The 72089-nt window shown below is 31.0% G+C and overlaps 4 protein-coding genes, 1 long non-coding RNA gene and 1 pseudogene across 9 annotated transcripts in view; 2 read left to right on the forward strand and 4 right to left on the reverse strand.

The window, feature by feature from the left end:
- Window positions 1-19519: 19519 nt before the first annotated feature.
- LOC131611052 (magnesium transporter MRS2-F-like) lies at window positions 19520-31462 on the reverse strand (annotated as a pseudogene).
- A 7074-nt stretch (window positions 31463-38536) lies between these two features.
- Window positions 38537-39461, reverse strand: LOC131647975 (eukaryotic translation initiation factor 3 subunit I-like). Its single transcript, XM_058917783.1, has 4 exons — window positions 39236-39461; window positions 39026-39153; window positions 38796-38915; window positions 38537-38674 (listed from the first exon to the last, which is right to left on the reverse strand). Exons 1-4 carry the CDS (start codon window positions 39459-39461, stop codon window positions 38552-38554), a joined length of 597 nt encoding a protein of 198 aa, XP_058773766.1. The 3' UTR covers window positions 38537-38551.
- Window positions 39462-49041: 9580 nt separating this feature from the next.
- On the forward strand, window positions 49042-51892 carry LOC131611058 (uncharacterized). Of its 4 annotated transcripts, none has more exons than XR_009286744.1 (6): window positions 49042-49389; window positions 49877-49941; window positions 50056-50523; window positions 50995-51229; window positions 51432-51536; window positions 51632-51892. It is a non-coding gene; the product is annotated as an uncharacterized LOC131611058 (long non-coding RNA). The 4 variants fall into 4 exon arrangements; XR_009286745.1 differs by having other exon boundaries at window positions 49898-49941; XR_009286742.1 differs by lacking the exon at window positions 49042-49389 and having other exon boundaries at window positions 49668-49941.
- A 1303-nt stretch (window positions 51893-53195) lies between these two features.
- On the forward strand, window positions 53196-55918 carry LOC131647986 (protein FAR1-RELATED SEQUENCE 5-like). The gene is made up of 3 exons (XM_058917793.1): window positions 53196-53232; window positions 53351-53379; window positions 53750-55918. The coding sequence occupies exons 1-3, from the start codon at window positions 53196-53198 to the stop codon at window positions 55916-55918; spliced, it is 2235 nt and encodes a 744-aa protein (XP_058773776.1).
- A 4322-nt stretch (window positions 55919-60240) lies between these two features.
- Window positions 60241-63048, reverse strand: LOC131611068 (uncharacterized). Its single transcript, XM_058883196.1, has 8 exons — window positions 62736-63048; window positions 62409-62482; window positions 61800-61942; window positions 61642-61688; window positions 61442-61550; window positions 61215-61276; window positions 60791-60905; window positions 60241-60553 (listed from the first exon to the last, which is right to left on the reverse strand). Exons 1-8 carry the CDS (start codon window positions 62892-62894, stop codon window positions 60402-60404), a joined length of 861 nt encoding a protein of 286 aa, XP_058739179.1. The 5' UTR covers window positions 62895-63048; the 3' UTR covers window positions 60241-60401.
- Window positions 63049-70547: 7499 nt separating this feature from the next.
- LOC131611076 (phytosulfokines 3-like) overlaps window positions 70548-72089 on the reverse strand; it is a 2183-nt gene continuing 641 nt past the window's right edge. Inside the window, exons 2-3 of one of the 2 annotated variants that reach the window (XM_058883203.1) lie at window positions 70925-71050; window positions 70548-70778 (exon numbers count right to left, since the gene is read on the reverse strand). In XM_058883203.1, coding sequence (XP_058739186.1) covers window positions 70653-70778; window positions 70925-71050 — 252 coding nt within the window. In that variant the 3' untranslated portion in view covers window positions 70548-70652. Of the gene's footprint in view, window positions 70779-70924; window positions 71059-72089 lie in introns of those variants that run through there. The other variant, XM_058883200.1, reaches the window with a different exon arrangement.

Here is a 72089-nt window from a genome sequence, read left to right on the forward strand (position 1 = left end):
GTATTGTCTATTTTGAAAATTTCATTGTTGTTCCGATGGTAAAGATATGAGTTAGGGTATTTATCGTATAGTATCTCATCTTAAAATGCTACACATATGTAATGACAAATAAAAAACTGCAATCTAGAAAGCAATTGAGAATGATAGCAATTTATTTACAACATTGGAGAAGTCTAAGCGATGAGTCGAGTATGCCATAATTCTGATGGTTTGGTTCGTGTTACTCGTCAAACAAAGGAGATTGAAAGTCACATTGTGAGTATTGTAAAACCATCTATAACCAACTCGCATAGTCTTAACACAAACGAGAAGCTCTTCTTGTAAATGCAAGCTTCTCAAGCATAGTTTGTTTTGATGAAGACAATATGGACATCAAGCTATCATAAAAGGATGTGCAAAAAGTATTTCAAGTTTTAAGCAAGAAACACATCATTTCAAAGTCTTGAAGAAACAATAAAGATTCAAGGATCGAGCTAAAACGGCAAAGGTACAAACAATACTCACTTTGACATATAATTGTTCACAAATATATTTTCATGCATATCATAAACATACTACAAAGTGTCATCCTTCAAAAGATCATTTAAAACCTTTTTCAAAGTTAAAATTCAAAATAAAGGTTTTAGGAACCGGGTTGTCCCTATGGGGGAACCGGTTCCCAGCATTCTCAGTTTTCAGCATTCTGTGTTTTACTATGGGGAACCGGGTTGTCCCTAGGCAGGAACCGGTTCCTCAGTTCAAAATTTGAATTTTTCTGCTGTAACGTTCAGCAGGAACCGGGTTGTCCTAGGCAGGAACCGGTTCCTACTGAACCAGTGTGTTTTTTTATTGCATGATCTTACTCAAACGAATCCATTTTCTTACCACTTGATCATTGCATTGTTTCATGAAAAAATAACCATTCAAAGAGGTGTTTGACACATTATAAATACTACATATTTCAGAATCATTATTCACCTTCTTCATTAACAATTCATAAACCATATATTCTTCATCTTTCAATATTTCCAAGTGTTCATCAAATCTTATTTTCAAGTGAAACTTTCTATACACATTTTCATTGAGAAATCCATTCAAAGTTTCATGCATACATTGTGAACACTTATATTCATTTTGAGAATTGTTTATTTGAAGAAGAAGATCAATCCAAGATTGATAGTGCTATACAAACTTCATCTAAATCTCTTGTAAAAATTCAAAGAAAATTATCTCCTTACTATCCAGGATTGTTGGAAGTAAGTGGTGTGTTTGAAGAGGATTGTTCTTCATTCACATTAGTGTTGATTGATCTTAAAGGTGTTAAGAACCTTTGATCACCCTATAGGTTAGATAGTAGGCATAGGCTTGTACAATAATTCTAAATATAGTGAAATCTCTTTCGTGTTTGAAAGGGGACTGGAGTACTCTCGGATTGTGAGGGGAACCAGTATATATCGTTGTGTTCTTTATCTTTCCGTATTTACCGCTTTCATTACCATTACCAAGATAAAGATACAAACCATCAAAAGCCTTCAAACACTTAACCAAAAATAAGTACAAGTATTCTAAAAACCGTATAAATCTTTGAAAAACCTAATTCACCCCCCCTCTTAGGCGCATTCTTATACTTACATTTGGCATCAGAGCAAGTTATAGGTAACTTGTTCCTAAAGATCCAGAATGGCTTCCGCAAATCAAAGACCGGTTTTCAAAGATGGTGGTTCTAACAACAAGCCTCCATTGTTTTGTGGTGAATATTTTGACTTTTGGAAAATCCAAATGAAGGCTCATCTAGAAGCACAAGGAGAAGAAGTTTGGGAGGCTGTCCTACAAGGTCCTCATGTTCCTACAACGGTCGTTAATGGTGTTGGATCGGAGAAACCTAAAGCGTCATGGGATGATAATGATAGAAAAAGGGTTCTTGCTGACAAAAAGGCGATCAGTCTTCTTCATGGTGCTCTTAGTATGGATGAATTCTTCCGAGTATCAACATGTACAACATCAAAGGAAATTTTGGATACTCTTGTAGAAACTCATGAAGGTACCGCTGAAGTTAAAAGATCAAGGTTGAATACTTTAAGCCAAGAGTACGAACTGTTTAGAGTGAAGCCCGGAGAAACTATTCTCGATTTGCAAAAACGATTCGTACATTTGACAAATCACTTGAAGGCACTTGGTAAGACTCTTACTACCGAAGAACTTAATCTTAAAGTGCTCAGATCTTTGACAAGGGAGTGGCAACCAAAAGTGACGGTGATATCCGAAAAGAAGAATTTATCAAGACTTACTTCCGCAACACTATTTGGAAAACTTCAAGAATATGAGACAGAACTTGGAAGATTGGAAAAGCATGAGAACTTAGAGAAGAAATCCAAAGGCATTGCATTAAAAGTAGATTCAAAAGAAAGCAAAATGAAAGATACATCGGATGAAGATGAAAACTTCTTGCTTCTTGTAAAAAGGTTAGGCAAATTTTTTGGTAATAAAAATAATATTGATAATACTAACTATGTCAAAAGAAAGAAATTCTCAAAGCATAAAGATAAAGAAGCATCCACTTCATCACAAGAAGTTACATGCTATGAATGTGGGAAACAAGGACACATAAAGCCGGAATGTCCAAAGCTTTCGAAGAAGAATGGATTCAAAGGCAAAAGGGAGTTCGAAAATAAAAAGGCCTACATAGCATAGGAAGATAATGAAGTAAGTTCCTCATCGGACTCCGATAGTGACGAAAGTGCAAACCTAGCACTAATGGCATCACACCACTCCGACGATGAAGAAGGCGAGGTTAGTTATGATGATTCTCTTTTTGATAATGGTGCACAAGGTGCAATTGATGAATTATTAAAAGAATGCAAAATTCTCTATAAAACTATCTCATCTCAAAAGAAAATAATATCATCTTTAGAAGAGAAAGTTAAGATAATTGAAGTAGAACATAAAGATGACAAAGAAAAAATGATTAGTGTTCAAGAAGATAATGTTGCATGTAAGAATTGTGAATCAGTTTCCTTCCAAATTGTCCAATTAAAACGTGTTTTAGAAAGATATGAAAAAGGGCAAATTGGATTGGAAAATGTTCTTAGCACACAAAGATACTCCAATGATAAGAGCGGACTTGGTTTCTCTAAATTTTATAAACCAAGATCCAACAAGACTATCTTTGTCAAGGCTAGTAACCAACCAATTCAAGAGAAAGTGATCAAGCCTATAATAATGCAACATTATCCTAAAAGGAAGAACTTTGTTAAGAAGAAATCTTATCCTCCTAGATATAGAAGTAACTTTGAACCTACTTGTTTTTATTGTGGTATTATTGGTCACACACCCAATGCTTGTTATGTGAGGAACTTTAGTGTTCCTAGTGGACATTATGTATGGGTGAAGAAAGGAACTAACTATGATGGACCCAAAGCCACTTGGGTACCTAATAAAACTTAATTTGTTTTGTAGGCATGCTTGAAAACCACTTCAAACCTATGGTATCTAGATAGTGGTTGTTCAAAGCATATGACGGGTGACTTAAACCAATTTTCAGATCTAAGGTTAAAGGCCAAGGGTTTTGTCACTTATGGAGACAACAATAAGGGAAGAATTCTTGGCAAAGGCAAAGTTGGTGCACCACCTTTCACATCCATTGAAGATGTTCTTTATGTTGAAGGACTAAAGCATAATCTTCTAAGCATTAGCCAACTTTGTGACAAAGGCTTCAAGATCAAATTCACTAAGGAAGAATGCTTGATCATCGATGAAGTCACCAATGAGGTAAAACTCAAAGGTACAAGAATTAATAACATTTTTATGATTTCTTTAAATGATTTATCTTTGAAAGTAAAATGTCTTTTGGTAAACAATAATGAATCATGGTTATGGCATAAAAGAGCAGCCCATATTCATATGGATCATTTAAATAAATTAACCAAACATGATCTTGTTATTGGCCTACCTAAGATAAAGTTTGTCAAAGATAAATTATGTGATGCATGTCAAAAGGGAAAGCAAACCAAATCATCTTTCAAATCAAAGAATGTGGTGACTACAACAAGACCACTTCAATTGTTGCATATGGATCTATTTGGTCCATCAAGGACAAGAAGCTTCGGAGGTAATGTATACGCTTTAGTTATTGTTGATGATTATTCTAGATATTCTTGGACTTTGTTTCTTGTGCAGAAAAGTGATGCTTTTAGAGCCTTTAAGAAGTATGCAAAACAAATCCAAAATGAAAAATCATTAAAGATTGTATCCATAAGAAGTGATCATGGTGGAGAGTTTCAAAATGCATCATTTGAAGAATTTTGTGAAGAACATGGTATCTCTCATAATTTTTCAGCACCAAGAACTCCACAACAAAATAGAGTAGTTGAAAGGAAAAATAGGTTTCTAGTGGAACTTGCAAGAACAATGCTTAGTGATGCAAATCTTCCTAAATATTTTTGGGCGGATGCGGTTAGTACGGCATGTTATGTTGGAAATCGAGTAATTATTAGACCTATCTTAAAGAAGACTCCATATGAACTCTTCAAAGGAAGAAAGCCAAACATTGCTCACTTTCACATTTTTGGATGCAAGTGCTTTGTTCTAAACAATGACAAAGACAATCTTGGTAAGTTTGATGAGAAATCCGACGAAGGTATATTTCTTGGTTATTCTCTTTCTAGTAAAGCATATAGAATTTATAATAAAAGAACTTTAACTATTGAAGAATCCATGCATGTATCTTTTGATGAGACTAACACCTCCAAGGAGGAAATAGTTGTTTGTGATGATGATGATCCTTTAGATTTACCCCCGGAAGAACTTTCAAATGATACAATTGTGAAGGCACCGGAAGTTCAACAAGAAAGTGTTCAACAAGAAAGTGTACAACAAGAATCAAACACCAATGATCTACCAAAAGAATGGAGAACTCATAGAGATCATCCTATTGATAAAGTTATTGGTGATATTAGTCAAGGAGTTGCAACAAGATTAAATCTCAAAGATGCTTGCTTACACATGGCTTTTGTTTCTCAAATTGAACCTTCCAAAGTTGATGAAGCCTTAGGAGATGATCAAAGGATAAATGCAATGCAAGAAGAATTAAATCAATTCGAGAGAAATCAAGTTTGGGAACTTGTTCCTAGACCAAGTAATAAACATATCATAGGTACTCGATGGGTGTTTAAGAACAAACTTGATGAGAATGGTATAATTGTTCGAAACAAAGCAAGATTGGTGGCCCAAGGTTACAATCAAGAAGAAGGAATCGACTTTGAAGAAACATTTGCTCCGGTTGCAAGGTTAGAAGCTATTCGTCTTTTACTTGCTTATGCATGTTCATTAAATTTTCAGCTTTATCAAATGGACGTCAAGAGAGCATTCTTGAATGGCTACATCAATGAAGAAGTCTATGTCAAACAACCCCCGGGATTTGAAGACTTCAAGAATCCTACACATGTCTTTAAGTTGAGAAAGGCTCTTTATGGCTTAAAGCAAGCACCAAGAGCATGGTATGATAGACTTAGCAATTTTTTGTGTGAAAAGGGTTTCGAAAAGGGTAAGGTTGATAAAACTTTGTTCATTAAGAAAATCAAGAGTAACACTTTATTGGTTCAAGTCTATGTTGATGATATCATTTTTGGATCGACTAACAAAGAAATGTGTGAGGAATTCTCATTGATGATGCAAGGAGAATTCGAGATGTCTATGATGGGAAAGATGAACTACTTTCTTAGACTACAAATTAAGCAACTCAAAGATGGAATCTTTATCAATCAATCCAAATATTGTAAAGAACTATTGAAGAAGTTTGATATGGATAATTGCAAAGCAATGAATACTCCAATGGGCTCCGGTACATATGTTGATCAAGATGAATCCGGTACTCCAATTGATATTACTAAGTATCGAGGTATGATTGGTTCTTTATTATATTTGACGGCAAGCCGTCCTGACATAATGTTTAGTGTTTGTCTTTGTGCTTGCTTTCAAGCAAATCCAAAGGAATCACATCTTATGGCGGTTAAAAGGATCATGAAGTATCTCAAAGGAACAACCAACGTTGGCTTATGGTATCCTAAAGGTAGTGTTTGCAATTTAATTGGTTATTCTGACGTAGATTATGCAGGATGTAAAACTGATCGTAAAAGCACAAGTGGTACTTGTCACATTCTTGGAAATGCATTAGTATCATGGGCTTGTAAAAAGCAAGCATGTGTTGCTCTTAGTACGGCCGAAGCGGAATACATAGCAGCGGGTAGTTGTTGTGCACAAATTCTTTGGCTTAAGCAACAACTTCGTGACTACGGACTTGATCTCGGATGCATTCCTCTTCGATGCGACAATACAAGTGCTATCAATATTACAAAGAATCCAGTCATGCATTCAAGAACCAAACACATAGACATTCGACATCATTTTCTTCGCGATCATGTGCTTAAAGGAGATGTTGAAGTCACCTTTGTAGACACTCATAATCAACTTGCGGATATCTTCACCAAGCCTCTCCCAAAAGAACCGGTTTACAAAATTCGACGAGAGCTTGGAATTTTAGACGAAGGTGATGTTTAAAATTTGTTCGTCATTTTCATACATCAAAGGTACACGTTTCTAACATTTTATAAGTTAAAAGTGCTTTATAAATATTCATTTATTATGACTTGGTAATTATGTATGATATGTATGCTTTATTTTTCATAAAATAAAAGTTTTTGGAAATTTTCAGTCCAGGAACCGGTTCCCATGTGGGACGAACCGGTTCCCCATAGTAATTTCCAGAGGCGTTGTTTCTGTGTTCTTCAGGAACCGGTTCCCATGTAGGGACGAACCGGTTCCCACGTACTTTTTCCAGATTTTCGTTTTCCTCTTTAGGCTGTAACGTATACTTTTCTTTATTTAATATTTTAAGTTTTATTGTTATATCTCTTAAAAATGCTACTTATCTCTTAAAATACACTTTCACTCATTCACATTCACTCATTTACTCTCATTCAACATTCATCTTCATCTTCTCCAAACCCTTCCACCTCCATTGTCAAACCACATTAAAAGCTCCACTATCTCACTTTAACTCACAAAATTTAATTACCCACTACCTCAAACCTATATATCATCCTCCATTCTTTCACATATCTCACTCAAATCCTTCTCCACTCACCAAATCCGAAAATCCCAACCTAAACCCTAACTCTCAATCATGGCACCCAAAATTTCAAGAAGTGCAAAAGGGAAGAACAAGGTTGGTGAGACAAGCGAAGATCCTCAAGAGACTCAACCAACTGTCAAGAGTCGGAGACTCACTTTCAATATTCGTAGTCGGAAACTCCTTCCGGAAAAATACGGTAAACTTCCCGATTTCCCTAATCACAGCTTCAATTTTCCGGCTAGACTAGCTAATGCAGGGGTGGCTAATTTTGTGCTTGACCATGGTGATTATTATCCGGATTTGGTTAGAGAGTTTTATCATAATCTTAGGATAGTGACCGATGAATTTGATGATTTCACTTTGCTGTCTGAAGTTTCAAATAAAGAAATATGTTTAGATGTTGAGGAATTTGGAAGAGTGTTAGGAATTCCATCTCAAGGTTTAGTGCTCCTTCAAGGTAACATTCCGGAGGATTGGCAACCGTATAGTAAGATTGATGTTTTTGTGGATATGTGCCGACCAACTCAACGCGACACAGTTCGCCAACAGCTTGCTACCAAGTTTAACATGTTCGGTTCAAGCTTATCGGTGAGTGATAGGATGCTCCATCTTATCATTGCTTATGTTTTATTTCCAAAGAACTCTAACCATTCCAGGGTCAATGAGTTCGAGTTGATGGTTTTGCTTGCTCTAAGACGGGGCATTGAAGTCAATTGGGCACTTTCAATTATGCGCCACATGCAGCTCATGGCTTCCCTTAAAGGAGGGTTACCTTATGCAAGGGCCATCTCTCATATTGTTCGGAATGCTGGTGTTCTCCTCCAAAGGGAACCAAAGAAAAATATGGATGAACAAGAGTGTGCTATCACCACCGCTACCGCTCTTAAAAATACAGGAATAGTTACGGATCGTGAAGGTAGATTCGTTTACAAAGTTGATTTTGAGCCAACCGTGCCACAAGTTCCTCAACCTCCCGAAGGTGGATACACAATGGATATGATGTTTGCCAAGCTTTGTTCTATTCAAACATCTATTGATAACAACAAGCGGGAGAATAACTATGAGCATAACCTTATGAGAAGACAAATGCGGGAAATTCAACGGACTCAAAGGCGTATCTTGGCTCATTATGAGGGAGAGGAAGGAAGTGAAGAAGAAGATGAACAAGAGGATGATGATGAAGAACAAATGGATGAAAGTGACTAAATTATGTGCTTTAATTTCTATGTTATGTTTTCTTTCTATTATTAGTTTTTATTTTATGTTTTCTAGACATTGTTCCATTTATGTTTCGTGATGTTTAGGACTATTTGTGTTTGTGTTGTAATCGTGAAAAAACTACGTTTTGTATCGTTTAAATCATGTTATGTTTGTAGTATTTCATTTTGTGTTATCTTTGTGGTATTTCACATTGTGTTATATTTCATATCAAGGTTTCTCTTTTTCCCCATCCTTTTTGATAATAACAAAGGGGGAGAAGAATATGCATGTGTTTTTGTTGTTGTTTTGTTTCAAAAAAAATGCAGGCCATTGTTAAAATTATCAAATAAAACTCATCACCATAAATCAAGGAATCATGGATTTAGGGGGAGTCTCTAACATAGGGGGAGCCTTGCATTGTTCAACATAATTTCAAAAGCACAAAACAACTTTTTCAAAACATTTTCAAGACTTGGTTGTCATCATCAAAAAGGGGGAGAATGTAAATGCAAGCTTCTCAAGCATAGTTTGTTTTGATGAAGACAATATGGACATCAAGCTATCATAAAAGGATGTGCAAAAAGTATTTCAAGTTTTAAGCAAGAAACACATCATTTCAAAGTCTTGAAGAAACAATAAAGATTCAAGGATCGAGCTAAAACGGCAAAGGTACAAACAATACTCACTTTGACATATAATTGTTCACAAATATATTTTCATGCATATCATAAACATACTACAAAGTGTCATCCTTCAAAAGATCATTTAAAACCTTTTTCAAAGTTAAAATTCAAAATAAAGGTTTTAGGAACCGGGTTGTCCCTATGGGGGAACTGGTTCCCAGCATTCTCAGTTTTCAGCATTCTGTGTTTTACTATGGGGAACCGGGTTGTCCCTAGGCAGGAACCGGTTCCTCAGTTCAAAATTTGAATTTTTCTGCTGTAACGTTCAGCAGGAACCGGGTTGTCCTAGGCAGGAACCGGTTCCTACTGAACCAGTGTGTTTTTTTATTGCATGATCTTACTCAAACGAATCCATTTTCTTACCACTTGATCATTGCATTGTTTCATGAAAAAATAACCATTCAAAGAGGTGTTTGACACATTATAAATACTACATATTTCAGAATCATTATTCACCTTCTTCATTAACAATTCATAAACCATATATTCTTCATCTTTCAATATTTCCAAGTGTTCATCAAATCTTATTTTCAAGTGAAACTTTCTATACACATTTTCATTGAGAAATCCATTCAAAGTTTCATGCATACATTGTGAACACTTATATTCATTTTGAGAATTGTTTATTTGAAGAAGAAGATCAATCCAAGATTGATAGTGCTATACAAACTTCATCTAAATCTCTTGTAAAAATTCAAAGAAAATTATCTCCTTACTATCCAGGATTGTTGGAAGTAAGTGGTGTGTTTGAAGAGGATTGTTCTTCATTCACATTAGTGTTGATTGATCTTAAAGGTGTTAAGAACCTTTGATCACCCTATAGGTTAGATAGTAGGCATAGGCTTGTACAATAATTCTAACTATAGTGAAATCTCTTTCGTGTTTGAAAGGGGACTGGAGTACTCTCGGATTGTGAGGGGAACCAGTATATATCGTTGTGTTCTTTATCTTTCCGTATTTACCGCTTTCATTACCATTACCAAGATAAAGATACAAACCATCAAAAGCCTTCAAACACTTAACCAAAAATAAGTACAAGTATTCTAAAAACCGTATAAATCTTTGAAAAACCTAATTCACCCCCCTCTTAGGCGCACTCTTATACTTACACTTCTTAGATGCAAGGTTGTCAAAGAGAACTTTATAATACTTATCTTCACCGTGAAGAATATACTTCTTAGGTGTCATCTTGCTTTTTCCCAGGCATTGAAAGATGCTTTTATAAGGTGGTTGATGAGCCGATATCAGTAGATAATTGGGTTTGACTGTTACTTCTTTCTCGTTTCGCTTTACAAGTGGTTAAACCTCAGTATAGACGGGATCAGAGGTTTCGAAATCGAAAGTCCTTGAAAAAACATTATACTTTAGAGTGCTTAGCTACTTGGAGAGACGTGAGTGGTCTTGCCAAGTTAGTTGATCGTGTGTTAGGAAGCTTTGAGCAAGATAACCTGGGTCATGGGGGAGTTCATATTGAGAAGAAAGATAAAAAGTGAGCTCTAACATCAAGTAATGTCTCCATGAGGTTGCAGATGGCCACTTTACTATGACTGTCAAAGTTCTGAGGTTATCCAGATTGCCCCCTATAATGGACATACAATGAAGGTTTTTGAGGCTAAGCACTCGTACATACCACCTCGCTCCATGCCGAACACCTTATTCTTCAAAACTCCCTTAGTGGATGAAGTTGAAACTATCTTCAAATGCATTAAATCATTTATCGAAGGGATATCACATGGTAGAGAGTTTTGCGAGCATAATAAATATTAGATGCACTGCACTGAGAAGGTTCTGATGTATCGAGAGATCTTTTATATGTCAAAATCTATCTATGAAGGACAACACCTTATGTAAAGTGGAAATCTATGAAGTCAGTGAAGATATTTGAGCAAGCAGTAGGTCTGACGATGGTGTCTATCTTGAAGAGTTATCTCAATCCTCATCAGAAGAATATTTAAATTTTCAGTAAAATTCTAAATCCAAAGATAATGTAGCAAGGAGCCTGAAGCTTCAGAGTTGTGAAAGAGAGGAGGTGTGAAAAGTCATTGAGTCTGTGTCAAGCGATCTACGTATGTAAAGGTATATGACTATCTCTCGAATTTACTAAGAAAAATCACACATGCACTTTCAAATGATTGGAAAGCTTCTCTAACTATATTAAAACAACTAAAAAACATTTTTGTTCCTAGCTAGTTGGATACTAGCTCAAAAAGTTCTTTATGAGTGCATTTTAGACTGCGTAGTGAATAAGCCCTTAGGCATAATAGACTATATGTCTTAGTAACACCTTATAATCAACTATTTGAGTTTATATTTGGTTAGTAATATCTTGTTGATAAACCTTTCATTTTTGTACTTGATAATTAATTATGTGGTTGACTTAATTGATTAAAAAGGCCCATGAATATTTTCCTTTTTTTAGCCACATTTGACATATAAATAGAGGGATCCCTTCAATTTATTTCACACTAGAAAACCTATTCGAAATACCTTTTTCTCGTTCTCCTCTCTCTCCCCCTATATTTCTTAACTTTGCCTTAGTGCTTTTGATAGTGAACTCTTTTTATCTATTAAGTGTTTAGATCTGGTGTCATGTCAATATTGTAAATTATCATGGTAGGAAGTTTTCTTTTGGTGTTGAGATAAAGCAATTGAAAAGCTCTTGTTTGGTTGTTGAGGTGAATCAGTTAAAACCTCTATTTGGTTGGGAGGTATCCGTAATTAAAACTCCAACTTGGTTTGTGAGCTTGGTATGGTGTTAAAAGCTCTCATTTGATTCAATATTGTCAAACTCCGTGTTTGGTTAGGAAGTTAGCCATTATAAAACTCCAATCCTTTTGTAGGGAGGTTCGTGGGAAAATCCTATTAAATTTCACATCATAGCGGAAACTCTCAAGAAGGAACTCTCGGGAAGAAAAGTAGGTCGTGCTATTATACACAAACATCTATAAATCTCTGGTTCTTTTCTCTATACCCTTAACTATTTACTATACAATTATTTATTTCTACTGAATTTCCATCTATTTGATTTTTTGTTTTTCGCTGCTTATATCTTGTTTGTTTTACAAACGTATTTTAAACTTTGGTTTTGTAAAAGAATTTTACTTGAAAAGGGTTTTTCAAACGATCATAATTCATCTCCTATTGTGTTTGGAGTCACGTGTCCAACAAGTGGCGTCAAATCCTAGCTCTTGCTTAAAAAAAATTGTCTCAGAAGGAAGAAGAAGACCACAAACACTTCTCTTTATGTTGGTGATATGTTTGAATTATGGAAAAAACAATTTTGAAACTTTTCTAAAAGCAAATGATTTTTAAATGTATGATATTTTAATCAATGATTCATTTATTCCTACCTTCTTCTTTAATGACGAGGTAGTAAATGAATTTGAGATTTATTGGACCGAAAAAGATAAGAGAAAAGTCAAACTTGGCTTTAAAATGAAATATTTTTTGATAAATGCTTTAAGTTCTAAGGAATTTAATTATGTCTCTACTTGTGAGTCCACTAAGAATGTGTGGGACTGTCTTGAGATGATTTATGGAGTTTGTTAGAGTATCCAATAAGAGAGAATAAACACACTAATCTAGGAAGTTGAAATACCAAATGAATGTGAGAATCATTCTCACAAATGGTACTCAACCGTTGAAACCCTTGAAATTTTTATTAGAAACTACATCCATACACTACAAAAAAGGGGAAATTATAGCGTGTATATTAAGGCAGTTTTTCTAACCGCTGCTATTAAGTATTTATTTTTGCGGTGTTGAAAAATGCCACAATTATCTATGCATTACCACCATTTTAATAGCCATTATTAACTTTATTTAATTATTTTAAATTATGGTCGTTTGACACTATATACAATTATGTTTTCTGCAAATTTGGCTCACTTAACATTTGATTTTTCCTCACTTTTTTGTTATATTTTTTTAATTCAATTTACCTTATACAGGTGCTTGAAATTATACACAAAAATGAGTAAAAATGATGTTTGCTTCGAGTCATAAGAAAAAAAATATGATTTGAATCAAGTGACAAAATGATTTGAATCAAGATCTAAAATATATGAGAAACTTATTTGTATGTTAAGCTAATGATTCGAGTGAAGTGTAACCTATGATTCAAGTCACATGGTACTATGATTCGAAGCATTACAACTATGATTCGAGTCATGACGTCTTCAAAATTCCTAAAAGCTTCTGTTTCATGAGATCCAAGTCATGGGATGCGTGATTCAAATTACACACCTAAAATCTCAAAGTTTTGCAATTTTATAGATGTTTTGAGATTCTACAATTGTCATGACTTGAATCAGTCTCAAATATGATTCTTGATTCAAAAACTCTACATAGCAACTTAAAGCATAGTACTTACACTTAAAAAACAAACATTTTGATTCATGCATACAAAAACACGATTTAATGCAAAATATCATTTAAAAAATATTGCACCCAATTTAAAGATATTTGAAACGATATAACATAGAAGAGACTCAATTACAAAAGTGATAATAATTGATAAACGATAATAAACAAGACAAACAACAAAACTAAAGCCCTAGAAGATAGAACAACTTCATCATTTCCCCTATATATCACTATTTTATTTTGTCTCTATCTTTTATATATTAATAATTATATTTATATTTATAAAGTATATTATAGTACACTTTATTCTATTTTATATTTGTTGTCCGTTTTTAACAAACCATCCTACATGAAAAAAAAAAGTCCAAATACTTTAAAAGTATTTGCACATCATTCGAATTAAATAAATTATAATAATGCCCAATAATATTATAAAGGGTCCGTGGTTATACCATTACATATTTTCAATTAAATTCAAATATAAATTAGTTTAATATTAAATGTTTGTATTCAATAGATTTGAAAGTAATTATAACATTACATTTAAATGTAAAAATTATGTTTAAATTAAAAATTAAAAATTTGTTTAAAATTTTTTTATTGTTAAATAAATTTGAATTACATGAATTTAAAGTGTTGGTTAAAACATTCATTCTAATAAAAATACTTAAACATATATTTTTAGGTTTAACGTACATTTTAATAATAGTCATTTTTAAAATTATTACATTTTTTTACATTTTACTTTTTTTTTTGGAGAATAGAAAAAAAAATTATTCCTAAAAAAAAATCAATACACAGTCGATCCTTAAGAGGATCCAGACAAATTAGACCAAACTAATCACCAAACACTAGTTTCATACTATGAATTACACAAACAGATCACCAATAAACACAACAAAACTCTTCTTAATGCTAAGGTTATCAGTACACAAATGGTCTTTAGTTTTCTTCTGCATACTGCTTCGGATGACCACAATGTGCTTGATTTGATTATCAATATCAGGATCCATAGGCTTCTTGTTGAAAATCAACTCATTTCTAGCCTTCCAAAGATAGTAGGTGGTTTCAGCAATAGCAATCTTGAGATTTCACAACAATTTTAGCATTGTGGTTTGGTTCCATTTTCTTAGTGATGTAATATTAAGACCACCTGCATTTTTGGGCACACAAACCTTATCACATGAAATGGGAGCTTTCATGCTGCCTTCACTCTTTCTACTCCAAAGGAACATTTTACAGATGCTTTCAATTTGGTGAATGATTTTCTTTGGCATAGGAAAAACCTACATCCAATAAGAAGCGACAGAAATCTGGACACTTTTAACTAGCTGACTTTTTCCAGCAAAGCTCAGAAGATGAGAGGTCCGATGATAAATATTAGCCACTATTTTGTCAATCAAAGGTTAGAGGAACTCCCATATATTTGAAAGGCAAGTTACCTTCTTCAAATCCAGTAGGTCTCAAAATTCTGGCTCTTTCCAAGTTGTTTGTACCTCAAAAATACACCTTACACTTATTTGGATTAGCCTTCAACCCTGTAGAAGCAGAGAATTGATTCAACACCTGCATCATCAGATTCATAGATATGGTATCACTTATGGCAAACAGGAGCAAGTCATCTGCAAAGTAGATGTTTGTAATTTTTAGCCTAGCACACTTGGGATGGAAATTGTAGTCAGGTTTCTCTTGCAATTTAGCCAGGCATCTGTGCAGGTATTCCATAACCAGTACAAACAAAATGAGGGATATAGGACCCCCTGGCTAATCCCCCTTTTAGCTTTAAGAATTCTACCGATTTTCCCATTAATAGCATATTTGTAAGATACTGTGTACTGATACATAGCATAATCCAACTTCATCTCTTTCATTATCTGCTCAAGAGCCTTCCGCTCAACTGTATCATATGCTTTTTGGGTATCTATCTACACAGTGCATCTTGGAGATATATGTTTTTTGTTATATCCTCTTATCAGCTCATGGGCAATAAGCATGTTATCTTGTATGTTTTTGCCGTGTAAAAATGTAGACTGACTATCATCAACAATCTCACTCACAACTTTACTAAGTCTATTAGTAAGAATCTTCGAAATAGTCTTGTATAGTGTGGTACAGTAGGCTATAGGTCTAAATTCTTTGATAGTTTTTCCCTCTTTGGTTTTTGGAATCAAATGTTACCAAGAAGCAATTAATGGCTGCAAACATCCTTTTTTGACTGAAGAATTCCTGCACAACATGCATCACATCCTCTTTAATAATAGTCCAGCTTTTCTTGAAAATTTTGGAATTATAGCCATCTGCACCAGGGGCTTTACAATCTCCTATATTCTACAGGGCTTTCCATGTCTCCTCCTCGGTGATAGGTTGAATGAGGCTCTTGACAACAATCTCTTATACTTTACAGGGCTTTCCAAGGCTCCTCCTCAGGTTGAATGAGGCTCTTGGCATTTTCATTTGTGAGTTGTTTTCCTCTTCTAAGGACCTCCACATTTTACTTATTTTACATTGTAAAATGCAAAAAAAAAAACATTTATTTAATTAACATAACTATTTTTTTAAAAAAAAAATGTTAATTTATAAATATCAATAATTTTATTTTTTTAATTAACAATAAAATCAATCAAATTATTAAAATAACATAACTACTTTTTTAAAAAAATGTTAATTTATAAATATCAATAATTTGTTTTTTTTTAATTAACAATAAAATCAATCAAATTATTAAAATAATATTAATTTTTTTATAAAATTTTGTTGACAACATTATGAATTTTAAAACCATTAAACAATTATATTATTTATTATTATTCAATAAAATGTTTTATGAAGTATATTGAAAAATCATCCTTTTCTGCCGGAAAATCTATTTTTTATACTTGATTTCAGTGATTTCAATTCATAGAATAAATAAAGAGAATTTCTATATATTTATATAATAATTTTAATATATTTATATATTATATATTTATATATTTCACTTACAAAATTAATAATTATGATTATATATTTATATAAATGAGTTATAATTTTTTATTTAGTTTAAAAAAATTTAAAAAAAATTTGTCTTAATTTTATTTAATGAATAAATTTTATATTTAATTTTATATAATTCAAAATTTACTTATGATATTAAGATGTTTTTGATTTATATAAGTTAGTAAAATAATTTTTAACTTTAAAATTGTTTAGTAAATTTTGATTCACCGATTCACCTTCATTTTATTGATTCACTTTCATTTTATACCTATTAATTATATTGATTCACCTTGATTTTAATTTTTTAATAGTTATTGAATTCTTTCGGAAGTCTATATCCGAAACATTCCAAGACCAATTTGGTCTTGGAATATTTCGGATATGCATCTCCGAAAACACCCCCTCTCCCGTGTTTTCGGAAATGCATCTCCGAAAACTCAAAAAAGGGGTGTTTTCGGAAATGCATCTCCGAAAACACCTTTTTTTTCGTGTTTTCGGAAGTGCATTTCCGAAAACACATATTTTTTTCAATAAAGTACGTTTTCGGAAATGTATTTCCGAAACAAGGGGTATTTTGGTAAATTCGCCAGAGGTGCCTAAGAAGATTAGGAGGTGGATAAAGAAATACTCTAAATAAATACAAATGTATTGATGTAACATATATTCCGCAGTAGCAAATTGCTTTGGTTAAAGTCTATCTTATAGATAGAATGAGTTTCCGGGTTCGACTCCCGGCTGCGGATTCTATTTTAATTTTGAGAATTTCAATTTATATTTTCTATAATCTACATTTAACTTTTGATTCGGCTTATGTGAGCATTACTAAATTTAATTTTAATTTTATATACTGGCTACAGACTTTTTTTTTTTTTTTAAGAATCTCAATTTATACTTTTTAAAAAAATCTACATTTAATTTTTGATTTGGTTTATGTGAGCATTATTAAATTTAATTGTAATTTTACATAATTTATGTTTTAATTAAGATTTAATTTAAATTTATACTTTTTTAAAAAATCTACATTTAATTTTTGATTTGGTTTATGTGAGCATTATTAAATTTAATTGTAATTTTACATAATTTATGTTTTAATTAAGATTTAATTTAAAATAAATAAATTTATAAGTGATATGTCAACTGTGAATAGGAGATATGTTAAGATTTACTATCTTCGGAATGATTTCGGTCTGACAGGATTTTTATCAGTTTGGTGTTGCGTCGAGGTTCGTACATGTTAAGTACTCTAATATTCAAGTTTGTGACTTATCAAGATAAATAATGAAATGTTTTAGGTTTTCAAGAGCATTTTATAAGAGTCTTAATTTAATTTTATGTAACTATTATTAAATTTAATTTTGTATAATTTATGTTTTAGTCGAAGGTTGATTTAAAATGAATCAATTTATAAGTGATATGTTCAAACTAAAATAACTCAAGAATGAATAGGAGATTTTATAAGATAACTATCTCCGATATGGTTTTGGTCTAACTGGTTCTTTCTCGATTTGGTGATGCGTTGGGGTGAAATGCAAAACACTGTAATGCTCAAGTCAATGAATGATCGAAACAGAGTGAAATGTTTTAGGTTTTCAAAAGTGAGTACCTTCTTTTAGCGTTTGTTATTCCATTTATAAAAGTCTTGCTAGGGTTTCTGCAAGCTCTCAATCCTTAACCCTTAGTCAAGATTGTTCGTCTTTCAAGATATCAAAGTTTGATTAGTTATATGATCCAACAATTTTACCTTCATTTTACTGCTCGGATTTGATACCTGATACATGTTAGAATTTTATGTTTCTTCTTTCATCACCTTCATGTAATTTTCTATAAATGTTTTCCCAAATTCCAGCATTGCACTCTATTGTGCACCCCTTTCACTAAATAGTGATCCCATCCTATAGTAGGTTGTACTTACCAATGGTGTAATGGGCAGATTACAAGTACCTTTAAAGACTGATTTCATTAACTCAGACGAGTTTCGTTCCTGTGACCCCAACGTCGATCCTGTCAAATGCCCTCGTCCATTTTTGTACTAGACTAGTATAAGTAGCAAGCTCATACATTGTAATCAAGGTTGCTAAGTTTCATAAATTATCTATAGAACTAAAGTACCCAAGTCTCAGAGCGAAACAGTTTGTGAGAAACATGTACGAGTCTGCATCATTTCTTTTCATTGTCTTTTTTGTTTCCTTAAACAAAACATTTGGGACGTCCCTTCTGAAATTTACACTTTGATTTTTGTCTTTATTGACTAATCATTTGTATGTGTTATAGTTTTGTTGTAAAAAAAAGTGCAGTACTATGTCATTTTAGTTTTATTCTGTTTAGGTTCTATTATGTTCGATTTAAAAAAAATTTATTTGTTCTGTTAATTTAAGTTTAATTTTGTTTCAAAATAATTTAAATTCAATTTTATTTTAAAAAAGTACATGTTAAAATATAAAATTAAAAAATATATAGATTTTACCATGGATTGTTTCTTCAAACTGAGATAAAAAAAATTGAACATATTCCTTCAATTATGAAATCCAACTAAAAAAATGGAACGTGTTTAAAAATACTAAAATAATACTTTTAAAAATCATACTCATGACCATTAAAAAAATAAGCTGAAAAAAAAAATGTCGCGTAGTTTCCATAACTTTTTTTTTGGTAAGCAATGAGGTATTTATATATAACAGTAGCAGAGTACAAAAAGTACTCAGAATCTTACATAGTTATAGCATTACAAATTATCACCAACAACCTGCATAAATGAACTTAAATATAACAGTGGTGGTTGGTATTATTTTTCTTCTCACATACCAAGTTGTTATTGCCTGATCATTTAATTTCACAACATAAAGCATGAAAAGCCAATATAAGATTTCGCAAGCAAATGAATGTCCAAAAACTGACCAGAAACTCTAGCATCCCACCATAATTATATAGTTCAATGTGAATATTCATGCCAAAAATACATCTTAGCACTTTTGCATTAAAAACTCACCGAATAAATATTTCATAGAGCTATTTAACTAAACACAGTCTAAGTCAATAAAATTTAACACTATCTAAAATCAAATCCATTAATTTCAAAATACAATATACTTAATTACAAAAACTAGTATAAGATTGTATATATCTAAGTATCAACTTATTATTGTAAAACAAAACATCCAACATAAATAAAATTTGATGTCTATATAATCATATAATTGAACTCATACAAACAGTGACAACTTTTCTACTTATCATTTACAGCACTTTCTTTTTCTTGTACCAAACCATGGCAAGAAAATATAAGATTAAGCAAGCAGCAGTGCATAGAAAAACTGTCACAAGGAACAACTTATCCTTTTCAGCATCATATATATCAATGTGAATATTCATGCCAAAGATTCCTGTCACCAAAATAAAGCTATTCATAATCACCATTATTGTGCCTATGTGAACTCCAGTTTGCAGAATGCGGTTTTGTTTGTCATCTAATGTAATGTTTATGTAGTCCTCTGTGTCCTCGACGTATTCATTCAACTTCAATAACACAATCCAAAGATATAATATCATAAGCAAAATTTCACTTTTTAGATTTATTGAATAACTGATATATCTGATTTATATATATAAGATTGCGTACCATGGATAGTTTGTTCAGGGTGCTACCGATTTGCACAAAGTATGCTCCTAAGAGCTTCTCAAGCTCCTCAACACTTCCTACACCACTGTTGACAGTACCAGCCTGGGTTTTAGGTATTTGGCCAATAACAACACTTTCAGAATCTTCATGATTGATTAAATCTCCACCTTGTTCCAATGATATTTCGGACCGAGTCCTGATAGATTAAGAAGGATATAAGATATACAATAATTGTTATTATAAGAATTAAGAAGTATATATATAATGAAATTGAATGCCTGTCAGGTATATTTGGTTGAAGAACTTGATTCATCATGATGTCATCTCCATTGTTATTCATGGATGAGGCTGTAGAAGAATTTTCAAACTTCTGTTGAGACAATTTATCTGTAAGATATAGTTCAGCCATATCGCCATCATCATCCAACAATTTTTCTAATTCGTCCCTTACCTGAAAATGGTTATAGGTTTACACTAATAATCAGATTTGGATTCATACTTTGATATATTGTCTGTATAAAAGTTTATACAAATCTGGTTAATAGAATTGGAAACTAAACAGAAAGTTTTAAGAATTGAAAATAGCTGTCGAGTTTCTTTTAGGCTATGTTTGGGAGTTTGGAGGGGAGGGGAAGGCTTCCAAAAATGAAATTTTAAAAAAATATAGGAAATTATTTGACATTTTTTTAAAAAATGATTTTGTTTAGAATGATAAAAGAGTCATTATAATTAATAAATTTTTAATTTTCATAATACTATAACAACCTAAAAGATATTTGGAAAATTTATGTAAGCCCTTCAAAACCCTCCAAAACCCTTCTACAATACAATTTTTGAGTTCCCCCATTTTATGGGGTTTTTGATGTTATGAATAAACTCAAACCCTCCAAAACCCTCCTACCCAAAATCTTTTTAGCCTTTTCACCCAATTCTTCATATTTTTCAAAGCCCTCCCCTCCAAACTCCCAAACATAGCCTTAAAGAAATTTAATGAATCAGGAAACAAAAGATATAGAATCATAGTTGTCACGCCTTAACTAAATAGCCTACCTGAACACGTAAATAAAGGGTTAGTTGTTAAAGAGTTTATGGGCTCAAGTTTGTATCAATGTTTTAAAAATTAAACTGAAGATCAAACTGGTGAGACCTCCAAATTATAGCTTAACTAGTTCAACCGGTAAAAACTGTGGTTAAACCAAATTATAAATAAATATATACATATTTTATATTTTTTTATGTATATAATCTAATACTTTTTAAACCAATATTTTAGAGGGCAGATGATTCCTTACCCAACACTTTTTAGAGGCCTATATGGGTTTAATTTTTCTTTCTACCAGAAGTTTTAGGGGCTTATTAAGTCATAGGTGTTTGAGATGTTTGACTAGTTTTTTCATAATAATGTTCTACCAAAGAGTCTAACGTCATTTTGTTTCCCTTATCCCTGAGGTAGATTCTCCCATGGGCTAGGGAAATTTTAGGCAAATCTCTCTTCATCGTTCTTTGTATAAATTAGTGGCTAAGGCATTGATGGTTAGGCTGACACGGGTTATGGAAAATTTAATTTCTTTTGAGCACTTGACCTTTGTTAAGGGGAGGCAAATTGTGGATCGTGTGGTTGCTCTAGACTAGGTCTTATATCTTTCTATGAGGTCAAAAAGGGAGTGTTTTGTGTTGAAATTTGATTTTGAAAAGGTTTATGACTCAGTTAGCTGGTCTTGCTTGGACTACTTGCTGGTGAGGTTTGGGGTTTATGGTAGGTGGAGAGCTTAAATTAGATCTTGTGTCTTTTTTATGAGTCTTTTTGTATGGATGAATAGGTGCCTAACGGAGGAGTTCAATATCCAGAAGGGTCTGAACCAAGGAGACTTATTGGCACTCTTCCTCTTTCTTTTGGTTATCGAGGGTCTTGGTGCTTCTTTAAAAAGAGGGGTTTTGATTGGTTCATAAGGAGGGTTTAAGGCAGGTAATAAATGGTTACAAGTGTCTCATCTCTAGTATGTTGATGATACATGATTGTGGGGGCTTTGTCTATTAATAACTTTTGACAATTAAGGTGGTTCTCATAAGATTCAAACTTGCCACGAGTCTTAAAGTGAATACTGCTAATAGTTGAGTTTAAGGTGTAAATATGGACAAATATTTTCTGGATAGGGTTGAGGATTTTTTGCACTGTAAGGTGGATACCCTTCGTTTTAAGTATTTAAAGATTCTAATGGGTTCGAACCCTCGGAAGAAAGGGACTTAGGATCATCTGTTTCATCTTGTCGCTAAGAGATTAGCTTCTTGGAGGAATATATTTGTTAGTATTGGAGGGAGGGTGGTATATATGAATTCGGTGTTGAACTTCATTCTAGTATTCTTTTTGTCTTTGATGAAGGGGCCTGCTTCAGTTTGTCAGAAGTTGATTGGTTACAGAGGAGGTTTCTCTAAGAGGGAGGTTTCTAAAAGGGGTATTAAGGTTACTTGGGTAAAGTGGGCGGATGTGTGTAAGGCCAAAAGGGCCGGCGATTTAGGTGTCAGTGATATTAGGCGTGCTAACCTTGCTCTATTTAGTAAATGGAGATGGATGATTCGTATGAATCTACCTTCATTGTGGGGAGATATTTTTTTAGCAAGGTATAGTTTGCTTGGTTTTGCTTAGCAGTTGGGGGTAGGATTGAGGACCTTATGAGGGTGTCTAAGTAGTGGAGAGGGGAGGCCAAGGCCTTTGTCGGGTCGTTCTTAGGGGTGTTTCAACTGTTTTTAGGTTTGGGGGAGGGGAAACTAGCGTATATAGGTCTTGTCTCTATCTTATTTTCAATAGTCTATGCTATTTGGAATATGGGTAATAAAGTTATTTTTAGACAGGTTCATTTGACGGTTAATCATTGGATATTTTTAATCACCAATTTGGCATAGAAGTGGGTTCAAGCCCATGCTCCGGGTTTTATCGTTTCTCTGCTTGACTGGAAGTGGGATCTACTCAAGTGGTTGGGTATTTAAGGGTGAGATGGGTGGCCAGTTTCCCTCCTTTTGTTTTAACATGTGTTCAAGTTCTCCTTCCTCCTTCCCGCTCTCTCTGGAGATCTATTTTGCTTGTGACGGATGAATATATCGAATCGGTGGGTGGTTGTTTTTTTATATATTTTTAATAAATACCAAACAAACCTAACTTCTTCAACATTATTTAGCTTTATTCATAGAAGCATCTCAACCACAATGTAATAAATTGAGATGAATCTATTATCCATACAAATGATAAACAATACACTTAAAACTAATAAAACTTCATTTTCACAATGAGACCTAACCCTACTATGTGAAAAGTGACCATTTACAATTCATCTCTAATGGTAGACCAAGAAAGATGAACTAATGGGGGTAGACAAGAGAGAATCATTAGAGATTTTTTGGTAAGTAAAAGATATTTTTAAAGAAGAAAAGTTTAACTGCATGGTTTCCAAGAACTAGTTACAGTTTAGCGGTTCCTCCAATTCTCGCCCGTCCAAGAAGATTTTATATGTTTTCCACAGGTACTTAGTGAATTCAATTTTTTTTGCCAAACTGGTATTAAATATGGTTTTCATTTTATTTGATTAAGTTGGCTGGCCTGGTCCAATTTTAAAAATATTGGTTTTTAGTGCACCTTATTTGATCGATAGATGTATATTCATAGAAATAGACTTCAGGTCACTTATTGAGGTTTGGTGTGGGAAATCGATAGACTACTCTAATTTGAAGATTTTTAAAGCTTTGTCATTGCACATATTCAGAAATATAAACTTGATTTATGGTTGTGAAGTGTGTTTTCATTAGTTATCATGAAGGTGTGAAGAGATACAAATTATGGAAGATGGAACATGGAGGATCAAAGTTTATCATAAGCATGGATGTTACATTTGATAAGAATTATATGGGGATGAAATGAAAAAAAACTAAATATGAAAGAATCAGATATAAGGTGGAAGTGACTCAGATTTGAAGAACAAGTTCCCGCTAGTGAGACTAGAGATGAGAATAAGTTGAAGCACTCGCTTCTAATTCTAGATAAGAACACCCTACAATAGCAACATACTATTAGAGAAAAAGCATATGTGGGAACCTGTGAGACACTACTAAAGAGAAAAAGATAGTTGGATGCAAATGGTTTTACTCAGGTGGAAGGAATCAGCTACAATGAAATCTTTTCACCTTTGGTAATGTATTGTTTTATTAGGTTCCTTATAGAAATTGTGAATCAATGTAATCTTTAGTTGGAAAAATGAATGTCAAAAAGACTTTCATGAATGGAGACTTGAAGAGACAATCTAAATTGAGCAACCTTAAGGTTGTATACAAGACATGTCTAATGTGTGAATTATGATGAAATATTTGTATAGTTTAACTCAAAATCCTAAGCAATGGTATTCTCAGTTTGATTAATTTCTTCTTAAGCATGGTCTTGTGATATGTGGCTATGATAGTTATGTGTTCATATTGAATATGAATGAAGAGGTCAATATTTTCCTACATCTATATGTTGATGATTTCTTGATAACAAGCTTTTGCAAGAAAGATATGGTAAGCTAAATGACATTTTGAATGGAAAATTAAAATTAAATATTTTGGTGAAGCTAAGAGGGTCTTAGGGATAGAAATCATAAGAAACTTAAAAATGATGAACTGTTCTTATGTAAATATAGTTACTTAAAGAAAGTGTTGAAGTGATTTAGAATGCTTGCTGCGAAAACCATCAATACTCATTTGCGCCATCTTACTAAGCTTTATGTTGTGCAATGTCCGGAAATCGAAAAAGAGAAGAAGAAAATGGATAGAACTCCCTAAGAAAATGGGGTTGGAAGCTTCATGTATAGTAGGGTATGTAGAGAACTTAATATGGGATATCATATTTTCATAGTAAGTTGGTTTATGGAAAATCTGAGTTTGTTTCAATGGGAAGCTTTGAACTTATTTATGAGGTGTTCGAATAGTTCATTGAATGGTGGTTTTATGTACATAAATACATCTCAAAAGAAATAAGCTTTAACGGGTTTTATGGATGCGAGTAATGTGGACATTTGAAACTTCTTGTTTTAATAATCTTAATTATACTGTTTGGAAGGAACCATCATTTATCTAGTGAACATTTATTCATCATGTAATATTAATTTGAAGCGTTTGTTATGGAAGGAGTTATTATCTTGGAAGGAAAATTTTGATGTAGGGGAGTGATGTATTAGTGGTGACTTCAACGCAATTAAGAGGGATAAGGAAAGGAAAGGGACTAGTTCGGTAATTAATATGGTGGAGTTGAGAGAATTCACGGAGTTTATTGTTAAACTTGACCTTGTGGATCTCCCTCAAGCTGGGGGCAATTTACCTAGTTAAAGGCTGATGAATCCGCTATGAGACATCTTGATCTGTTTCTTGTTTCTGAAGGTTTGATTGCTTGATGGAAATTAAGGGCTCAAGAGATAGGATTTAGGGATATTTAATATCACAATCCAATATGGATTAGAAGTGAGGACATTAATTGGGTTGATCATCAAGATTGATCATCAGGATTTTATCTCTTTGGTGAAATTAGTTTGGGATACTAATGTGGTAGTAGGTAAAGGGGCTTGTATGATGAAGAAGAATTTAAAACACCTTAAAGTTCAACTGAGAATGTGGAGTTGAATTATTTTTTGTATTTTGGATGTGCAAGTTTAAGAAGTTGTTAAAAAGATCAACGAATTGGATAATTTAGTAGTAGCAGGCAAAGGGGAAGCTTGTAAGAAGTTGGTGAAGGATCGCTTACTTTGACTTTTGTTTGAGGTACTCAGGAAGAAGTCAAGGTGTAAGTGGGTCAAGGAGGGGGATAGGAATTCAAAGTATTTTCACAATTATTTGAAGGATAGGTATAAAAGAATTTCGATTGTGGGTTTAGATACAAGTAATGGGAGAATTGATCACGTGGATGTTATCAAGTTGGAAACTATATCTTTTTGCGAGAATATATTTATTAAAAAGGAGTATAGTAGGTGCAAGGTTTATGGTGTTCAATTCAATTCACTTTCTAGTATCGAGGCTTCCTCGTTAGAGGCTCCTTTTTTGTTGGAAGAGATCAAAGAGGTGGAGTGGAACTGTGAGGGGGATAAAAGTCTCGGGCCAGACATGTATAACATGATTTTTTTAAGAGTTTCTAGGAAATTATGGAAAAAGAGGTGGCGGGGTTCATTAATAAGAACCGACATAGAACTCAAAAAGACCAACATGTCCATCCACCTAAGCCACCTTAAACCAAAATTTATTCTACCCAACAAGTACTTAATTATCCTATGAAATGCATTCATAAGCTATTACAAAATGCAGTCTCTCAGCAAAGTTTGAGGTTGGTAGAGGTCTTCGTCAAGGGGACCCTTTATCTCCATTTTTGTTTTTTATAGTTGCAGGAGAGATTTCAGGTTTAATGATATTCGGTTGGAGAAGCTTCATGGGTTCAATTTCAATGATGAGGTGGATTTCAAACTTCTTCATTTCAGTGATGATACAATATTTATTAGCAATGGTTATTTGGATAATTTATGGATTTTTAAAGCATTTTTGTGTGGTTTTGAGTTAGCATTGGGGTTGGGTGTGAATTTGAGTAAAATTAAGGTCTATGGCATTAACTAGCAAGAGGATTTTTGAGTGCCGCATCAAAATTTCTTGCTTGTTTTATCGGTACTGCCCCCTTTTAATTTTGTAGGTATTCAACTAGGATCGAATCCTAGGAGAAGAGCATATTGGAACCATATTTTGGACAAGATGAAAAAGAAACTTTCCAAGTGGCAAGGGAAACGAATGTCTATTGGAGCAAGTTTGGTGGTTCTTAATGATATTTTGACAAACTTACCAGTCTTTCAGTTCTCATTTTTCAAAGCTCATAAAGGTGTGATTTTTGACATAGTGAAATTGCAAAGAGATTTTATGTGAGGTAAGGGAGATTTGAAGAAGAAAATAAATTGATTTAGTTGGTATATAATATGCAAGTCTAAGGAGCATGGAGGTTTAGGAGTCAAAGACTGCGAGAAGTTCAATTTGACGTTGCTTAGTAAATGGAAGTGGAGAGTATTGTCCGAACCCAATTCATTTTGGTTCAAGATTATGTCCTTTAGATATGGAGACGTGCATGCTCAAATGATGGAATGTCCTTGTTTGGTGTCAGTTAAGAGTATGTCTATCAGGTGGAAAGATTTTGTCGGCTTAACAACGGCTGGGACCGAAAAGTGTATTTGGCTCACCAAGGAAATTTAGTATAAGCTAGGAAACGGTAGTAACATTTGGTTTTGGAAGCACATCTGGATTGGTTAGATTTTGCTGTCTCAACAGTTTAATAGCCTCTTTTGTCATGCAGGTTCCTCTCGATTTTTCTCGTTATGAAGAATTTGTGGCAGAAATCAGCTAATCGATATTATTCAGGAGGTTAGGTCCAATAAGGCGGTGCTGGATTTTCTATCAAGAATAATTATGTCCTATTGGTGAGTATCAAGCAGAAGGATTAAGCTATGAAGGAGGAGGTTTTGCAAGTTCTTAATGAGTTATGAATATCAAACTTACCGAGTAAAATCAAATTTTCATATGGAGGTTATTGATAAATAAATTAAAAATTCAAGTTGAATTGGAAAGGAGGAATGTTATCAATGGAATTCATGATTTGGTGTTTCCTCTATGTTTCAAAGAAGAAGAAGATATTGTTCACCGGATTTTAATTGTGAGGTTAGTTGTAACTTGTGGCTACATATGTGTTCTTGGTTGAGGTGTGTCGAGGTTAATGTTGTTTCTAATTTGGTTGAACATTTTGATTACTTTATGGAAGGTTTGGGGTCTGAGGTTTTGCGTTTGTTGTGTTGGTATGTGTGGTCTTAGGGGTGTTGGTTTATTTGGTTTTGTAGAAATAGAATCCATTGTGCAAGAACTTTCGTAAACATTAAGGATTTGGTTTATTTGGTTAAGTTTAGATCTTGGGAGTGGTTTGCTCTATCTCATAACAACTATAACAATTCTCTATGAATTGATTGGTGTTGTTTCTCGTGTCTCAGTTTATGATTCGAGGGTTGCTTTAGCTCTCGATTTATTTTAATTGGGTTAGAGCACCTCTAATACTCCTCTTAATTTAAATTTATTATAAAAAAAACTTATTTATAGTTTTTTATTCAAGACTCTGGTGGTAAATGGGAAAGTTGTTCATTCCCTACAACTTAAATTAGATCATTTCGGATCGAAATGAGAAAACAATATATGTGACATTGTTTTTATTTTGTTGTTGAAATTTAGTGGTGGAGTGCAGCCTTATTGAAGGAAAAAACCAAAAATAAACAAATAAACAAATAAACAAATAAATTAAGTGCAGCCTTTTTCTCTGTTCTTTCAAAAATTGAAGGAAAAAACCAAAAAAATACAAAATAAAAAATAAGTAAATAAATTAAATAATCAAAATTATCTATGCACTAATTATCAAAATGAATAAATTGGAAATTTGACATTAATATAAATAAAAGACAATGATAATAGGAAAAAGTTCTAACCCTTTGAACACGAGCAGTCAAGGCAACTAATCGACTCTTAACATGACGAACACGTTCCAAATTTAGAGTACTAATCTTTGAGGTTAGCTTATCTAGAGCAGGATAAGCCTCAAGTTCCAAAATATTTGCCTACAAAACAATCAACATAAAGCAAATATAATGTTGAAAACCAACAACTAAACAAAAACAATCAAACAAATAGACAAAGTTATTACACACCTCGTTTTCTAAGGAACTTATAACATCTTCAAGACATGCCTCCAACACCACAAACTCAAATGGAATAATCTTCTTATTGTCATTAACTTGCTTTATTTCATCTTCATCCTTCCTATCTTCATCATCCTGCATGTATGATAATAGTGAATTATATGACAGAAATAAATCAAAAGAGTAATGAATTTATTTGGAGTAGACAGTGCAAATACGTATTGAAATAAATATTTAAGAATATTTTTTTATAAGTTATTTTTAAAATAAAAAATAAAATAAATTTCAATTGTTTTTTTATATATATTATATAAGTTGTTTTTTTAAGTTATCATAAATTTTTTATAAATTATGATTAAAAAATATTAAAAGAAATATTATAACATGTTTTGATTTTGATAAGGTTTTTTAATTTATATCATAAATTCTTTGGTAATAGATTAATTTAAACAAATCAATCTAAAAAAATGATATTTTTATTCTAACATAAGTAATATTATGATACAAAAAATAATTTTACACATAATAATAATTTTAGTTTTTTTTTAATATTAATCTACTTATATATAATTAAGATTATACAAAAATAAAAGACAACGGACAAAATATGATTTTCTTTTTTAAATGGTAAAATCAATACTCTTAATTTTAGTGTGTTTTTACTTTTTAGTTTCATACAAATTGATTTAGACTAATTAAAATTATTTATCTTAAATATATATTTATTAAGGTGAAAGATGAGACGAGCAATAAAATTAATAATGAAAATTACGTTTGAAAACCAGAATTTTAAAGTTTAACTTTAATTTTGAATCACTTTCAAGAAAAAATGTGTGTATGGATTTTCTTTAAAAAAAAGTAAATGTTTCGATTTTTATTTTTGTCTTATAAATAAAAATAAATATATTGAAGAGGGTATAAAAAATACTCAAGCCAATACAAGAAGAAAGGAGAAAATTAAAGCAACATTAAGCCGCATTCATATAGCTAAAAGACATAGATCAACACATAAAACACATAGATGAACGCATAAAATTGATATCGATTTGTTTAAAATACACATTTGTTTTCACCAGTTTTTATGACATGACATCTTATTATTTATGTATTAGTGATGTGACATCATTAAATAAAATTCTTTAAATCTAATTGTATAGTCTTTAAAAATCGAGTTTTTCATGTTTAAAGTTATAAAATTCGGTAAAAAAAATGCTTAAAGTCATACAATTTTAAATTTATTTTGAAAAATGAAAATTTAAAGATAAAGTGTCGGAGGAGTTCAATGAAACATTGAGTGTTTGAGATTTGTGTTATACCATAAAAGAAAAAAAAAAAAAGGTGAATCTCAAAGATTGTAAAGAAAGGTAAAAAAAAAAAAAAATTAAGAATTGGTGACCAAAAGTAATTTTGGTAAAAATAAAGGAAAAACATTTAAATTATTTTAAGCTTAATTTCTATACACTATAATGGAAGGTATTTACAACCTCAACAAATCAATATGATCCATATATGTAATTTCAGAAGTACTTCCTTGCATACAAAATATAAGCAAAATAATTCAAAGAGATAAATGTATTTGACTCAAAATTTTGATCAAATACATCTTCTTCTTCTTTTTTTTAATTTATATTTTGTTACCAAAAAATAATTATTATAAAAGCTTAATTATTTTTATAATCTATGTTAAAATTGACAGTATAAAAAATTTTAATAATTTTTTTTGACTTAATAACCAATAGATTCTCAGACCAACATTTATAGAATGGATAAATCTGATGGCCTAATTTCAAATATCAGAATTTTATAATTTAAATGTATACATTATATTAGAAAGTATTTGCATTGTTAACAAATCTGTATAACCCATGTATGTATTTCAAAAGTATTTTCTTACCTACAAAATATATGCAAATTAATTAAAAAAGATAAATGTATTTGACTCAAAATTTAGATCAAATACATTTTATTTTTTATTTATATTTTGCTACCAAAAAGATAATTAATATAAATTTTTAATTATTTTTATAATTTAATTGTTATAATTCACCGTATAACAAATTAGAATAATTTTTTGTTTTTGTTTTTGACTTAATAGCCAATAGATTCCCAAAAGAAACATTTACCAAATAGATAAATCTGATGTCGGAAACTATGAAATCAGAATTTTAATTTAAATTATTAAAAAATTATTTAAATTTCTTACATATAAATTTAAGTTTTATTTTCAATTTTTATTTTTTGAGACATACTTTCAGAATTGTTACTAATTCATTTTTATGTAAATTTATTTAAGTATAATTTTTTTAACAATAAACATATTGTTAATCAAAATTAATTTTTGACCATTTCAATAATAATCTATGTTTCTACTGAGGGGGTAAGACTATCTTACCTGAGAATGAATAATAATATCATTATGGTGATGAAGAATCCTTGCATGAAGTTCTTCAACAAAAGGAACAACAGAGGGATCTCTAGAATTGAGCAAAAGAACCTCATGTGCACTAACAATAGCCTTTATTTGTTCCAAGTTTAAGACCATTGCTTTGTCACGACCCATAATTGTTGAAGGGTAAGACAACATAGGATCAAGAATCCTAAGGTCTCTAGCGGTTAGCCCGGTCCGCTGCATTATCATCTGCTTCCCGGCCTCCACCGTATGTCTCTGCCCCTCGCTGCCCATCATCAGCCATGTTCTTGCCTTACTTCCTTTGCGACTTATCTCTCGCTTTGTTACCTTTGTTACACTCTCGCCTCTCATTATTTTCTTTGATAAAAGAGAGCATTGAGAACAAAGTATTAGACAATGTTTTTCTTATTTATATTTTTGTTTAGTACAAACTTTTTGTAATAAAAGAAAATATTAGACAGAAGAATATATTGCTTTATATTTTTATAATTATTATAGACTTGTGTTGATTCAGTGTATTCAATTAGATTATACCACTCTGATTTCAAATCTAAATAAAAGAATTGGTAAAAAAAATGGAAAGTTGAGATATTTAATTTACTTATGTGAGACCAAAGAGAGTAGTTTACTATATTTACTTTATTTAATGCATGTTAAAACAATGAAATCAAGCTTAAGTTCAACCGGTGGTAGCACATAGTATTATGCAAATATATAAAGCAAAGATAGATTCATCGCATAAAACTTTCTTCTATTTTAGGGATATATTAAAGGATAAAATTTAAGTACAATTCTTTAGCTGTGGTTCTTATTATTTTTCAATGAAAATATGACAAATATACGTAAATATGATTTAGTGAGTGGAAAGGGGATAAATTTGGATACGTGTAAAAGAAAATTATACACTTGTCATATTTTCATTGGAAAATAGTAAGAACCACATCTAAAGAATTGTACTTAAATTATACACTTGTCATATTTTCATTTTATTTTTTACCTCGCGAAAACTTCTCCCTGAAATTGGAGAAATAGCATAAAATCGTTGATTTTTTTCTTTGACCCGATTATTTTTTTATCAAATTTTTATAATATCATTTTATATTTTTCCTATTGAAAACTCCTTCCACATTTTTTACACTTGTTCTTTTAAACATGAAAAACTTATGAAACTCTTGATTTTTAGATAATTTTTTTGATATTATTTTTAATGATTTGATGGATAGTTTAAGTAGTTTGATGCAAATTTATAAATATTATATTTTATAGTAACTTAATATATATATATATATATATATATATATATATATATATATATATATATATATATATATATATATATATATATATATATATATATATATATATATATATATATATATCGTGTTTTTATTTTTTTTTAATATTAAAGAGGACCTAAGTCTAATAAAAAAAGGTAATAAAATATGTTTACATATCAATTTATTATTATTTTAATATAAGATAAATTTCACGATTTTATGTTTTAATTTTACTTAAACATAACGAGTCAAAATAACAATTTGATTATGGCAATTTTGAAAGTAAAAATCTTAGGTACAATTCTATAGGTGTGGTTCTTACTATTTGCCAATGAAAATATGACAAGTGTATAATTTTCTCTAATATGTATGCAAATTTTTCCTATTTTCATTCACTAAATAATATTTAAGTATATTTGTCATATTTTCATTAGAAAATAGTAAGAACCACACCTAAAGAATTGTACTCCATTTTGAAATTGACATTTCAATAAATATTTTATCATATAAGAGTCTAGAAGATTTTATAAGATTTTGAATACATTGACTTTTCAGAAAAAATTAAAAATTGTTTACTATTTATAATTTTTTTTAGTTTAAAATTCAAATGATTTATATTAAAGAAAATTAAAATGTCATAAGAAATCGATGGACTTTCAATAATTGAAAAGATTCAAAGGACTTCTTAATAATAAAAAAAGGATAAGTGATAAATTATAAAATCCAGTTATATATTAAAGTTTTAATAATAAATATATATTAACCGAGTGATTTCGTAAATATTATTTATCTACGTATTTATTTAAGACTTAATATCTTTTTTGTCTTGTATATAATTTTGAGTTCATTTTTGTCCTTTAATTTAAAAAAAATATCATATTAATTCTTTAACTGTTCAAAGAGTATTATATTTGTCCTTTTGTCAAATTTGCGACGAAAAAACTCTAAAATTGATTGTTAAATTTGTCTCAAATTAGAAAAAAAAAACTCTAAAATTGATCGTTTAATTAGAGTTGTTATTCTTTTTAGTTTCTTCCACAACACAACCATATGTCAACCTTAAATAGGTTTTGCCCATTTACATTCAACACCAGCTAGAAACCCATCAATTCTTGTAATACCGTTGTTGAACTTGAAATGGTATCTTTTGTTATGAATATCAGTTTGCTCCTTAAGACAAACAAGAGCATGGTCTGAAACATTTGGTGTCATCATATTTAAGATAGAATCCACATGTCTTTGCAGTCAGTCCAGATTGTCCAACACTCTATCTATTCTAGAGTATATAGTACCATCAATTTTTTATTTGACCATGTGTAGTATTCACCCTCATTAACCATCTAAGCAAGCCCATAATTCTCCATCATATTGACCATGTAAACAAACTATGCTTCAGTAACCAGTCTTCCCCTAATCCTGTCATTAGCTTTCAACAAATTATTGAAGTCACCAATTAAGAACCAAGGACCTTGATGTTGCTGGTGGATTTTCTCAATGTTCCTCCATAAGATGCGCCTATACTCAAGTTGATTCATAGCATAAATTGTTATAAGCCAATTCAAGAAGTTACCTTTGAGGTCAAACACACCACAATGTATCAGCTGATTGGTACTCAATATATGTTTAATCTCTACTTTGTTCTCATCTCACATCATCCATATACAACCATTAGAATTCTTGTCATAGTTGTCTAGGACTAATCCTTTAAACTTCAATTTATCTCTAACAGCCTGGGTTTAATATACTTTACTATAGTTTCCTACAAGATGACAATATCAGGTTTTAGATTACAGAGATGGGAGCTAATCTCCTTTATCTTACATGCCTTATTTAGTCCCCTAATGTTTCATGATACCATCATGTTATATATTTTATCACTAAGGGCTCATTCAAAAGCCTTAGTGCATCAAAATCATTATCACAAATCAATTGATGAGATGTACCTTCTATAGCTTGACTTTTTCCTTTTCTATTCTTCTCCGTTGTGGTCCAAATAGCATTTTCTTTCTCATTTGGTTTGTTCACTATCTTCGACTCCTTAATCTCTTCCTTTTGTATGGGCTTTAGCTTCCAAGCTTTCGATATTTTATTTTGTTGTATTTCCTCACAATTATGTCCAACTCTTTGACATTTTTGGCTGAATTTTGACTTTCAGTCATACTCTACTAACTGTTTAATCTTGTTGGTTTCAGTATCTTCGATGGTGATCTCCTTTGCTAGAGTTTGAGTAATATCCATCTCCATAAGGATTCTAGCATATGTGACCCTAAGCTTTTGTGTTGTGTATTCATATGTGACTATAGGAGTACCCAGAGCACTTCCATCTTGCTTAAACTTTTTTGAACCCATAGATATAGAGGAAGTTGTGGCAGTTTTACCCAAATTGGTATTGTACGAAGCATGTCCTTCTTCAAGTTGAAATCAAGCTTCCCATCCCTTAGTAGCATCGACATGTTATAAATTGTGTATGGACCTTTCATCAGCACGACTTCCTTATCTTGAAAGGCATGGAACCTGAGTATAAAATACCCTTCCTCGTTGTAAAACATCTTTTGTAGCTTAACAAAGTTCCAGTTCTATGAATTGCTTGATTGTGTCCATGCTCAAGTCAACTCCCAGAACCTACATAATTAATGCTGATTCTCAATATTTCAGTTCTAGACAACTTTAATTTTAACCTCAATCTCACCATTCACAATTTGTGGAGTCACAAACTCAATTCGCATTCCATTTTCCGGATTTCTGTTACCACTAATAGATGATATTTTAAACTCATTCTATATAAATAAAAAAACTATTTTCACATCTGATAGTTTAAATATTCGTTATTAAATATTTCAATATAATAAAATCATATAATTTTAACAGAAATATTTTTAGAAAAAATTATGAATTTTTTTCAAAATAACGTAAATTGAAATTGTTAATAAAATATACTATTAAAAAATCATAACAAAAATATAAAATACTTAAGCTAAATTGAATTTTTATAAGTTTTCCCTTTAAGAATATATTAAGAGGATATAAAAATGCTTTAAATAAACCGGTTAGTAATCACTTTTGGGCTTTTTTTAATGGTTTAATATATTTTTTATTTTTAAATTAACTTTGAAGTTCATTTTAGTTTTTTAAATTTAAAAAGTATTATATAGATCTTTTAACTCTTCAAAATATGTCATGTCAGTCTATTATTTAATTTGTGACAGATTTAACAATCAATTTTTTAGTTTTTCCGTCACTAATTAGATGAAAATGGCTGATATGATTCGTTTTGAGATTTAAGTAATCACTATAGTACATTAAACTTTTTAAGTTGAGAGATAAAAAAATCTTTGAAGTTGACATACGGGACTAAAAAGAGAATTAAATTTTTTGTAATCAATCATCTCTAATACCTTTTTAACAACTATTTTTAAAATAGGGTTAATAGCTATTTACCCATGCTATATAGGCGAATTTTGATTTACCCCATTTAAAAAAAAGTTTTGGATTACCCTCTATACTAATAAAATTTTAATTCTTTTGCCTCCTAAGAGGAAAAATTACCCCTGTAAAATTTTTTTTTATTTATCTCCCTGATTTTTACACGTTTAGAGGGTGCCCAAAAATTATAGGGGGTAATCCAATTTTTTTTAAAAGGGGATAAATCAAAACTCGCCTATATGTTAGAGGGTAAACGGCTATTAACCCTAAAAAATAAAGATTTATATATATATATATATATATATATATATATATATATATATATATATATATATATATATATATATATATATATATATATATATATTATTAAAAAAATTCAAATGAACAACTAAATTTTTTTTTGGTATTATAGTTTTGCTATGATTACTTTTGGATATATTTTTATATAGATAATTTTTAAAACGTATCATTTTAAGATTTTTGTAAATTTAATTTATGTTAAATCTTTAATAATAAATATTTAAATTATTAATAAAGAAATATTCTTTTATTTAATAACAAAGGAATTTGAAATAACACCTACTTGTAAAAATTATCTTTTAAAATAGTATATTATAATAGGAATAAGATTAAGTCTTGGGGTACTTAGACAATGCGTGTACACACAAAATTCTTTTCAAACCTCCTTTCTCTTTTGATAAAATCTCTTAAAATCATATTGGGCATATGCTTAATTGATTAGAAGTTTGGCTAATCAATTAGGAAAAGATTTTACATTATTTAATCGATTAAGGGCTTCCTATAATTGATTAAACATATTTGTAATGCATATTAATTGATTAAATGAGATGTTAATCGAGGATGTGGTGTCAAAACTCAAATTTTATTTATTTGGGTTGGTTAATTGATTATCACCAAGGGTTAATCAATTAAATCATTAAAAAGGTCCACATATTGTTTTCTTTTAAAGCAATTTTTTTCTATTTGAAGGAGGATTCTCCCACTAGTACAAAAATGTTAATTTACACCCGTTTTTTATTAAATTTACACCCATTATTTTTAATAAAAATCGGGTGTATATCCACAGGGTGAGAAATGTCTAACGAATTTACACCCGTTATTTTTAACAAAAATCGGGTGTAATTGGGCGTAATTACGTTTTTAATTACACCATGTTTTATCAAAAATCGTGTGTAATTGGGCATAATTACGTTTTTAATTACACCCTGTTTTAATAAAAATCGGGTGTAATTGAGCGTAATTACGTTTTTAATTACACCCTGTTTTAATAAAAATCGGGTGTAATTGGGCGTAATTACGTTTTTAATTACACCCTGTTTTAATAAAAATCGGGTGTAATTGAGCGTAATTACGTTTTAATTACACCCTGTTTTAATAAAAATCGGGTGTAATTGGGCTTAATTATGTTTTAATTACACCCTATTTTAATAAAAATCGGGTGTAATTGAGCTTAATTATGTTTTAATTACACCCTATTTTAATAAAAATCGGGTGTAATTGAGCTTAATTATGTTTTAATTACACCCTATTTTAATAAAAATCGAGTGTAAATATATTCTTAATTACCCCCTATTTTAGTAAAAATCGGGTGTAAATACGCCATTTATAAATGAACAATTATATCTATTTACACCCTATTTCATAAACACCATTTAGTTATATTTTATTTTCAGTCATAATATTGTAAATACTATAAAATCATACGCATAAAAATCATATTTTAACTAAGTCAAAATATTTTTAATATTAACCAAAAAGTATACAAAATCATGGACAGTCATAATATTTCAAGTATTATAAAATCATATAAAAATTATATTTTAACTAAGTCATAACACTTTCTTCATATATAATTTTACGACATGCTTGACGGTTAGCTTCGGTGCTCTAGAATCTTTGTGTTTCATCTGAACCCCATGATTACCACTTTCCTTAAGCAATTTCCCAAGTTTACCGCATTTCTTAGAAGTAAACTCCTTCAATACATCTACAACCAACAACCAAAGTTAATGTACACCATCATTTTCAATTATTATAAAAATAAAAATAAAAATAAAATAAAAACATTATTAGCGTTATTGTACCTTCAAAGCTGATCATATGTTGTATGCACATTCCGCTATGAAACAGGGTAGTCCCCAAAGCAAGATGAGCTTCATTGTTCTCTGCATAATAGAAACAAATGTATTTTGTTATGTTTTTCTATTTCAGATAAAAGGTGTTAGCTTTTTCAATGATGTAACTTAAAACTATATTTGAATATTGACCATGTAATTACTCTTACAATTCCTAACAATAAGAGAATGGAAAGAAAACACATCAGAACTATTATACAATTGCCAAAAATCAATATTGTGCTCTCTTTCTCAAGGCAGGTTTTGCAGCTCAATTCTTAGTTCCTGGCTCATAAATAAGAGTCATAACTCTTGAATTTGGACGGTCTTTAGTCGGAAGTCTCACTCATTCGTTGCATTAGTGACTATTGTATCAAGATTGGATTGTCAATCATTATTGCTATTCACCACAATAAAAAAGTGAGTGTGGGAAAACTTAGACAGTGCCAATCATTATTGCTAGCAATGCATTGTATCAAATTGCCCCAACACAAAACAAAACAAATAGGACACCTTTATTCAAAGCAGTCAAGGGAGACATGAGGTAATTAATCAAATAAAGATGAACAACCAGTATTACTTGCATATATTACCAAGACTACTAATAGGAATACCATGACATGACATGACATAATTTATATTAAGTAATTCACAATACACAAACATACATGATCAAGGAGAGGCGACATTGCAACTGCATTGACAGGGCGTTCTGTCACATATGTCTTGATTAGAGACAATGTTCTGCTATCCCAAATCTAATTAATAGCCAGAAGATATCCATAAATATTGCAAAAAAGAAAGGAAACTGGTTAGGTGTATTGCAATAATATCATGATAAAAAATTAATTGAAATGATGATGATGATGGTGATGATACCTTAGCAGACTTATCAAGGGAGCCCGTCAAGAAATGTGAGCCATCAGCAGATTTGGCCAGTGATGTTACTGTCTTTTTGTGGCTGGATTCCTTGTCCGACTCCCTAAGTAGATTTCCTGTCTACATATAAGCAAGTGAAACAGAATGAAGCAATTGTAGTCGATGGTGATAGTATTACTATTAGCGACAGCTGAGTGTTTGCAAAATAATTATAGGAAATCAGGGCCGACCTCAGAATCCCAAATACGAATAATACAGTCTTCTCCGGCACTGATAATGGTTCTGTTGAGGGGGCCCCATATGGCTCTATTGATTCTTCCCTGAGGGCCCTTAATAACAAGCAAAGACTCCCCAGTCTCTGAATAGAACAAAGAAGCATTGGCATTATTAGTATTGGATGTCAGCAAATTTGCAGAGAGATAAGGAAAAATGTTGCTTACGGTCTGCAGGATCTTTTGCAATGCGTTTGACATGGATTGCTGAAGTGAGTTCCATGAATGGGTCAGTGGTGATAACAGCAAGCTTATCACCAACGGAAAAGTCAACAGACCTTGCAGGGGAGTCAAAGTTGAAAGTAAACAATTGCTGACCACTCTGCACATTCCATAGCTTCGCAGTCTGGTCAGCACTTCCTGTAATGAGTAGTCCCGAATCTCCTACAACCATCCAACCGTCAATTTAACCTACATTTTACAGCATAAAAATACTATCCACGCATTGAAATTGAAGAGGACAAACTTACTAGAGACATCACATCACCAAACAGTTGATGTAAACAATAATACAAGGTGTCTTACACTTGCTATTGGTTTAGATACAAAGTGCACCCATATCAGGTGTTACTTCAGCTGTTGCAGAAATCCCTTTCTTCGATTCATTTTTGCTCTTTCTGGAGTCGACAACTTGGTTACTGATGCAAGAAAAGTATATAATCGGTTACACTACAATGAAATCATATACCATAGAACTATACTTGATTTGATTAGGTTACACTATAATGAAATCACAACAGTTCCATGAAAATTATATCTAAACTTTATGCACTCAATAGACATTATCTGCATAGTTGAAAATTAAAACAGGACTACAGAAGAAAGAAGTGTAAGATGCGTACGCTACATACTTAGCGGATTGTTTTCTCGACGCGGTTCCACAACAAGCTTTGTATTTCTTTTTTGAACCACACGGACAGACCTTGTTTCTTGGAATCTTCTGTGATAGAAGGAGCGGCAAAAACAACAAACAAGAATGTCAAAGGAGAACATAATATTATACCAGTATTTGTGAGCAAAATATTTATTTTGAATCACCTCCCAAACCCAAAGGAAACTAATAGCCAACAAACCAAAAAATAGAAAAAAGAAGAGAGAAATTCGATTGCAGCACCAACATCACCATTAACCTGCTCTAGAATCTGTAACAAGGAATTCTTTTTTTACATGTCAAGTTGCTAATTTCTGGAAGAAGAAAAAACATAAAAAGAGCATGCACTTTTTGCACCTGTTCCACTTTTTCTCTGCTTTCACAACCACTTCCAGCCATAACCAACTTTACGGTACCCGGCTGAAAAGATGCCCTACCAGCTTGAGCATACGGTTTGCTAGCCTTATCTTTTGTTTGATGTGACGGCACTGAAAGATCGGCATCAGCCTTTCAAAAACTAGAATTAATCAGAAAATAGCTACTACTCTTGACATAAATTTCAGAACTAGGAAACAGAATTTTAATAAGAACCTTAATTATAATTGACCTTGCAGGTCCATCACATGGATCATCCTTTAACCGCACACTATTATAATGTTCCCCATCGTGATAAGACCTAGAATAACAACATACCCATATAAAGCATCAAAATTCATATGTAAGGTCGAGACAATTGTTCTAAACCGATTTTTCACAGTACTTACAAATGGACCATACGAACTTGACAATCATCAAAATTTCTTATGTACCACCGAGGAAACATGTTCTGCATAAGAAAACAAACAAGCATGTGAATGTCATTTAACTTAAGGGAGTAACAACATGCAAAGTCAATCCAATAAATTTTAGAAGCACTTTTCCGAGGATACAAATCTCTACTGCGACAATGGCATACCCGGATCTTCATTCAAATGAATGCATGAACAATCTAATCAATCATTGGTGTATCATATAAAAAATGGACATGAGAATGTAGGGAGAATCAAGCATCTTCAGCAACTACTCACCCGATGGATGCATACATTACTACGTGTTACAAGAGAAGCTGCCTGCAATTCCATATGTCCGGCCCATGTACCATCATTTTCCATGGTCTGACAATATTCATCAAACGGGACTTCATCTTCAATAAACGGCTCAAAAATCTCCCGGTTGTCCTGTCATTACAGTTTCAGATCAATTGATTAATGACATTTATTATTCTATAAGGATTTTCATATGGATCATGATCATTAAAGCAATTCAAAAGGAATGATTCATAGAAAGGGGAAATAGATAGAATGAAATGCATTGGAGTGAATCATAATTTCAGGCATAATATTAAAATATACCAATCACAAAATTGGAGAAAATTGCTCTCTACAGAATCAAAATTCAAACATCAAATATTAACACATCTTCTAACTAAAATTCAAACATCAAATATTAACAAACATTAAATATGAGCCCCTCTTCTAACCAAAATTCAAACATCAAATATTAACACATCTTCTAACTAAAATTCAAACATCAAATATTAACACATCTTCTAACTAAAATTGAAACATCAAATATTAACACATCTTCTAACTAAAATTGAAACTTGAAACTAACCTCCAGTGCTGCAAACAAAAAACAAAAAACAAGGCCATCGAGATTAGAATGTTAAAAGAATATAAAAAACTATTTAACTTCATGTGAGAAAAAAAAGAAGTTACCTTGTGTGAAGAGGCACATATTTACCATTTGTGTCTGGAAATTGAAGAGAAATAAACGTGAGATAATGTTTCATAATTACACTCGTTTGAAGAAGTTGAAGAAACAAGTACACAATTATAAGCAGATGTGTGATGCTACAAATTTAGACAAGCTTTGTAAAGTATAAGGTGCTAAGCAAAGACAAAAAATTCAGCAAAATATACAACAGCAAAATAAGAATGCACCTTTCCCTGGAATGTAAACCAAACCACTCCCTTGACTAAAATTCACACCAGGGTTATACTTCTGCAACAACTCAGCATCAACTTTAGTCTTATTCGAAATCGATTCCAAAGAATCCTCAATTCTAAGAGGATAAGTAATAAACAAACCATAATCTTTAGAAACATGACTATTCCCACAAGAACAATTAACAGTAACATTCAGAGTTCCAGAATCAGGAATTTTATTTGATGGATAGCTATTGAAGCTATGCAGCCACTCAGAAGTTATCAAATTGGAATAAGTCTCAGTAGCAACAGACATATAGGTATCTCCTGTTCTAACATGGTATTGGAACGTGTGACCAAGAAATTCATCATTGATGCAATCACAAGGGAATGGAACATTCACTCTTGTGAAAAATAGGACCGAATCATTGTTGTTGTAGCAGTCCTCTTCCACCATATTGCTTGTGCTAGTGTTTGTGTTGTTGTAGACCAAATCTTTGTTTTTAATTGTGTCTGTGTTGTAGCTGACAATATCTTCAGGTTTTGTGACAAAGTTGGATTGCATGATTTCTGAAACATATGTAAGACTTGTACCTACCTGTATGTAGTAGGAAGCTAAAGCCATGTCACAAGTTTTGCTACATTTTGATTCTGTAGAGAAGGATTTTGATGTTTAAACATTAAATATGAGCCCCTCTTCTAACCAAAATTCAAACATCAAATATTAACACATCTTCTAACTAAAATTCAAACATTAGTTCATTATGCTCAAGGAGTCTAGTCTCTTCAATTGACCATTAGACCCAACCACACAATTGGCGACAAGCCATAAATTTACCATCGTAATTTACACCAAAGCCAGAATAATGCTCCCTCTCTCTTGCTCAAAATTTTCCATGAATAGATATCAAATAAGAACAATACAAATGATTCTATAACCAACATATTTACTTTAGTTTTATGTTTAGAGGAGTGGAGTATTTATACTGCTCCACTAGCACCAAGAATTTATGTACAAATTGTCACGAGCGTGCTTAATGAAGATCAACTCTCTTTTTGGCACAGAGAACAATCTTTTTATACCAAATATTACATAAGAACCTTAAGGAGTCCACTCAGTTTATACATAATCCACCAGCAACTGGTTAAGAATATATAGAAAATCTAGGGAACCTACTTGGCATGAGATGAGTATGACAGAGTTTGATTTGAGATGTGGATTTGGAATGCAGTTTATTCATGTTAACTGATCATACACAACGGCTCTGAGATGAATATAGAAAATGATAGATCACAGCCATCATAACCAGAAGAAGAAATAATGAACTCAAACTATGTTCGGAATGAGCCTGAGCCAACAAAAGGGATAAGGTCTGGAAAGTGTTCTCTACTAGAGTTTCCTACATTTGCAAACTTTTGTCCTGGCCAATATACTAACAAGAAACAGTTAAGAATCCACAGCCACATAACATGGCCAAAATACAATATCAGGTATAAAGGAAGTGTTTTATGGCTGTTCAAATGATAAACTCGAAAAGCCGCAATCTTGGGTCTCTCTATCTCTTTTGTGATTCTAATAGTTTTAACAATTGGTTTATCTTTATACTTCAAGATGAAAAACGATGATGTTATAGAATCATGGGAACTCGAAGTGGGTCCACATAGATTCCCTTACAAGGAACTGGACCAAGCAACAGGAGGATCCAAGGAACTGGATCAAAATCACAAAACTACTACCCCTAATTCTATAATCAGAATCTCGAACAAAATCAAAATCAACACATACCCGACGCTTGCCAGCTTCCAGATGCTCTTGCTTCCGAAACGAAGCAAAGTTAGCAGCACCTGAGCCGACGCCATTGAACAACAGCAAACGATCTAGAACAGAATTTCAAAATCTACAAAATTCAAAATCTCACGAATCACCAACATCCATGTTGCAATGAATTTCAATCGAACAACCTCAAACCTAAAAATTCGAATAGAATTTCCCAGTCGATGAAAATTTGGGAAAAAAACGAAGATTGAACCAATTTGATTTGATTTTAAACAAAAAAAATGAACACTAATCCAAAACATACACTACTACTTCTATACTTCTATATAACAACGAAAGATGAATCGAAAAAGTGAGCGACTTACAAGCCATTCCCTATCGCCTTGAAACCCTTCGCGATTAAGTTCCTTAATAGCGACTTCAGTGGATTTATAACCCGCTCTTACACTATCATCAATAACACCTTTATACACAACACCAAATCCACCTTCTCCAAGTATAAAATCAGGCCGAAACTGCTTCGTCGCAAGCCTCAATTCGTTATAGGTAAAAATAAGCATGTTGCTGTATCCAGCACCTTCTCGAAGTTCTTTGATATTCATCGAACCAGCAGCGGATACATTTCCAACCGAATCTGAATCACAGTAAGATCGATTAAGCGAAAAACGGATAAAATAGATTTTAGAGAAATAAAAATAAAATAAAATGAAATTACCAGTGGAAATGGAATTAGGTTTAGGTTTAGAATCGGAATGGGAAACGTGTTTTTCTTCAATGCTGAAGCAAATCCCCATGAATCTGGATCTAACAGAAACCGCGTTTACACACATTCGATTTTCATTGTTGGAATGAGAGAGTGGATTTTGAACAGTTAGGTTTAGAGAGAGAGTGAAGAATGATTCAAAGATCAAGAGTGGCATTGCTTTGGGCGTAGAAAGCGCCAAACTAAACGTTCTCAAATCAATCTTGTATTGAAATTATTCATAATATTCACAATATTCACTTAACTAGTTATTAAGAATAATATTTTGAGTTATAAAAATAAATATTTTTTTAAGTCAATTTAAATTTACACCCGATTTTTAATTTAACGGGAGTAATTGAAATTTAAATATAATAATATTTTTAATTTACACCCGTTTTTAAAAAATCGGGTGTATATTTTCACATGATCAATCATAAATTTACATTTTATTTACAAAAGTGCCACCGTGTTTCTTATTTACACCCGTTTTTAGTATATTGGGTGTAAATTTTAAAATTATATTGTTCATTTTGCACTAGTGTCCTCGTCTCGTTCCATGCCATTTTTGCGAATACAAACCTTTATACTATTTTTTTCTACTCTATTTCATTCTAAAAATATTTTTTTTACTACAGTTGCCTTAGTACCAACAAAGTACAAATTTTCTTCTAATAGTTGTGTTGTACTGGTGTTGTGTTAAAATTTATTTTATTCCAGAGTGTGATTCTCTACCTTAAAGATTTTAAAGTTTCAAGATAAATAAATAAAACCTTGGGGGAAGGTTCTTAAACTAAGCATGTGTAAAAGGTATGCTTGTTATTAAAAGATTTGTAGAATGATCTTGTGTAAAAGCTCAAGTTATAGTTGAAGATTGTTTGGGATGATCCTCTAAGTAGTTTAGGTCAAACTAGAATGAACCTATGGTGCAATCTTTCAATTCATTTTCTCCTTTACTTTTAGTCTTTTATTTTCTTTCCACTGCATTTCTCTCTTCTTTCTATTTTTTCGCGGTTAATACCCTATTTGTTTGTTTTATATTAACATAAATGTTTTCAAAACCAAAGGGTTTTATAAATCTTTCAAATTTCACAATTCACTCCATCCTTTTTGTGTTTGGAGTGGCTCTGTCGATAATGAAAAGAGTGTTCATAAGATATATTCTAAAACTTACGTTCTATGAAATATATTGTTGTGAATCATGTTGTTAATTACGACAAAAATCAATATCAATTTTTGAGGCAAAGAAAAGTAGCAACCAACATAAATGGTCTACAACAATAATAATTCGTACACAGGTAATATAGCAGAATAAGGCGAGAAAAAGACGAAGGTTTGTTTACCTAATTCGATCAAACGATCTACCCTGGGGGAGAGCAGCTCTCCAATTCACTATACTCAGAAAGTTGTTACAAGAGATTACAAATGAGTTACAAGAAAATAGACTTCACAGTTTCCAAAGAACAAACCTTATTTTCTACCCAAGTGTTTCCCAACCTCTCCAACTCTCAATATAAGAATCACTCAAACCCAAGGTGTTTAGAAATTTTCCCAATCCCCTTAGATAACTCCAAAGGTTTTCTAAAAACCTTCGCCTTTCTAAGATTTTCCTTGGAATTCCCTAAACCCTTATTCTCCCTTGTTGTTGTAAGCTCTAAGATTGTCACACTATAATAATAGAAGAAATACATATTTATAATAGCCAAAATCCAACAAATTCATACCAAATCTCAAAAATATCTCCTTAATTGTTAGAATAAAATACATTATTATAATCTTATAATATCTCTCGAATATTGTAAATATCTTATAATATCTCTTAGACTAGTATAATTATATATCTTATAATATCTTTTACACTATTATAAATATATCTTATAATATCTTTTAGAATATTATAAATATTTTATAATATCTTTTTATATTAACTTATATGATCTCCAAATTAATATAAACTATTTTGACATTAATGAAAGGATCAATGAACCGAACCGATTGAATCCGATACCCGTAAATCGCTTGAATCATATTACTTTTTGACTTTCGGAATTCTTGACAATTTTAAAATATGTTTTCTTTCTCTTCATCAACAAATGAGATATCTCAAAGGGGTAATCATTCGAACTTCTCTAAACCAGGTATATGGTTACATACTTTTGTTTATGAAATTGAGCCCAATAAATAATGAATCTATCATTGATGATGATTGAGTCAAAGGACATCAATAAATTTGAAAGAAAGAATGTTTGGGAAATTGATTTGAAACATAGGACCAATCAAGTGATTAGAACTAGATGTGTATTATATAACAAACTTGGTGAAGATGATATTATTTTAAGAAATAAAACAAGATTAGTTGCAAAAGGATGCAATTAACATGATATCATAGATTTCTATAAACATTTTGCACATTAAATGTGCATATTCTCAATACCACTTACTTCCACTCATTGCCATAACAAGGTTTCCTCTCTTCCTAGTGGCACTGTCTTAATAGAACATACACTTGGGCTGATCTCAAAACATTTGTTATATTCCTTACTTCATCATTAATAGAAAAGACTTAAGGGACAACTGTTATAGGCTGACCACCGCTAACTTTTAACTCAAAATATCTTATGTGAAAAAATATTGTTGGTTATCCATTATAGACATCGTTATTTTTTAAATTATAATTATTTGTTTTTTAACAAATACCACATCACTTGATTATGAAAATCTATTAAACCTAATGATAAGTAATCACCACCTAATATTCTTTATATTTCTTTATCTTTATACCTTCTTTATCTTTATTCATTTTCATATACCTTCTTATAAAATTCAATAAACTTAAAATAAAATCTAACTAAAATTCATAGTTGATTAACAAATCTTAATTATTGTGTTGATAATTGCAATAAATATATAAAAATTAGACTTAATTGTAACTTTGATCCCTAGAATTTCTTTCTTTTTTTGAATTTTGGCCTCTCTATTTTAAAAATTATAATTTTAATCTCTTTTAAAAAAAATTGGATTTTAGTCACATATTCAATTTGGGACTTATTCTCATGAAGAGTAGATCAGAACTCTTACCACTTGGCTACCATAGTGTATTTGATAATTTATGGAAGCGCAAATATATATCATTTCAATACATATCATTCTTCTAACAATATTCCTTCTTCCTCTCACCATGTTTCAACCATCTCTATCAATTTCCAGCAGTGTGCTTAGCATGGTGAGAAATCATGATTCAATAATTTTATTGGCAAGTTTCCATTTGATATGTAAAATTGTATTTATAACCCTTATTAATTATTTAACAGGTTGAAGGAAGGAAAAAACAACCAGTACCAATAGTAGAGGAACAACAACTACCAATCCAAGGAAAAAAAAAAGAAAAATGTAAATGGTTTCGATGATTATGGATAAGCTATAATAGTGTCTTTTCTATAGATCTTGATATAATTGTACTACTTAAGGGAAGCATAGAGTACTTAATTTTTTTTAATGAAAACATCTTAAATTTATTAAGCAAAATCTATATTGATGTCCATGTTAGTTGGTAGCTGATTTTTATTTCATTATGAATTGAACCAGCATGATTGTGGCTAATCATAGTACGGATGATTATTAGTATACAAGGTTTAAAAAATGGGAATGTGGTCTATGATTTGAAGCTTATCATAGTATGGATGATTGTGGCTAATATTAGTCCAAGAAAAATTAGCCACGATCATGTCATGCTTCCTTGCAATGAGACAACATAACTTGATACTTCCCTTCGTCCCATGATCCAGCATACCATTTCACACAGATTAAGAAAAATGTAAAAAAGTAAGAGATATAATATTGTTTTGACCATAGTACCCTTATCATATATTGGGAAAAGTGTATTGGAAATTGAAATGGATCATTCATTTTGGGACATCAATTTATTCTAAATGGGTCACTCATTATGGGACGGAGGGAGTAAAAAAAATGAACACTGGCTTTGGATTCTGCCATCTAAGGCTCCCATTACTTTACCCTTTTCGGATCAATTATGCAAATTCTTTTCACCAATACAAATATTACAACAAATTGAAAGTAATTTAAAAAACAAACTCATAATTAGTTGATTTAAGCTTCTCACTCATTTTTTTCTTTTTTAATTTCGGGAATGGTATTAGTAAAAGAAATCTAATTATGAAACTACAATCCAATTTAAAACTGATTATAAATCTATAATCTATAATTATAAATCTATAATCTATAATATAAGAAAATTAATGGCTCTGGAAATAACAATTTTAACCTTTCTTCTTTATCCTCCACCTCATTGATTTGGGGGTAAAATGTGTCCAAAATTTACTTTTTCTAACCAAATTGTACTATTGGTTACACCTTAAATGTCTTTGCAAATAATTGTTACAAATTACAATGATGTTTGATTTTAATAGTTGTATATTAACAAAATAGTAGTTGTAAAAGTACAAAATGGTTAACCAAAAGATATTTCTCTTTCTGATATTTCCAATATTTGAAAAAGTTTGATGTAAAAGTACAAAGAAAAAAGCATACAGCGCATAATTTTTTTGAAATTTGAACTTATTTAAAAATTTTGCTTTTCTGAAAATAGATCTACACCACCCTTCCATTTGTTCACCGGGTTATGAAACGATAAACCCTTATGTCCACCGGATTTTCCTTCGTACCAATCACCGAAATGGGTATGTCGCTTCATGAACCACTTCTGTACCATTTGAACCTATCACTTCCTTTTGGCCTTCCTCTTTCTTTTCTCTTTCTTCACCTATACTTTCTCCTTCAATAACCACTTTCTCTCTGCAAACCCCACAACCTCTCCAAAATGCTTCAACAGGTCTTCACCTCTGCAACTTTGTTCTGTCTGCGGCTATAGCTGTGAGAGTCCATCACAAATGGACTGTTGTGTCCAAGAATAAGGAACATTTTGAGATGCTATTGTGTGATAAAGAAGTAAGTAACTTTTCTTGATTTGGTATTTTTTGCTATTGTGAAAAAAGTCGTTTCTGAGTTTATGGTTTCTGGTTTTTGCTAATGGAAATGTGAAATATCTTTGGTAATAGAAATGTATTTTATTTCGATTTTTTGTGAAATAAGTTTAACTTCTGAGTTTATGATTTTTATTGTGAAATAAGTTTCGTTTCTGACTCTATTCGTTTTATGGTTTCGATATTTATTTATGTTTTCGTTTTCGAGTTGGTAGTATTTTGTAGTTTTGGTTTATGAGTTTGCAGAAAAGAAAAACAACATTTTGTTGTTTTGTTTTATGAGTTTGCAGAAAAGAAAAATAACATTTTGTTGTTTTGGATTATGAGTTTGCAGAAAATAATAATAATATTTAGTTGGTAGTATCAGGTTTTTGAGTTTGCAAGCAACACTTTATCAGGTTTTTGGCTTATGCTTTCAGAAAATAATAATAACATTGCAATCACTTTATCAGGTTTTTGGGTTATGCTTTCAGATCTGATGATTAAAACCGTAGCAAGAGAAACACCGAGCCCAGGTGTAAGCATTTCTTCATCTTTCTAATTCTTGATCAAAAGTGATAAAAATTGTCAACGGTAAGAAACTACACATGCCCTATTGATGTTGTTTTGATTTCAAACAAAAAATATGTAGATTTGCTTTTGGATTGTCGATTCTATTTCAAGCGAAGAAGATAGAGATCTATTTGTGGGTTGTGGTTTTGTTCAAGCGAACATTTGATGGCGGCATATCTAAAGTTTTCGGTGATTTCACTTATGTGTGCGATTTCGCAATGGTAGATCCTCTGCATATTATCATGTTTTTGTCGGATCTAGAAGGTAGATTTCCAATTTGGGAGAAAGAAACATATAAGGTTCCACTATACAAGCACATTGCTGATCTGTTTGGAAAATCTAGCCCAATGCTTCCTTTTCCTACGTTTACTGTTATAACGGGTGGAAAATATGCTGGAATTAATTATGACATGGCTGAATAAACACAATGGTTGAATATTTGATGCAGAAAGATAAACAAACATGATCAATATAAAGTGAATGATCTAAAGCGATTATATCAATTTGATTTGGGTCTCAACTTCCTTGCTATTCTCTGATTAAAGTGGTAATGTTTCCTATATTATTTAGTTGGTAATGTCTCAGCTTCCTTTGGTCTCTGATTGATGCAATTATATATTATTGAGTTGGAATTGATTGTCATAACAACATGTATGCTTCAATTTGGAATGTTTTGATTTGTAAAATGTTCTTTTGATAACTTATTAGTAATGAGGATAGGCTATTCAAAAGTTATTTCTGATTCAATACAAAAACAATCTATTTGTAAATGAAGGGGGAAGAATTGTTTATAGGAATAATTGATTTTTTTGGAAATATTATATTTGGTTCATTTTGGAGGTTATGTTGTAGCCGAAAAAGTTTTTAGTATGATGTATAGATGTAGCTAAAAAATATCCTTAGTTCACCAGTTCATCCAAGAATTAGTTATTCTAGATTGTATTGCAATTATTTTATTAACATCCACTTGACATAGATTTGGTTATTTTATTTTATATAAACACTCATGTTTATGTAGGTACAAGTTGGTAACTGTATATAAGTCAGAAAGAAAATTGGGCAAGGGTGGTTTTCGTCAAGTGTGTGTTGGCAGAAGTGTTAGTGGCGGCTATGATAAACAGGGTGTACATTTTGATTGTGTGTCTTTGTTTTGGTATGAATTGTTGGAAGTGTAAACTTCATTATATATGTGCTTTAATTGCAGACAGCATCTAGGATAGTATGAATACCATAAGAACTACGATGACCTAAAGGTAAGAAATATTTGTTTGTTTCTTTTACTATCTTATTTGTCTGGAAGTAAAGCACTGCTAAAAAATTATACATCTATCTTTATATATTGCCATGTTCACTTTTTTATGAAGCATTGTCACTGACGCGAATAAAACACAAACACGTCGACAATTGTAATTATTTGTTGAAAAAATGGAATAATCAAATGTAACACCACATTAGTTCATGGCAGGCATGTCACTGTCAGATATTGAAAACCCCTTTTATTCGTGATTCTATGGTGTCTTTTTTCCTGATCTGTGTAACAAACTCGAAGTTGCCGCTGAGGTCCTACATTGCATTTCCAAGGCTAAATGTTCTGTTTCTCTGCTATTTTTATTACAATTATTGGACTAAAGTTGGTTTAAATATGGGATACATAGGTAATTTTTATGGAGACCAGAGGTGAATGGTGTATTGCCTATCAGATGCAGCGTGTATATGCTTGTCGTGCGATCGAAATGTTCATTCAGCAAATACCATTGCTCAAAGGCATTGAAGGACACTTTTATGTGAGACATACAATTCCCATCCTACTTTGGTTAGATGTTTAGAAAGTGACATAATTGTGACCAAGAACTTGGTTTCATGAGTATTAATAAGAATATAAGTGTTTGGTGACATAATTGTCCATAATTGTAATATAATTGGACACTCTTTCTTGCTCACTCTTTTTTTTTAAAGTTTTGTTTTAGTTTATGGTTACTTTTCCTGCTAGAAAGGCACTTAGAAAAGTTGATTTCCTCTTAAAAATTCAATTCCTGTGCATTTTTGTCAAATATTTTATTTGTCAATGTTGCTGGTTGTTTTGATTTGTACTTTATATGCTCTTGATGAATGGCTGGATTTTGGTTTCTCATATACTTTATGGCTGGATATTGGTTTCTCAAATATGTATTATGGTGTTCATGTTGTTTTTTTCTCGTGCTCTATATGTGCTCATTCTATACGAAAAGTCTTATATTATATTATATTTGCTATTTTCATTACCGCGTTACAACTTTAAAAAGCTATATGAAGTCTTCTATTATATCTCTTAGCTTTCACATATGATAGTTGTTGATTACAGGAAAATGTTAATTGATAAAAAATGCAAGTCTTTTTAACGAAAATCCTATTGTTTAAGAATGTTTTAATATATATTCAATTTAACTGCTAATATATAATCAAAACTTGATTACCATACTAAATATATATATATATATATATATATATATATATATATATATATATATATGGGGACGACTCAAGTGAGAACACTTGGTTATTATGAGAAATGAGAACAATGAATCACGACCATTAAATTTTGATTTTGTTGATTTTAATGGACAGGATTGGTTTCTCTTTCTATATGAGAATGCCATATGAGAATGCCTTTTTTATATGAGAATGTGAGAATGAATCTGAACCATTTGATTCTAAAATAAATGGTGGAGATTACGTGTGAATCTTTTTTTATCTCTCTTCAATCTTTTATTTTAATGATGGAGGAGAGAGAAAAAAATATCCAAACATAATCTCCACCATTTATTTTAAAATCCAATGGTTCAGATTCATTCTCACATTCTCATAATTCTCATATAAAGAAGGCATTCTCATATGATATGCCCTATATATATATATATATATATATATATATATATATATATATATATATATATATATATATATATATATATATATATATATATATATATATATATATATATATATATAGGGAGCGTATCCGGTGAGAACTGATATCTTTATGAGAAACGAGAACTATAAATATTAACCGTTTGATTTAATTAATAGATGAGATTTAAAATTTTCAATTAAGGAGCACATTAATATTTGCCCACCGGAAAATATTTTCTATTTTCTAATATTACACTGATAGTTAATACTCTGTCTAACCTATTATATACTGCCGCCATATATCTCCAACCTATTGTAAATTGCCGCCATATGTCTCAAGGATATAAAATCATTCATTGTCTCAAAGGTAATCATGTTATCTTTTCCATTGTTCTATATATTCATGTTATCCTTCTCATTATTCTCTTTATACTCACCTACTATTATGTTTTAAATTATTCATGTAATTTTTTCCATTGTTCTAGGTCTTCATGTTACCTTTTTCAATCGGCAGGTAAGAGAGGATTACAAGATTTAAAGTTTTATAGCAATTTTTTGTTTGAATTTTATGCTTTATTTTATCTTTAAGTCATTATTTGTTTTATATTTTATTAAATTATAAATTATAAAACATGTATTTTTTTTATCTTTTAATTATATCTTTAAGTTATTATTTGTTTCATATTTTATTTAAATTAAAAATTATAATACATATATTTTATATATTTTTAACTAAAGTTTGGAGTCGAACAAAGATGATGAACCGACACTTGATACTTCACAAGATGCTCATATACCTGAATCAGTTGAGGTAATTATAATTATTAAATCTTTACATAAACGAGTTATATTTCAATTTTAATTTTTTTATTTGTTTTTTTTAGACAAATCATGAGGTTCTATATTGTGATGAAGAAATAAAGCCTAAGGTTGGACAAATTTTTGATTCACTCGAAGATGGTGATTTTTTTTACAAAAGATATGCACATAGTGTTGGTTTTAGTGTGCGTTGTTCATCAGAAAATAAAAATAAAGATGGTGTCATACGTTGGAAGTACTTTGTTTGCTCTAAAGAGGGTTACAAACCAAATGTATCAAAAGAGAACGAAGTGAGTGAATTGGGAGTTAAAGTCAAGAGGAGGAGTCTTACTAGAGAAGGATGTGATGCAAAAGTTGCTTTCAAGTTGTTAGAGGGAGGAAAATATGAGCTAACTCGATTTCAAGAGAGTCATACACATGCACTTGCCTCACCTAAAAAGAGACAATTTCTTAGATCTGCAAGAAAAGTGAATAATATTCATAAGAGTATAATGTTTGCAAATAGTAGAGCAAATATTGGTCCTTCAAAAACATACCATTTGTTGAAGGAACAACTAGGTGGTTATGAAAATATTGGGTGCACACACAGAGATCTACAAAATTCGTTTAGAGATTTAAAGACCTTAATCAAAGATTCAGATGCATATGTCTTCATTGATAACTTTAAAAGGAAGCAAGAAGTGAATCCCTCGTTTTATTTTGCATACGAGGTTGATGTTGAAGATCGACTGAAACACGTTTTCTGGGCAGATGGAATTTGTAGAAAAAATTACTTCTTATTTGGAGATGTAATGTCGTTCGACACTACATATGAAACAAATAAATATTCCATGATATTTGCACCATTTACTGGAGTGAACCATCATAGACAGTCTGTTACTTTTGGAGCTGCCTTCTTAGCAAATGAGAAAGCTGATTCATTCATTTGGTTATTTGAAAAGTTTTTGGAAGCTATGGGGGGGAATAAACCAAATCTTATAATAACAGATCAAGACCCTGCCATGAAAATTGCAATTGAGAAGGTCTTTGATTCTTCTGCACATAGGTTTTGTATGTGGAACATCATGAAAAACGTTTCTGAAAAGGTGGGTGTTTCCTTGAATTCTAATGAGGAGTTCAATAATAAATTTAAGTCATGTGTTTGGGGATCAGACACTTCTGAAAATTTTGAAGCATCATGGAAATCCATCATGATTGAGTTTGGATTGCAAAAGAATGAATGGTTGTCACACATGTATAATATTCGAAATATGTGGATCCCGACTTACTTCAGAGATATATTTTTGGCTGGCGTATTGAGAACAACCTCAAGATCAGAGAGTGAAAATTCCTTCTATGGTAACTTTTTAAATCCTACTATTGGCTTGGTAGAGTTTTGGATGAGATTTGAGTCTGCTATAGAAGCTCAAAGGCATAAAGAGTTACTTGCTGATAATACTTCACTTCATTCTTTACCAATACTAAAATTAGACCGTGGATTAGAGAGGCATGGTAGGGATATTTACACTCGTGAAAACTTTTATATATTTCAAAATGAATTATGGATTGGATGTATAGACTGCGGAGTAGAAAATATAAATCAAAATGATGGTGTGGATGTTTTACACATAATTGATAATAGTGTGCCAAATGGTAAAGTAAGCGAGGTGGTTTATAATGTTTCTGATTATAGCTCGACTTGTTCGTGCAATATGTTTCAATCACAAGGCATACCATGTAGACACATACTCTATGTTTTAAGAGGAAAAGGTTTAAATGAAATACCGAACAAGTATATTCTAAATAGATGGACCAAAATGGCGACCAACAAGTCTGTTTTTAATGTTGATGGAAAGGACTTAGAAGGTTTGTCCGAAACAAAAAATGAGAGACAACTCATTTCAGAGGTATGGGATCATTTATATATGTGCATGCATATGGTTGGGCAGTGTAAGGAGAAGTTGCTTCCTATAACAAATGGATTTGCTAACATTAAAAAACAATTATCTGAATTTGAAGATGATTCTTTACCCACCAAAACAAATGAGCTAGAGTCTTTTATTGGTTTTGATCTTTCTAAAGAAGTGAAAATTCATCCCCCACAAATTTCAAAGACAAAAGGAAGTGGTAAACGAATTAAAGGAGGAAAAGAGAAGGCTATTGAACAACAACAGAAAAGATCCAGACTTTGTAAAGCATGTGGCCAATATGCATCTCATGACACTCGTAATTGTCCATCGAAATCATCTCCTTAATCTTGGTAAAAACAATCCACTGTTTTGTTTGATTTCTAGTTTGGAAATGTTTCTTTTCTTGCTCTTTGTTGCAGTAAAGACAATTTAAATGTTTTGTTTGATTACTTGTTTGGAAATATTTTTTGTTTTATTTTATGTTGCAGTAAAGAAAATTTGGACTAGTCCCTAAAGCAATCATAGCATATCGGTTTCATGATGCAGTAAAAAAAATTTAGACTAGTCCCTAAGCTATCATAACATATTAGCTTCATGTTGCAGTAAAGAAAATTTGAACTAATCCTTAAAATAAAGTTAGTCATTTTATTTAAATCAATGGTTTTTATACAAGGTGGAATGTAATCAATAGTTTAGAGATTAGAATAAATTCAAGACTAATGTTTTAAAAATTTAGCATCAGAAATTCAAATATTTAAGGAAACACCTTTCAGCAATGTTTCCTACAGCTGGTTGTGCATTTTTTGTTTGAATATTATGAAAAACTATATAACTAATACCGATCAATATTTCTGGACGCATAACTCTTATCTGTTTCACAACCTCTTATTATTTGTTTCGAGATAGAATTTCTTTTAATTTAGTGATGCACATATTCTTGAATTCTAAATATTTTGGATTATAATCATAATAAAAATCTTGATATTTTGGTACTCTATAAGAAAAATGTTTGTTTGGAAGCGAAAATATCATATGTTCCATACTTATCGTATTTTAGCCAAAATTCCAATTCTCCAAAATATTTAAAATTCAAGAATATGTGAGTGGGAGTTTGTACAGTATTGGGTTTGGAGAGTTTAGAAGATATGTGAGTGGGTTTGTAGAATTTTTTATAGTACAAAATTGAAACTAGAGTTGAATTAATGGAGAATTGGGATTTTGGTGGTGGTAGTAGTGGTTTTGATTTGCAGTATAGCTATCAGGACGAAAATGAAGATATGAAGAACAAATAGTTTTTAATAATTATTTATTTAACATGTTTAATTTTGAAACTATAGATGACGCATTAAGTAGTAGAGATAGGGGTAATCAATTTGCTTATTAAAAAATATTTTCCGGTGGGCAAATATTAATGTGCTCCTTAATTGAAAATTTTAAATCTCATCCATTAATTAGGGATGTCAACTTGCCTCCGTTAGCGGAGATCTCCGTGGGGATTCTCCGTTTGGGGCCCCAAAGATGGGGAATTTTCCCCCCGCGAGGATGGGGATGGGGATCAAAGTCTCCCCGAAGGCACTTCGAAGACGGGGTGGCGTAAATATCCCCCGCCCCGTGGAGTCCCCGCCCCGAATAAAATAGCATAATGTCCTTAATTTATATATAATTTTAAATTATTATGTAAGTTTATTTGACATTTTATATAATTAATCTTATACACAAATTTAAAATATATATGTATTGTTAGTAAAAGAGTGATATAAATGATTTTTTTCATTTTTTTTAGTTTGAAAATTTTGTTCGATATTATAGATTAAATATTGTAAAAACAATATATTTATTGGTTAGTTTTTGAAGCTTTTACTATTAATTTGGTTTAAAATTATATATAAAAAAATCATGTTTATAGATCTCCGCATGAACCGTGGGGATCCGTGGGGACCCGCGGGGATCCACGGGGACGGGGATGGAGGACAAAATCCCCCCGAAGTGGGGATGGGGAATAGATTCAATGGCGGGGATTGTGATGGGAATGTATCCCCCGTCCCCGCCCCGCCCCATTGACATCCCTATATATATATATATATATATATATATATATATATATATATATATATATATATATATATATATATATATATATATATATATATATATATATATATATATATATATATATATATATATATATATATATATCATGTTTCTTTAGTATACAATATTGATACTTTTAACGAATATTATATTAAAGAGCATTTATAGTATAATTAATGTGTATGAATGTATGATATATTTATTACTTAAATATTGTTTGAATATAAATATAATTTAATAATATAACATTTAAAAATATAAAATATTATAGACAATTAAAACTAAATTATAAAATATAATATTAAAAATGTTTTAGTATCATTTATCAATTAGTTAATACAATACTCTCGAATATTTTTATAAATATTATCAAAACTAAAATAATATTTATATACGAGAAAAAAATGTATTGATGATTCAAATATTTTTATACAAAATGTTGAGTAGATATTTTAAAATTGTATTCCCTCTTTTAATGCATTAAACATTAATATGAAAGAGGTATGAGTTTATTAAGGGTGTAGTTTTTGATCTAAATGGTATCTAACATCCAAAATTTTTGAAAAAAAAATGGTATGCGCGGAAAAAAAATCTATTGTTGATCTAAATAGTTTAATATACGAAAAAATCTATTATTGATCAGAATATTTTTTTAAATATTTTATTAAAAATAAATATACTATATAAACAAATACGCGTAACAGAGCAGAACCCGTGCGTACGCACAGGTTTGTTACTAGTTCAATTTTAAAAAAATACCATTTTAGTTTTGTTTATGGTCGGGTTAGGCTTATGAAAAAAATCAATCAAATTCACTACACTAATGACGTGATCATGTCAAGATCTAAATAAATTTAACACTTACACCGAAAAGTAGAACAATTATTTATGATTTAAAGTAGAACAAATAAGTTTTTTCCGGTAAACAGAAAAACAAACCTCAACACAAATCATGATCCACAGTCAAATTTTTTACAACACTACTAGTCCTCTTCGTTGGATACAAATGTAAAACATTATTTTTCAAACCAATTTGATTATTCTCAAAATGACAAGGTTGATCCTCGTCGATCTTCCCCATCTTTCTTACCTCAGTATTGTTTTTATACCTCAAAACCGATTGGTTTTGCTTCGTTATAATATGTTCGCCTTCATCGACATTAATGATGATGGACTTGGGCAAGTGTGGAATGTGATTGGCAGCTCCAAAACCATGTCCTCCGGCGCATTCGATAACACTTTTCATGTAAAATTGTCTTGCTTTCTTGAGAACTCTTACTGGGCCTAATAGGAAGTGCTTAAGCTTACTTTTCTTGGTTGATGTTTTTGTCATGGCTCTTAGAAGAAAATCTGATGAAATCGGGATTTAGAAGGATTCTATATGACAATGCAATTGTGCACTCAGTAATATGTTACAGTGAATTGATGTGTGTATAAAAAGAAGGTAGTTTATGCGATTCACGACATGAATATAAAATATACATAGGTGTGAATTGTGGAGTAGCAGTATATACCAAGAATGGGTTTGTTTATATTAAAATTATGTGCTTGTAGTTACTAGAAAATGATAGTGATCCATATATAGGAATAATGTTACAGACAAATTCGACATCACAATTTAATAACAATGTAAATGATAGGATCCTGATTTTTTTTTTTTCAGATTGACCACTCTTCAATAATTTTTAAATCGAATCAGTCCAAGTTATAGCATAGAATTGGCTAACCATACCTGGAAGACAGACAGCTATAGCATGTCTGTATGAACATTATGCTAGGCATGGAGGTTTATTTAAATAAGGAGATCTTTATAAGTCCAAGTTATACACTTATACTTATATCTATGAGAATGACATTTGCTTAAGAGAACAAAAACAATAAATAGTAATTACTAGATAAAAATATGTGATTAAGATTTTTTTTTTTTTTAAAACTTCAATAATTTTTTATTGTTTTAATTTCATCTTCAATTTTGTTTTTATTTTTTATTTTTTAAGATCACACCCAAACACTTTTATGTATTTCTTCTTCAAATTTTGTTTCTTTTTTATTTTTTAAGATCACACCCAAACTCTTTCTTTTTTTATTTCTTCTTCAAATTTTTTTTTTTAATTGTGAAATTGTTTATTTATGGAGATGGATTATAATAAAGTTGATTTAGTCTCACATATAAAAGACTTCCGTAATAATGTGGTTGGTAACATATTTGATACTTTACTAAAAAGGGAAAAAATTTATAAAAATTATGTAGATGTTGTTGGGTTTAGTGTGTGTTCGACCTAAACAAAAGATAAGAATATTTAAGTATGGAAGAAAAAAATTGTATTACTTTTATAGCATATTTGAATTGGCTTTTGGAAGACCAAGCCAAATTAATTCTAGAGGTGTAGAATTGAATCGGGATGATTTTGAGATATTTCTTTTATCAAAAATAGAATTGATTCTGCCTTCAAAATTGATTATACTTGAAGTTAGAATTTGTAACTTTTACCTCCATAATTGATTCTGGGTGATTTTTACACTGAAATTTATTGTTCAACTCAAACATAAATTAATTATGCTAAACTCAATTCTGTTAAAATCAATTCTACCAAACTCAATTCTATTAAAATCAATTATGTTCACCGTCAATTCAAACACACCCTTAGAATAATTAAACCTAACTGACAAGTAATACAAATTATATATTGTTTTTAGAATATAATCATGTGTGACCCGACATACATATACAGATGAGTCAAGAGACTGAAGTTTGTTGAGAGTCGGACCATAACATGACAGTAGACAAAAGTGCTATTGCGGCAGTTTCAACTCGAAGACGGTGAGGCCCGAGACTAACAGCTTTAGCACCTGCTTCCATCATCATATTCAATTCTTTCTCGGTGAAATCTGCATGACACCAGTAAAACATAAACTGGAGTCAATTTAACTTTGAGCCTGATAATATACTTGCCCTCCCTAGAAACACAACAATTATTTGCCAACTATACACGTTTTCATTTTAGCCTGATAAAAACCGGGAGAATTTATCAGGAGAATTTACCTTACAGCTAAACTCAAGTTATTACCTTATGTCTAGACATGTGATGAAACAAAAGTGAAATTAGACTTATTAAGTATACTAACCGCCTTCTGGTCCGACTATGAGTAAGCCACTAGTTTCCTTTTCCAGTGACAACAAGGCATTAAGAACAGGAGTTGCTTCTGCTGTCGCGACAAGAGATAGTTTTGATTGCGCAATCTAAGTGACAGAAAAAAGGTCAAGTTATGATCGTAGAAGACAAATGTTGGAGCTCTATGAGCATAATTCATAAATTGATTACATAGCCACATAGATTGAATTGTTAACACCTAACACCACCAGAATCAAATCTCTCTTTAGCTCAAAGAATTCCAAGAAAAAAATGGGAAATAACATAGACATATCACTGGTAAATAAGATGGAATCATCAATGTTGATAGGTTATTACAATTCAGTGGTCAAAGTTCTTCTCGAACAATTTAAATTCATAGCAACTTTCTTGCCGGGTAGTGAGAATGGATAACTTACAAGATGCAAAATATCACCAATCTCTACGGGAGGTTTCAGTATCATTTCATGCAGTCGTTGGCCTAAAAAAGAGGCAATAAGACAAAACGTTCACTGAACAAAATCAAAATGGGGTCACCCTTCATTTCAGACATAACGCTAAAACATCAGATTAAATAGGCCAATGATATTTCTGAAAGGTGCAAAATAAATGTATGACTTCAAAAGTAAAAAAGAAAAACAATTACATTGTTTAGATGCTGCTAAAATGACACGTTCCAGTCTGTCTACCCGATTTTCTGAGATTGATGGAGAACGTTCAGTCAATAGAGGAGTAACACTACTGGCTCCAAGTTCCTATGGAAATCATGAATGGAAGAAAAACAACCGTAACATATAAAGGTGCTAATCTAACCATATAAAATTTCAATATGCTATCGAAACATACTGTACATTTCTCTACAAGCCAGTCAGCACGGCCACCCTTCAGAGTACCTGTAAGATTCTCAACATGTGAAAAATTGAGTAGTAAAGTCGGGTTTTGAAAACAAGCAATCATAAAATTGAGTAGTAATTTTCGTTTAATAGAAAACTATACGAACTTACTAAAACCAGAAAATACATGCAACTGAGAATTCTGTGGAGGTACTATCTTCGGATCAGTCAATGCAACAAAATCAAGTCCTGTGCGGTCAATGTTCTGTATACATCCTTCTACCAGACCCCCTTTCCCATTGAAGAGCTGTACCCTTGAACATCATAATTTAAATCGTAAACAAAAAATTTCTAGCTCACGGTGCTAGACAGAAATACCAAAACATGGCCTAGAAATGGGCAGTAACTACCTTACATTTTACTTCCATTGCCTTAAAAAGCAGAGTAAATAGTGATTGAAAAAACAACAGTGACAAAAAAGAACCAAAATATTGACAGAAACCATTGAAAATCCACTGCGGAGATAAACTCTCCACACTCCTTCCCATTATCACATGAAAAAAGTTAGCATCTAATAAGGTTTGCAGACATGGAATATTCTACATTAAATCTACTACTCCATAATTCACCGAATGCACTAACCCTCATTAGAAATCAAATATCTATAACTATAACCTTGAAAGACAATACAATTTGTCAAGAGAAATATCCAATTTCAAAGACAAGATTCCAACAAAACTATCCTTTCACTCACTAGCTGTTACTATGAATAATGGTTACCTAGCATTGGTGGACAACCTCAATACTTTTGTCATGTGCCAGAACTCATCGCCTTTTACCCGAATAACATTGCCCTGAATAAATATTAACAAAAACAAAAAACAAACAAATATGAATTCTTAGCAAACCCTTGAAATGTTGACTTTGCTTAAAACCCAATTCAACGACGCCAAGTACTGTGTATACTCTACAGTCTACACTCAACAAAGAGAGGCATTATCAACTGAATTTTTCCCCAAATTGAAGCTACTCAACTATTAATCAAATTCAAGCGTGATTTGTGGCATTATGAAACCGTTATGAAAGAAGCATAGGGAAAGAGAATACCTTGGAAGGAGGGAGAGTTTCGGAGAAGAATCGAGGGAGGCCACCACGAGACTGATCTCCATAATCGGTGGAGGAAGTGAATGCACGAACGGTGAAGCTTCGGAGGGATATTCGATTCGAGAAGCGAAAGCTTGCGGGTGCTACTAGGGTTTGCAACATTTGGATTTTTGTACCAAATCAATGTCAAATTGGGATTGTTATCGTATTCATCTGAAACGGTTGCGTTGCAATTGCAGTGAGGGAGAGAAGAACCGTATGGCGGGAAATCCTTCATTATGGACCATGAGTCAGGCCATATAGAAGTAAAAGTAGTCCACCATTGAGAAAACTTTACCCCATCTTCATCAGTTATACCCCTACAATTTATTTAATTTGGTCAAAATATTCTTATATTATATTAGAAAAAAAACTTTAAAAATTGCATTTTGGATGATTTTTTAGTAAATTATCTGGTAGTCACAACAAATGACTTTAGGCAACAAACAGTTAAAAATTGTAACCTAAAATAAAAGACATTTTTAGCAACAGTTTTCAACTGCAATGTATTATGTTATTGCAAAATGTTTTAAAAATATATCAAAAAGTTTATAATCAAATTATCCGATAAAAAAGAAAAATTATTACAAAATTTATAACTAAGTTATCCATTGAACAACATAAAAAAATTATCATAACGGATAACTTTTAATTAAATCATCAGATGAATATATAACCCTATCAAAATAATACAATTCGATGAAAAGAAACTTCATTGTGGAATTCTTTAAAGGGTTAATGAATTTTTTGGTCCCTCTAAATATTTTCTTCAAAGAATAGTCCCTTTAAATTTTTCATCCACATGTCACTGCCAGTGTGGACAAGATGCTGACATGAATGTCACGTGACATTTGCTCCTCATTTTATATTTTTTATATTAATTTTATATATAACGACAGATATTTCGTCGCAAAATCTGTCGCTAATATGAACATCAAATAAAAGCCCAAAATTTATAGCTAATTTGTAACTAATTTAAAGACATCATTTTTATGACCTCAAATTTATTTATTTTTATTATTTTTTTCAAGTTCCGTGTCTAGGTGATTTATTAGTGAATTAAATGTCTTTCCCAACTCAATGGTTGAGATATTAATAGAGGGTTACTAGTTTTGGGTCCTTGGACCCATGAGGTGGTTATTTTGTCCCTCTTAAGAGCATGTAGTTGTTATTTTTCCTATTTTTTAAGAGAATATGACTTTCCCTTTTGACCATCTTCAATAGTGTTTGTCTCGGAAGACTAGTCAATCCCCACGTTTCGTGAGTGGACAATAGGTGAAAGGTCGCATAAAGATTATCGGGTATACACTTTGCAGAAACTAATTGTATTAATGTTTCTTACCAGATTAAAAAAAAGTTCTACTCATAAAAATTTCTAAAAGTAAAATAATTTTTAATATTTTGCATATTTCATGGTTTTAAATTTTAATTCCATTTGACAAGATAGAAATGTTGATTCTCATAAAAAAAATTATTATTTAAAAAGTATACAAGTATTGACTTTTTTTTAAGAAAATAATAAGATGTCTGGACATCATATTCCAATTTTTTATATTTTTATTTATGAATAACTTATTCTTAGAAATTATACATATGAATATATCTTGATTCATATCTTGTTAAATCAGTTCAATTGAGACCTATATATGCATATCAAATAGACAAATTCAAACCTGCGATATTTCACTTGATAAAAAATCAAATCTTTAACAGAAATACTCTTTTAAATATTAAATCAAACTCTGAATAAAATATATTTAATGATAATGTGTGTGTGCAAATTAAGGAAGCAAACAAATTATTAAAAATTATAAAAAAAAAAAAAGTATAACAATTGTATACTTATACCGTTTAGGTGTCTACGATTTGTGTATATAAATCATTAGTGTATGTATAATAAACCTTAAGTAAACTTTGGCTAACTTCCTATATAAACTTTGGCTAAGATTTGTCTGCTTTTCTCATTTATCATTGATGGTTCTTCGTTTTTCTAGACTTTGACTAGAAGTTTGACTTTAGGTGTAGAAACATTAAAATTTGAGGATAATTTGCACACGAGTAACACCTGGTTTCCAGGTCAACCTAGAAGTAATTGAAATCATATTTTTCAAAACCAAGCGAGCAAAATACCGCAGGCCAGAAAAGTCACTCAGGTGCCAAGGAATGGAATTTACAAATCCACGTAGAAGTTTCTAATGTTAGGTCTTTGATTCAGATTTTTTAGACGAATTAGTCCACTCCGGAAAAAGTAATATTGATTAATCATTATTTATTTATGAAAAGTGAAGAACAAATGTTTAGAGAGAGAAGCTCTCCCTTCTCTCTAAACTTAGGGTTTTCTATGTTCCCCTCTTTTGATGGGTGTCACCTCCCCTCTTGTAGGGGTTCCTCCTCTTTCATGGAAGTTATTCACCACCATTATGGTGGTCATCTCCTCTTCAATAGAGGTTTCTCTCCCATTGTAAGTTTTCTTTCCTCTCTTTTCATTCCTTTGAAACCCTCACTCATGTTAGATCCATACATGCTTCTTCCTCCAACCTCCATCAAGTTCCTCCTCCTCTTCACCATCAACCATCAACTGTTTGCAACTCTAAAATCACCTCCACCAACCAATGGCCTAGAGTGGTATCGACATGGAAAACGACCCCCACCGGAGCCGCCACCGCCGGAAGATAAGGAAGCCCGGATTTTATGTGTATGTTTTCATGTAATAGTTTATTTTATTGTACTTGTTTTGTTGTGTGTTCTATTTTTTCTTGTTTGGTTTGTTTTGTTGGGTGTGTTATTATTAGATTTAGGTTGTTTTAAGTTTGTGCTCAAGGTATTTGATGAAATGCCTCAAAGAAGCTTGGACGGAGGAAATGTGTTTTGGAGTAAGAATCTTACTAGGGATGTGGTAAATCAAACTCCTCTTTTCAGTCAACAATTGTTTCATTCACAAGTGGTGAGATTAATCAATATTGTGAACCCGAATAATCGATTTGAGCGTGATAAAGCTAGTGTCAAAGCTAAAGATATGATCCGTAATTGGATAGATTTAAAGATTGGAGTTCCAAAATTCACATGTCTCTTGTGGAAGAACTTTGCTTGGTTGATTGGATTAAAGTTTTGGTTTGGTACCTTCCTTTTGGTTTCTATTCTCTCAAAGCTTTGTAATGTCCATAGCTTGTTAGTCTTAATTATTAGTGATGTTGCCAATGTGTTGATGGGAAATGCCCTAACACATTTTATTTCTTTATGTTTGTACTCTCTCTTTTTCATCTAATGAATGAGATTGTTTTCTATCAAAAAAAAAATATTGATTAATCATTCCTTCAATTTGATCCAAGTGTTTCAGACTGCTATTATTATAGGTAGAGATGTACATGAATTACACTATATCCAATCAAATCGACTCAAACATTGAATTTTGAGTAAATTCAAACTCAATCCATAATACTTAATCAACTCTCTCAAGACATAAATTTTGAGTAAGGATCCACTCCATTTCCTAAAAAGAAATGGAGGGTCCATTACTATAGTTTTGTGTTAACCATTGGATATTTTTATTTTTTAGGTGGCTTAATGAATTGATAAATAAGTTAATATTTATATTTTTATGATTGGAGGTTGATTGAAAATACTAATGTTGAAAGACAAATACTTCTTTTTATTATTAAAGTTAGACAATATTCAAAGTTTTTAAAGGCGAGTAGTTCCGAAATTAAAAGATAGAGAGATTGGCGTTGGCTGTTTTGATAACGGCGACGAAGTCAAGGCCCTATTTCTAAGGGTATCGCGTGATGGTAAAGACGAATTATTAAATTCTCCAGATTTGACGAACATGATGGTATAATGATCGGTCGAACAATCTGAGTGCGACATTCATTTTGTACCAAGAGGCATCATAAAGTCTCAAGTACTAACATATTTTTTTAAATTGTTCAACTCCCAAGTGGGCAAGGAAGTTCCCCATGTCTCAACGTTATTAGTAGAAGGCGCCTCAAACTTGAAGGGGAGTGGCATTGTGGTAGTTCTTGAAGGCCCGTGTATTAGAGCACAAAGTGATTCCTAGTTGATCGACAATCATGTCACCAAGAATATTAGACTAAAGGGGTCTAACTCATCAAATACCTCTAGAAAGTACATGATTTAGCTAAGAGTTTCAAATTATTTGAAACATTCTATGTACCTAAAGAGTGGAATGCTCGGGTGGGTATCTTATCAAACTCGCCATCACCAACAAGCACAACCATAACTCGATAGTGATATAAGAGACCCTAGCCGCTCCCCGCATTAAAATAGAAGAAGTTAACACATTAGATGTCACCCACACCCTAAACCGGATTATGCCTAAAATTCATTATCTAATATATGAGCTTCCTTCAAACAAGGTCGAGGAAAAAGAAAATTAGAAATTTAATAGAAAAGTACTTAATGGTAACAAGAAAGTGAGAATCTATGTGCTTACAAGTATAATTGTATGCAATCGTCAAATGTTCACGATGGTTTGATGATAACAATACTATACGTCAAACGAAATTATGTAATTCTTCATCTATCAAGAAGAAACAATGTTCTAAATGTTCTTTGTGGGATCAAGATATCAAGCCAGATTCAATATTGACAACACCTAAGGTCAAATAATGTTTTGTGAAGTCTATGATGATCTCCTACCCAATAATCCCTAGTGATGGCGTAAATCAAAGAAGCTATATCAAGTCTCATAAGTTAGAAGAGTCATGTTCCAATTGAAGTGTTGAATCAATGATGATCAAGCAAGGGATCTTGAAGCTTCAAAGAGATGAAGTCTAAAAGCTTGTCTAGTCATGTGTCTGAGTGGTTAGTGATATGTAAAGGTATAAGACTGATTCTCGAATTACTAAGGAAATTCACACACTAAGTTGAAATTTTTTTAAATCTCTATGAATTTACTAAAACACTTTTATACCTATGGAAAAACTATCAAAGTTCATCAAAAATTTACAAAGAGTATTCCTAATCATTTAGGAAGCATTTGCACACTTCCTAATCGATTAGGGACTTCGTCAAATTGATTGGAGCAGGGAAAAGTCTTCTTAATTGATTAGAAATCTTGTTAATCGATTAAGACACATAACTGTTGTAGGATTTCCATTATTGGACTAGGGTTGTTGTCTTTTCAAAGCTCTTAATCGATCAACCCCAATACTTAATCGATTAAGTCATTAAAAGGCGCCTTGATCTTTTTCCTTTTTGACCAATTATTTTCTCTTATACATAGAGGGTTGTTTGTCATTTTTTCTTTACACTAGAAATTGAATCTATATCTATTCTTTCTCATTTATACTCTCTCTTACTTCATATTTTTCTAGTTTTTTACAAGGTTTCCTTAGTGCTTGGAGAGTGAAATATAACTGTGAAATTTTTTGTGTCATGGTGCAGTGCTATCTTTGTAATTTACTTAAGAGGGTTTTGTCACTGGTGTAATAGATTTTGAAGAAATTGTCTATTAGGTTATGATCTTAACTAGTTAAAAACTCTTGTTTTGTTCATGAGATTGGCCAAATAAAATCTCTGTTTGGTTCCTGAGCCTAGTCTGGTGTGTAAAAGCTCTTTTAGTTATGAGTAGTCAGGTGTAAAATCTCTTGTTTGGTTTATGGATTAGGAAGTGTAAATTCTCCTATTTGGTTGTAAGAATGTTCGTGCGCATAACATGTGAAAAGTTCACATCTCATTTACTAGAAACTCTCAAGAAGAAATTCATTAGAACAAGAGTAGGCCATGTGGTTAGGTTGAACTTGTATTCATTTCTCTCTTTCATTATTTTTTTACATTTCTGCTACTTATTTATTTCTTATGTTTTTCCTTCCTTCACCTCTTTTATTTTCATTTTTTAATTATTATGCTGCTTAATCCTTTTTGTTTTATAAAATCAACTTAAACATTATTATATTTTAAAGATTTTTTAATGGGACTTATTTTTTTTAAAACCTTCACAATTAACCCCTTAAATGTTATGAGTCACTTGGTCAACAAAAATATCTCCAAAATGGAAATGACTTCCCTCATGCTGTGATGTCAAAGAGAGTAAAGGGTTGCCCTAGTTCTCACAAAGGTTCATGAATGGGTCTACGAAAGCCATATTGTTAAGGCAAGACATCGCTCATAAGTCATAAGCCGCTGAGAGTAGACGACCCTAATGAACGATATCACAAAGTTTGTTAAATATGCAACAAATATATTGAGGATATTTTTACTTCCAAAGTAAATTAATAAAGTTACTTAAAACCTTGTCCTTTAATTTTTTAAATCTAACAGTTTCATCTAACCTTATGCAATCTATTTTAGGAAGTGTATCATACTGAAATAAAATTAGCAAAGAAATTTATGCTCTTAAATTAATAATTAATTAGAACCATTAAATTAAAGGCGTAAATACACTTTTTGCCCTTCAAATTTTTCAATTATTTAATTTTGGTCTCTTATGTTTCAATTGTTTGATTTTGGTCCCCTAAATTTTCTAATTGCTTGATTTTGGCTTCCTAAGTTTCAATTGCTTGATTTTAACCCCTCAAGTTTACTCCTTTTTGCGTTTGATAGTCCCCTAATGACATGTAGACCAAATTTCTTTTTTTTTTTTTTTTAATTTTTTCTTTACAATTCTATTTTTCTTTTCTTTTTAATAGTTAAGTTTTGAATGTAATATTTTAAAAATCTTAAATATTTCATTCAACTTAAAATATACGGACAAACATGTAACATCCCTTATAAAAAAAATTGAAATTTTATATACCTAATAGTATTGTTAGACTTTGGGACTTTAAGTTTAAATATGAGGGAGTTATTGGCCAAAGAGTTTGTTATTTTAATTAGGTAGTGGTCTATTTTTTTTGTCAAAATAATTTTCCATTAGGCATAAGTTGAATGAAATATTTAAGATTTTTTAAAACATTGCATTCACAGTTTAACTATTAAAAAGAGGGAAAAAATTGTAGAGAAGAAAATTTTAAAAAGAAAAAAAAAACAAAAAAAAAGGAGAAATTTATGTCATTAGGGGACTATCAAATGTAAAAAGGGACAAATTTAAAGAGGTCAAATTCAAGCAATTGAAATTTGGAGAATCAAAATCAAACAATTGAAACATGGAGAACCTAAATCAAGCCATTGAAAAATTTAGGAGGCCAAAATTGCATTTAAACCTAAATTAAATGACAAAATTTAGAGTAGCTCTATCAAGTTACTCTTAGAATATATATATATATATATATATATATATATATATATATATATATATATATATATATATATAAGGGACGTATCAAATAAAAACTTTGGTTATAATGAGAACTGAAAACTTTTAATAATAATCATTGGATTTGAATTAATGGCTCAAATTTATCTAATATTTTAAATACACATTACATAAATATCTTGTTCACTTAAACATTTATTAAATATTTTGAAATATGAGGTAAATCTGAGCCATTAATTCAAATCTAGTGGTTATTATTATAAGTCAGCACAAGTTTGTACTAAATACGCCAAGAATCTAAAACTTAAGTTTTACTTTGTTACTCGTAAAAGTTGTTATTCATTTTGCAAAACAAGTGTCTTTGGGGTTCTTTTGTTGGCTATGTTCCAAACAAACAAGTCCCAACTTTACAGCTTATACTTTGATATGCTTCAACTAACCTACTTCAAAATATTAATCTATCAAAGTTTAATAAAAAACACAGATGTTAATACAGATTTACAATTCTTCTTTATGTAACTACATGAATTTGAGAACAAGTAACTGCACTAACTCTTCAAAGATCAAAAATTAATTATGTTTAAGAAAACTAATTTTTTTAAGGAACATATAAAATCTTATGGTTATAAATAAAAATGACAACAACGTGTAGAAAACGATGTTTAGAGCTATGGATTTTGCTTCTGTGTGTAGATATAATCTGTATGAGCTACAAGTGTTCTTCTCATCAAACAATCATCTTCGTTAATACCCTCACAATTTTCCTGTATGTCCACCTTTTCATCTTCCAAAACCTTCAATTGTCACGTTCAAGAAAACAATGATTATCAATCAAACAATACAATTAGATTTAAGTGAAGCTCTTTAATTACTTAAGTTCAATCACTTGATTTAATTAAAATTGTGTATACTATATATGATATGAATTAAAGCAACTTACCTTATATTGAGTATTGGTTGAGATAATAGGGGAAGAAACAGGGCCAAGTCTTGTTGCATATGTGAAGGTTAAGAAGAGGAAGAAGAACACTATCAAGCAAAAAGGAGAACTAACTTTAGACGACATTTAATTATTGGGTTAAATAGTGTTCACCCCCCTGCCAAATAAGCGAGATTCGGTTTTCCCCCTTATTAAAAAAAAATTTAGCCTTTGCCCCTTAACAAAAAAGATTCTGTTTTCAGGAACCCCCTGTTCCATGCTATTCCATGTTTGGCTGACCGGGCTTGTGGAATCTTGCTGACTGGGCGCATAATATCCTTGTTTGGCTGACGTGGCTGCTGCATTTGGAAAGTTTGAAAAATTACAAATTAATAACTTGCAAAACCTATGATTCGAACCCAGGTCACTAAGGTTACATTCTTGCTATTTAATAATTTAATAATTTATATAAACATTTTTTTAATAATTTTCATAAACATTTTTATTCAGTTTTTTTAATTTATATAAATGTTTTTTTAATAATTTTCATAAACATTTTCATTCAGTTTTTTTAATTTATATAAATGTTTCCATAATTTTATTTATTAACGTTTTTTTATAATTATATAAATGTAATATTTAATAATTTATATAAACATTTTTTTTGATAATTTTCATAAACATTTTTATTCAGTTTTTTTAATTTATATAAATGTTTTCATAATTTTATTTATTAACGTTTTTTTATAATTATAAAAAATGTTTGAAATGGTAGAAAAATGCTTTAACATATATGGATTTAAAATATTTAAAATATATAGATTTAAAATATTTAAAAACGTTAATAAATATATAGATTTAAAATATTTAAAATATATAGATTTAAAATATTTAAAAACGTTAATAAATATATAGATTTAAAATATTTAAAATATTTTATTAAAAACGTTAATAAATATTTTATTAAAAACGTTAATAAATTTATTATAAATATTTAAAATATTTTATTAAAAACGTTAATAAATTTTTTTAAATATTTCTGCTAAATATTTTTAAAAAATTTATAAATATTTCTGCTAAAAAAAATTTAAATATTTTTAATAAAAACGTAAATAAAAACGTTAATATATATATATATATATATATATATATATATATATATATATATATATATATATATATATAT

This window comes from Vicia villosa, linkage group LG1, assembly GCF_029867415.1.
Source record: "Vicia villosa cultivar HV-30 ecotype Madison, WI linkage group LG1, Vvil1.0, whole genome shotgun sequence".
Taxonomy (NCBI): domain Eukaryota; kingdom Viridiplantae; phylum Streptophyta; class Magnoliopsida; order Fabales; family Fabaceae; genus Vicia; species Vicia villosa.

What these genes read in the sequence shown, in the direction of transcription:
- LOC131647986 (XM_058917793.1), top strand. Translation starts at nt 53,196, where the DNA reads ATGTCTCAAGGATATAAAATCATTCATTGTCTCAAAG. An exon ending in AATCATTCATTGTCTCAAAG is followed by an intron (nt 53,233 to 53,350) that starts GTAATCATGTTA and finishes CCATTGTTCTAG; the next exon opens with GTCTTCATGTTACCTTTTTC. An exon ending in TTACCTTTTTCAATCGGCAG is followed by an intron (nt 53,380 to 53,749) that starts GTAAGAGAGGAT and finishes TGTTTTTTTTAG; the next exon opens with ACAAATCATGAGGTTCTATA.
- LOC131611068 (XM_058883196.1), bottom strand. Translation starts at nt 62,894, where the DNA reads ATGTTGCAAACCCTAGTAGCACCCGCAAGCTTTCGCTTCTCGAATCGA. An exon ending in AAACTCTCCCTCCTTCCAAG is followed by an intron (nt 62,483 to 62,735) that starts GTATTCTCTTTC and finishes ATATTTATTCAG; the next exon opens with GGCAATGTTATTCGGGTAAA. An exon ending in CATAGTCGGACCAGAAGGCG is followed by an intron (nt 60,554 to 60,790) that starts GTTAGTATACTT and finishes GGTGTCATGCAG; the next exon opens with ATTTCACCGAGAAAGAATTG.
- LOC131647975 (XM_058917783.1), bottom strand. Translation starts at nt 39,461, where the DNA reads ATGGTTGTAGGAGATTCGGGACTACTCATTACAGGAAGTGCTGACCAG. An exon ending in TGCAAAAGATCCTGCAGACC is followed by an intron (nt 39,154 to 39,235) that starts GTAAGCAACATT and finishes TGTTCTATTCAG; the next exon opens with AGACTGGGGAGTCTTTGCTT. An exon ending in CCCTTGATAAGTCTGCTAAG is followed by an intron (nt 38,675 to 38,795) that starts GTATCATCACCA and finishes GCTATTAATTAG; the next exon opens with ATTTGGGATAGCAGAACATT.